Source organism: Phragmites australis, chromosome 2 (genome assembly GCF_958298935.1).
Source record: "Phragmites australis chromosome 2, lpPhrAust1.1, whole genome shotgun sequence".
NCBI lineage: Eukaryota > Viridiplantae > Streptophyta > Magnoliopsida > Poales > Poaceae > Phragmites > Phragmites australis.
In genome coordinates, this window is record NC_084922.1 from 41,455,195 (window position 1) to 41,526,101 (window position 70,907).

Consider the following 70,907-nt stretch of genomic DNA (forward strand, 5'->3'; position numbering starts at 1 on the left):
GACGTCTACACCACCGACACTAGGCCACCAGTGGGGAGGTTTTTAAGACGTCTCCGCCACCGAGGCTAAGCCATCGGTGGGGAGGTTTTAAGATGCCTCCGCCACCGAGGCTAAGCTATTGGTGGGGAGGTTTTAAATCTCTATGCAATATTTCAGTGAAGGTATAACTTAAGTTTTGACTGTATATATAACTTAGGTTTTACTGTTTATTTTTGAACAGAGATATAACATAAGTCTTACGGTATCCTGTTGCTACCTAGTAGCTATATGTCGTAAAGACTTCCAATCAGATAAGCTAGCTACTTTCAGAGTACATTGACTTTATTGTATAAATACTTACTAGCTAGGTAAACTATTACTAGGTGACCATAAGTGGGTGTACCTTTGCCAAAATGAAGCCTCCACAATAAGGTCGAAGGCCAGGAAGAACTCCACAGCCTAAAGGAGGTGGAAGGGTCGACGTCTCCGACCTGGACTGCTTGCCGAAGGGTCTAGGCTGCATGGGCATCCAGAGCACTTGGAGCCCTATGGACGGAGCCCTGCACCTCTTCACCATGGCCAATCCCACCAATGTCGAACTCGATGGGGAGGCACATCGAGGGCCCCAACCGCTCCGGAAGTTCAGGCGGACCCCCTAATGTTGGAGGCTTGCTGGACTCTATTTATGGATAGGGCCTTTTCGCCACTCAGTCCTCATCACTGGGATATTGCACCATTGGCGGCGGAGCCGGGGGTGGCATAGTCAGCCGAAGGGGGCTCGTTAAGGCCCGACCACCCACCTGGTGGCCCGCTACAGGCTTGCGACCCTTGGGTCGCCTGTCGTCGACTTTTTTCCCTTACCGGGCGTCCCGTCTGCCTCTTGAGGTAATCTTCCCGGAAAGCTATGAGGGTTCAGCAATCGTCTATATTGTGGCCATGTCCAGGTCCGTGCAGGATTCACCAGTACCCTTTCGGTGGTTCCAGAGCTTATGGTCGGTGCCAAGGATGTCGGCAGGATCTGTGCCCCCCTGGGACCAGTGGTCTCCCTGGAGCCTGCTTCCACGTGGGGAGGCTGTCAGGGCCACTTAGCGACCAGGCTCTAAGAGGACACTGGCTCGACGAAAGTGCTTTGGGCGTTGTCACAGGATGTGTCTAGGGGCCAGGCCTACACATGAGTGCCCCTGGGCTCGAGCGCCCAGAACCATTAGATGGTAGCCTGTCTAGCTGCGGCCTTGGCCGTAATCCCCTGGGGTGCGACGGGGTCCTTGCTACGCCAATGTTGGAACACCTACGCACCGGCTTGGACCTCCGTGCCAACCCAAGCTGTTGGGTCGGCGGTGGCCGGATGGTCACCGTTCCTCCTAGCTGCGGACCTAATGGGTGCATATGGTGTGTCCGGTCGCAGCTGCCATGTATACATTTGCATGGGTGCAGCGATGAAAATGGCTGCTTGGGCTAACGCCTTGGTGGTCTTTGGTGGTGTCCTATCTCCTCTTGTACTTCTATGTTCAGGTGCGCTATTAGCGGAAGAGAAGATATCTTTCACGAATAAAGCGCGGTGAGAGTCTCTTCTAAAGATGAAACTCAAGCTTGAAGAAGAAGTGGAGAGAAGGGAGAACAAAAAATGTGTTGATAGTCTAAAAGATTGGGTCCCCTGGTCTGGTAGCCAAAGGTTTGTATTTATAGTACTATTTAGGGTGTAAATATACATGTATATCCTTACAGATCTAGTGATACAAGCTATCACTACACCACAGGGACCTAGGACCAGCTGAATCGCACAGCTCGGGTCTAGGTAGAATATTTGTACCCTACTCAGAAGATATTATCTACTATAACAAATACAATAGCGCAAATGATCCTAAGGATGCAGTAACCAGCCGGTCGTTAATTGCGGCGCTGCACTGTCATGGGTGTCAGAGTGGCCTCCACTTGCATCAGGAGGTCAAGGTGGCCACTACTTATACTAGCATTAACTGTCGGTCACTTCGTATCAGACCAATTGCCTTTGATGTTCTTCTTTTAATGATATTCTCTCCGGAGGCCAGCTTCTCCCCCTGTCTCGAGATGCGGTAGCCTGAGTTCACGGCCTTCGAAAGCCTTAGCTTCTGCAGGGAGTCCAGAGCCCAAGAGCTCCAGAGAAGCTCTTGACGGCGTCCCCTTAATGTTATCTATAGGCTGGGATATTTCCCCCATCAAATTCAAACCTGAATTGCAAAAAAAATTCTACCGAATAAATAAAATTGCAACGCAGAACTATCTACTCCTTTAAACTTTCTCTTGCCACGTGCGATCACACATGGAAAGCCATTCCAGACACAACTCGTTATCTGAATACCTATTTTATTTTCTTAACCCCGGATCGCCTGACTTTGGTGCTCCGAAGGACGCTTGGTTCGAGAAGTTAGACGGTGAATGGATCATCCGACCCTAACTTAGAATCTAACCAAGTAGAAACGTACTCAACCGATGCCTGTTCCTAGGATGAGTTCATTCATCAAACCAAACAACTATGGGAAAACTGCAAAACCCCCCCCCCCCCAAAAGTCACTTGGATTTTGACTTTCCCCCCCAAAAGTTATTTTGTTGCAAAAAACCCCCTAAAAGTTTGACTTTGTTGCAAAAAACCCCCTAAAAATTTAAAAAACTAAAAAAATCATTCAAAAATTCTAAAAAAAACTAAAGACAATTCTAAGACCTTCTGTGAAATTTGTTTTCAAAAATAATATCCTTTGCATCATATTTCATGGAGAGGAAGTTTGGAAAAAAAAGATAAATGTGCAACTCATTTATTAACTCATGTTATTTTAACTTTTTCATGTCTACCATTATTTTTCCTACACAAATAATTGTTTAAGTAAACTAATAAAAGTGGTTTCACTAATTTTGGGGGTGTTATGGATTAGTTATGAATTAATCTATCTGTAACACATTTACTCAATTCTGCACGTTACAATAACTAATTCAAGATTTCATGTATTTTTACAAGATAGAGGATCATGTAAGAAGACTAGAAAATTTTGTTTCATGATTTTTGGATTAGTAAATAATTAACTATGCATTTAACTCGAATTAATAAATGAGTTGCAAGTTTTTCTTTTTTTCAAACTTACTCTCCATGAAATATGATGCAAAGGATATTATTTTTTAAAACAAATTTCACAAAAGTTCTTATAATTGTCTCTAGTTTTTTTTAGAATTTTTTGTGATTTTTTAATTTTTTTTTGAATTTTTGGGGGTGTTTTTGCAACAAAATCAAACATTTGGGGGGTTTTTTTGCAACAAAACAACTTTTGGGGGGGAAAGTCAAAATCCAAGTGACTTTTGGGGGGGTTTTTGCATTTATCCCAACAACTATTAAGGGTTTACTTTTTTAATGAAGAAAATGCAACTTCTGACCTTTACACTAACATGACGTTTATACTAACATAATGTCAAGATGTCAAAAATACACATAGCTATTTTTATAAAAGTCAGCACACGTGTTAAGTGTGGGGCTTGAATCGGGATGTACAGGTTCCACCGAACCGTTCAAAATATTGATTGTAAGAAAGGTGTAAGGAAATGAGGTAAGGCTAGGTTAGGGTCTTTTTGGACTCTTCTATGTTGACTAAGGGAATAGAACCTTCATGTACGCCTATAAATACCAGCCCGTTTATGGCAACACAACATAGAACAAACATGGGATTCTGTTCTTCGTCGCGTGCCCCTGTAGCTTCGGCGCTAATACTTTGCTTTTGCATGCTGTTATTGGGAGTGCATGGAGGATCTCTCAGGGTAAGCAGGCCTGCTAACAGTTCAGTCTCCAGCTAAGTACAGTGACGATATAACTAGCTCAAGAATGTTTTTAAATCCTAATCCTCTATGTTTGTAGCTTTATATCGTGTACCTAGGCGATGTGAAACATGATCACCCGAACGATGTCATCGCTTCGCACCATGATATACTCAGCAATGTTCTTGGAAGGTACGTAGCCAGTTTCAGTTAGGCTGTATTGCTCGCTGATTTTTTATTTAAGAGTTCCTTTGATCAATGATATGTAAATCCATAATCGAAAATTACCAGAACGTTTTCTAGCAAAGATTAATTGTGGGTGTAAACTCCTGAACTTGCAGTAAGGAAGATTCTTTGGCTTCCATGATTCACAACTACAAGCATGGCTTTTCAGGCTTCGCAGCAATGCTTACTGAAGACCAGGCTAAACAGCTTGCAGGTCAGGCCTTTCAGCCTTCGTCCTCAAACCAGACTTCGCCATCTCATTAACTCAGTTTCTTGATCGCTTTGTTCCACAACTGTAGTCCAGTAATTATGACTGACCAGTAAACTAACCGCGCATTTGTGCCTTTGTTAACTCTACAGAGTTTCCAGAAGTCATTAGTGTCCAACCAAGCAGAAGGTGCAGGACGACAACCACTCGAAGCTGGGACTTCCTTGGTCTCAACTACCAAATGCCCAGTGAGCTGCTCCATAGAAGCAACTATGGAGAGGACATAATCATCGGGGTCGTTGATACTGGTTAGTACCCAATCTCATTTCACAAAACCGAGCAATCTGATTTTGCTCAGAGGAATGACTTATGGCGCCATTTTCTTGTGGTGCAAAAGCTGACTACTTTGACTACTTACTAGTGTATACGACGGTGCCTTGCTGCAGGTATCTGGCCGGAGTCGAGAAGCTTTAGTGACGAAGGGTACGGGCCGGTGCCGTCACGGTGGAGAGGTGTGTGCCAGGTCGGGCAAGCATGGGACCGCAACAACTGCAGCCGCAAGATCATCGGCGCGCGGTTCTACCACGCGGGCGTGGCCGAGGAGGAACTCAAGAACGACCACCTCTCGCCCCGGGACGCCAACGGCCACGGCACGCACACGGCCTCCACCGCGGCGGGCTCGCTCGTGGAGGCGGCCAGCTTCCACGGCCTCGCCGCGGGCGCCGCGCGGGGCGGCGCTCCCAGGGCCCGCATCGCTGTGTACAAATCCGTCTGGGGCAGCGGTCGCGGCAACGGGGCCGGCAACACGGCCACCGTGCTTGCGGCCATCGACGACGCCATCCACGACGGGGTGGACGTGCTCTCGCTGTCGCTCGTTTTGCCCGATGAGAATTCGTTCGGCGCCCTGCACGCGGTTCAGAAGGGCATCACCGTCGTGTACGCGGCCGGCAACAGCGGGCCTAGCCCGCAGACTCTTGCCAACACGGCTCCGTGGGTCATCACCGTTGCCGCGAGCAAGATTGATCGGTCGTTCCCGACGGTGATCACACTGGGAAACAAGCAACAGATAGTGGTATGGAACACAAATACCAGCTCTGAAGGGGCACAAGCCTGCCATGATTTCTTACATGGAAGCATAGGTTACTGACCTTGAGCAAACTCTGCCCACTACTTTACAGGGACAATCTCTCTACTACCAAGGGAAGAACTCATCCGGGAGCAGCTTCAGAAGTATTGCTAGTGGAGGGCCGTACGTAAAGCGATTAATCTAACTCATTTTCTGCGAATAATGTGCCAGAAATTCTGCAACTGGTCAGCAATTAATTTTTTGCCTTCTATGGTTAGATGCACGGCGGATGCTCTGAATGGTACCGATTTGAAAGGGAAAATTGTGCTTTGCACATCACCAAATCCAACAACAATGGTAGGCCCGCTAGCGATTTTCCCACTCGCGTTCCAAAACGTCCTGAATGGAGGGGGCTCTGGTCTTATTTTCGTTCAATATACGACCGACATTCTAAAAGTAACAGATTGTAAAGGCATTCCCTGTGTTCTTGTGGACATTGACACTGGTAAAAAGATCACGAAATACATCGTTGCCGCCAGGTACATCACTTCCTGATCCTCCCAACGTTGCAAATTACAAGCTCCCGATCAATTCTTGCTCTGTAAAGCTGAACCCTTTCTTAGATAAATTTCTGGTTGTTTTAAGCAGCTCTCCCGTGGCAAAGATTGAACCAGCCCGTAGCATTACTGGTAAAGATATCCTGGCCCCCAAAGTGGCATCATTTTCCTCGAGAGGCCCATCACCTGACTACGCTGATATCATCAAGGTACCTAGAGTTACATGTAGCGCTTCGTAGTAGGATTCAGGCACTAAGAAGCCGTTACCTGCCATCTCACTGCACTCCTGCTTCCTCAACAGCCTGACATAGCTGCACCTGGAGCCAGCATCTTAGCAGCAAAGGGAGACTCCTTTGAGATCATGTCAGGGACATCAATGGCTACCCCACATGTAGCTGGCATCGTCGCGCTGTTGAAAGCTCTACATCCAAACTGGTCTCCTGCTGCACTGAAATCCGCCATCGTCACCACTGGTAATCAGGCCAACCACAACTTTATAAGATAACTTCTTGAGTGATGACTAATGGACTATTGACTAGGAAATATTGTTACATCCGTCTTACCACTGTTTTATTTTGCATGGCGAAGCGTCTGTAACTGACGAACACGGCATGCCCATACTGGCAGAAGGATTGCCTCGAAAGATCGCCGACCCATTTGACTACGGAGGTGGGCACATCGACCCAAACAGGGCAGCTGATCCTGGCCTGATTTATGACATTGATCCGAGAGATTACAACTATTTCTTTGGCTGCACCATCACGAAGACATCCGCAGGCTGCAATGAAACTTCGGTGCCAGGGTATCACTTGAACCTACCATCTATCTCGGTTCCAAACCTGAGGCATCCGATTACCATATCGAGAACGGTCACAAACGTAGGCGAGGTCGATGCAGTTTACCATGCTGCAATCCAGAGCCCGCCTGGAGTCAAGATCGATGTTGAGCCGTCTGTTCTAGTGTTCAATGCTGCAAACAAAGTTATCACATTTCAGGTGAAGTTATCACCTATGTGGAGGTTACAGGGGGATTACACATTTGGTAGCCTTACTTGGCACAATGGTCAAAAGAGTGTGCGAATTCCAGTAGCAGCCCGGATGACGATTAATGATTTCTATGCCGATGTTTCGTAACTAGGGTGAAACATGCAGGCGGCATCATAGCGTTATTTTACTTTTTGAAGGAAATATCATAGTGTTCTTAGCAACAATACAGAAGAATAAGAAATGCCAACTTCTATTGTGGCTTTACTTGTATTTCTTTTCTTTATGAGATGTAGCCAAACAGCCAGAGCCATTGTGTGGGCTAAATCTGAATAAAGTTGTGTTTGTCATACAACTCTAATAACTATGTCAAAATACAAGTGTTCCGGTAGAAATGCTTTCAATTGAAAATATAGTTGTATTAGTTATTATACAACTATAATAGCTTAAATTAATCTATATTGTTGTAATTTGGACCAAGCAAAATAAGTGGCGCGGATGTTTCTCTTTTTCTCTCAATTAATAAGAGAATTGCTAAAACTTTTTCCCCTCTGATTCTAGGACTGTTGAGGCATCTTGATTCTACAACAACCTATTAGCAAATGTTAACAGATGACCAGGTAGAAATTATTGCAGATGGGCTGATATTGGCCAAGAAATTTAATTATCAACTAATTCATTGTTAAGTCTACTACTGCCAGTAAACATGATCAAACTGAACAATTAAGTTGATGCGTGATCCTATCTATTGACTCAAAGGAAGTACACTTCCAACATATCGTGTTTCATAGGGGTAAAAGATGCTCCTCCATTGAAAAGGAACTCAATCACCTCCATTAAGCTATGCACTAAACACTTTACTCCTTAGAAGGAAAATCGTATGTTCTCTGATGTATTTTGTTGGATCTCTCTAATTGTGAATACAATTTTCTTGGGAGATGCTTATAAAGTTCTTCTTTCTGTTTTTTTCCATAAATTATTAGGTTAGTACTTGAAGTAATAGGTGCTACTCAAAATCAGCAGCATGAGTTGATTGAGTTGATGACCAGCCGAAGCTGAGATTTCCTAGGGCTGAACTACCAACACCCTAGTGAACTACTGCAGAGGAGCAATTATGGACAAGACATAATTATTGGGACAAATTAGTGGCCTGTCATTCAAATTTACTAGAAAGATCCCACCATTAGTAGTTTTAGCCAAACTTCAAATACCTTAATAATGCATAACCCTGTGGATGTACTTAAGTAGGACACTTGATGCGGAGAAGCTTCAGTGACCATGGATGCAAAGCGATACTGCTGAGATTGAAGGGTGTGTGTCAGCTAAGACATGCCTGGGGTCATGGGGTGCCACCAATTGCAGCAGGAAAGATCATAGGCAGCAAGGTACTATGCTGCAGGTCTCGACGAAGCCACCTCAAGAAGAATTACATGTCCGCTCGGGACATGAATGGGCATGGAACGCACGCTGGAGCTGGTGCAGTGGTAGAGTGAGTCAGCCTCCAGCCCTCCACGGCCGTGGAGCAGGGATAACCATGCAGTGTGCAAGGTAAACCAAAACATATAGACGTGCCAGGACCACAAGATTTCTTAAAACAGAGCGTTTGCTTACGGCACTCGAGCCCGCAAATCAGATAAAGTCACGACCCCAAGGCCCTACCTGAAAATTTTCCCGAAAAATCCGACCATCCAGGAGCCAAGTAGAGCCAGACCAACCCATCTAGCTCCCCTTTACAACCCCAGCACCACCACTCGGAGCCAAATTTCTAAACGTGAGGCGATCTGAGAATCTCCATGTTCTGCTTGATGCGAAACATAAAAAAGGGAATGAGGTTGTGAGGACTCTAGATGGCATATCACATGTGAGTGCGTCAATGAATGAAAATGAGCAAAAGGGCAAAGTGCAATGCAAAGTCATGGACTTCTAGAGGGTGCGACATGGCTTTGCCCTCAAAATAACATTGGTTGAGGAAAGTGAAAACAAAAGGAAGCCAATGAGGTACAGGTACGACGGAGTACATGGGGTTAATTAAGAGTCTTTTTGGTACTTATCTTCCCATGTTGACAGAGAGAATATAGAGAACCTTGATACACGTCTATAAATTCCGCCCCTGTTGCACCGACTAGCAATTAACACAGCATAGGAAAAATGAGATTGTATTCTTCTTCGCGTGGCCTTATAGCTTCAGCGGTACTGCTATGCTTTTGCATGCTGTTACTCGGAGTACATTGAGGATCTCGCAGGGTAAGGATGCATGCTGGTTCTCCTAAGAAGAACATGCCTGCTAACAGTTTGTTCCAGTGGCTAGCTTAAAGACGTTCCTAAATCCTAATCCGCATCGTCTTTAGCTTTATATCATATACTTAGGCCATGGACACCCGAACGATGTCATCGCTTCGCATCATGATATGTTCACCACTCTTCTTGGAAGGTATGGAGCTTCTGCAAGTTAGGTCACATCCTTTTGCTTGCTAATTTTTTTGTTGGGCCATTTCCTTTTGCTTGCTGATTGTTTATCTAAATTTCCTTGTGTTCTTAGCAAAAGTACAGATAAATAAGAAATGTCAAGTTCCAGTATGGCTTTACTTGTATTTCTTTCCTTTATCGGATGCCGGCTAAATCTGAATAAAGCTGTGTTTGTTATGCACCACCAGGAGTCACTGAATATAAAGTCACGACCCCTAGCCAAAACATTTCCAAAAAATCCAACCATCCAGAGTCAAATCGAGCCAGGGCCAACCTATTTAGCCCCTCTCTCAACCCCGCCACCGGATCAGATCCACAACTATAGACGTGAACACACCAACGCAGCAATCCTCTAGAGAACCCCCAAGCTCTGCTTAGCTCTGAGCGAGACGGAACCCATCATCCAAGGCTTCACAAGTATAAGCTCCGCAGCATGAAAGTAATCGGGGGAGAAGAGCGACGCGGGGGAGGAGGTCACCTTGGTTGGTGGTGCGGATGGCGGTCCGATCTCCATTGGCTGTCACCATGGGGGAGGAGCCATTGGTGAAACGGATTCAAATCCTCTGACTTCACAAGGTCCCATGGCTCGTAGCGGAGTGAACGTGAAATCATTGTCCTAACGGAAGGGAGCTGAGGTGAAAGGCGTATCTGGTTGGTTAGAGAGGAGACAGTGGGAGGCGAAAGGTGCAAGGGAGCGGCAGAGGTGGAACCGTGAACTGGAGTCATCGAGGGATGCAAGTGGGTAGTAATTTTGGGGCACTATTTAGTTTTTTAATTTAAGTATACCAGAATAAATTTTTAGTTTATTTTTTATATTTGGATTAACCTAATAGTTCAAAAAATACTAAACTTGTATCCCTATGGTTAACGTTAAATTCAGTTCTTTCGAGATTATAGCCCACTAATATTTTAGGTTGATGTCCTAAAATCTAGCTAATTAGCTATAGCACAAAACTAGAAATATTTTCATAAAACATATGAATAATAAAATTTCATGAAATACATATGATTTAGGATTTAGGGGTGACTGATGTTACAATATTCATGTATTGAATTCTTGTCTCGTGCAAAGTTATTTTTCTTGTTTTTTTCCTCACATTCACGATATTTGATAATATGTGTGTAGCCATACATAGGCCTAAAAATATTTTTAAAAAATATATAGATAATAGAACTTCGTGAAATACCTATGATTTAGGATTTAGATGTGTTTGATGTTGTTGTATTCCTCTACTGAATCATATTATTGGGCAAAGTTTTTTTTTCTCACATTCATGATATTCGATAATATTTGTGTGGTCATCCATGGCATAATATTTTCTTTCTTTTTTATTTACCTCCGGACTCCATAACATAATTGAGCGTGAGAGAGACCTAAATTACCCACATTTATCATTATAACAAAATTAACCCAAAATGTCCCTGCCATGTAATGTTCAATATGCTTTTCAAATGTGGGTAATTTAGAAACATGTTAAATCTAATGGCTTTGTTGTCAATGATGATTAGAGTCTACCAAATTATTGGTTGGATGTTATTTTTTAAAATTTCTAAGATTTCTCTCTTTTTTTAACGTGTCGCATCTGAGGATTAATATGGAGACTCTAAAATAAGCCTTTAATTAGTAATAGTAAGATAAGATGCCCAACTGTTGCAAATGACACTAAAGAAAACTGTCACAGACGAGAGGCGTGATGCCGGTCCACCATCCACATCTGTTGTTGTCCTGACAAAACTGAGCTCTTCAATCTTCAATGAAGCCATGAAAATTTATAATTTGGCGTCCCGGTCTCGCAACACACACACTTCGTATAAGAGCAACTCCAACAGATCATCTATAATACACCATCCATATCCCCATATGGATTGCTATCTATAAAGATTCCTCCTTCATATTACTCCATCACTCCAACAGCACATCCATATTTCATCTTCTATATTCTCTTTTCTATTTTTTAATAGTATTCTATAACTGACAATAATTTTAGAAATTAGTACATTAGTTTATATGAATATTCATAAATTTTTTGTGATTTTTGGGAATTAAATTTATGCCCTAAAAATTCAAGGAAAGTACAAAAATACTCAAATTTAGAGATTTTTTATTTAAAATTTGTAAGAGATTTTTAGTGGGAATCAGTTAAAATGGGTTCTTTGTTATTTATTTTATTAGTATAAAAATTAGTGTGATTTTAGGAGCTCAATAAAATCACTTTTTGAATTTTTGAAAGAGAAGAGAAGAAATAAAGTTTTGAAGCAAAAGCTACTGCTTCTCTCTGTCTCTCTACAGGAGGATGGCGGGGGGAGAACGCACGCCACATCTGGCGTGTGTGATCGTGTAAATGGCGTGTCCGATAAAATAGAGTGTTGGATAGAGGGTCTCTTGGAGACTCTTTTTTGAAGAAAATAGATGAAGGAGGGAATAAAGGATGGAATAGAAGGACTCTTGGAGATGCTCTAAGGATGCATCGATCATCAAAATTGTCTCTGGGATGATGAATCATTAGGACTAAATCAAACATTTAAAACGGAAGGACGCAATCAAACCTCGACTTTTTGCCAGTCTCTTTGCCTGGACAATCTGGAAATAAAGAAATGGGTTCATTCTCAGACAAATTCAACCTTCATTTCAGGGGTGGATGATTGCTTTCAAAGATGAAGTTTCTTTGCAACTTCATAGATTCAAGTTGCCTCTTCTCATACTGGCTTACTACGATTGTATAGTTTTCCCTCAATCCCTCTTCCTGTTATTTTGTTTGGCCTGTCTCTTTTGAGGCTTTGTACAGTTAACCATTTTTATTCTTTCACACATATATATAGGACAATTTGTTAAGTACCATTGCAAAAATTACAAAAGTTAGAAAATACCATCAGCTCACATGTTATCTTATACCGATGATATTTTCTAATATGAACACTTTTACGAAGGTATCTACCTAATTTTATCACATATATATATATATATATATATATATATATATATATATATATATATATATATATATATATATATATATATATATATATATATATGAGAGAGAGATATATATATACTACAGTAAGGGCTTCCTCTACTGTCTTCCCTAAAAGAGACCTTGACTTTTTGCAAGTGATGTATTTACAGGGAAGTGCAATATGCGGGTATAATTCCAGTTGAAGGACGTAATCAAGATTAAATAGCAGTTATCGCTTGCCTGTTTCTATCGGTTGAAGTGCCCGGATGTATCTTTTTCCCTAGGGATGAGCACGAAAAAATTTAAGAAGTAACGCAATTCGCTGAAATTAAGAGGACAATAATGGCATTAGTAAGCAAGCAAATGGAACTTGAGAATCGACGAGCTATGTCTTTACCGGGCACAACTTGTCTGGTGACATGATCATTGCGGATATTCTCAGAGAAAAGAAAAGGATTAGATTTAATAGAGTTCAAAGGAAAGGAACACAAGAGAACTGTGACAGAGAGAACGCTGACCTTCGATTAAACATGTACAAATAAACCTTGCTCTGCACAATTGCAAGCAAACGAAAACGGAAATGGAATCATACTCTTCTTCTCACCGCCGTTTAGCTCCAGTGCTGCTACTTTGCTTTTGCCTGCTTTTAGTCGGAGTGAACGGATCGCGCAAGGTTAGCATGCCTTATCATGATTTGTGGTCATGGTGATTCGACGAAGAAATTTTACAGTGCTGAGAAGTCACAATAGCCGTCCATTTAGACAAATTAAATGGCTAAGAAGGTACCTATTGAAAAGTACTTTAAGTTGTGGATCGGTAAAAAAATGTAGATCTGGTACAAAGTTGAAGAATAAGTCACATGATAGATTAGTAATTTTGTTACCAAGATCTAATTAGACACAAGAATAGTTTAATAATAGCACATCTATGGATATCGACCTATTTCGGTCCGTGTCCGTATCGTTTCTCATGTCGTATGGCTTGTCGACCATGGGTGACAGTGTGTTGAGCCAGTACGACGCCGGCCTCATCTCCGCCGCCATGTCCGACATCACGTTCTTGTCCTTAGGCTCTTTCTGTCCAGGAACACCGGCTTCATCAACGCCGGGATGGACTGATCGCTCTTCATCGTTAGCATCAGCACCAACTCCGACATCGCCGGACGGAGGTTCAGGTATGGTTGCATGCACAGCAGCGCGATCTGGCACACCTGCTGGGCCTCCTTCTTGTCGAACCTGTCAGCTTGCACCATCGGATTGACGAGCTCGAGGATCTTTGAATGCTTGTAGAGCCTCCATGCCTGAAAAAAGTTCAGAGGGAAGAAGGATTCGTTGGGCCAAAAATTCACATCGGTCTTATAGTTTAGAACGGTCTTATAGTTTAGAATTGGATTCAGAATGTGACATACATGTTCAGGAAGGTACTGCATTTCGTTTGGGAGAGAGACATCTATGTTCTTCCTACTGCTGATGATCTTGAGCACGAGCACGCCGAAACTGTACCTGTCGGCTTTCAACTTGAGCTCCCCTCTAATGGAATACTCAGGTGTAGTGTAGCCCCTGAAATGAATCAAAATTTATTTTGCTGCATTGCCATGTACAATTGTGAAATGTAAACATGAAATAAGTTGTGGTGACTTACAGTGTGCCAGCATATGCAGTACTGAGGTATGTCTGGTCCTCGGGGAAGAACCTGGCCAGACCAAAGTCACTGATCTTGGGCTAGAACTTGTCGTCCAGGAGGATGTTGCTGGCCTTGATGTCGCGATGAACGATCCTTAGGTTCAACTCCTCGTGGAGGTACTGCAGACCCCGCGTCATGCCGATGATGATCTGGTGCCTGGTTTTCCAGTTCTGAAACGGTGAGCCATCACCTCCTGCAAAGTTTCACAGGTAAAACAATCACACGAAACAAGCTATTGTTCAATGGGAGGGAAGACTAAGATGTGTTTGGTTCGGTGCTAACAGGAGAACATATGGGAGATTAATTAACCAGAGAACCAATTACTAAACTGCCCCTATTTATGATAAATCATATTCTTAAATTATCCTTATTAAATCAACGGTTCGTAATAATCAGGAGGGGAGATACCACAGGTTCCCCTTAAGCACCGTAACATCTCTCATACATATATAGGACAATTTGTTAGGTACTATTATAAAAATCACAAAAGTTAGAAAATACCATCAGCTCACATGCCATCTTTACACCGATGATATTTTTTAATATGATCATTTTTACGATAGTATCTATGTGTGTGATATACTTCCTCTACTGTCTTTCCTAAAAAAGACCTTGACTTTTTGCAAGTGATGTATTTACAGGGAAGTGCAATATGCGGGTATAATTCCAGTTGAAGGACGTAATCAAGATTAAATAGCAGTTATCGCTTGCCTGTTTCTATCGGTTGAAGTGCCCGGATGTATCTTTTTTCCCTGGGATGAGCACAAAAAAATAATTTAAGAAGTAACGCAATTCGCTGAAATTAAGAGGAAAATAATGGTATTATTTCCTCCGTTTCGCAATATTTGTCTATAGCCTCGGGAGTATCTATCTCAAATTATTTGTTCATTGCGGTAATCAATGATACTTTATGATCTATTTTTCTGCTATATTCTTAAGTGCATGCATACATTTACTTTAACGCTGGTGAGTTACTTGCTCTCTTTCTTGAGATAGCATGATCATCTCACTGTATTTTTTCACTCGATTTCAGTATCACTTGATTTGTACGTAATGATGGACGTAGAAAAATATTACGAAATGGAGGGAGCAGTAAGCAAGCAAATGGAACTTAAGAATCGACGATCTATGTGTTAACCGGGCACAACTTGTCTGGTGACATGATCATTGCGGATATTCTCAGAGAAAAGAAAAGGATTAGATTTAATAGAGTTCAAAGGAAAGGGACACAAGAGAACATATTTCCTCTCCGTTGACAGAGAGAACGCTGACCTTCGATTAAACATGTATAAATAAACCTTGCTCTGCACAACTGCAAGCAAACGAAAACGGAAATGGAATCATACTCTTCTTCTCACCGCCGTTTAGCTCCAGTGCTGCTACTTTGCTTTTGCCTGCTTTTAGTCGGAGTGAACGGATCGCGCAAGGTTAGCATGCCTTATCATGATTTGTGGTCATGGTGATTCGACGAAGAAATTTTACAGTGCTGAGAAGTCACAATAGCCGTCCATTTAGACAAATTAAATGGCTAAGAAGGTACCTATTGAAAAGTACTTTAAGTTGTGGATCGGTAAAAAAATGTAGATCTGGTACAAAGTTGAAGAATAAGTCACATGATAGATTAGTAATTTTGTTACCAAGATCTAATTAGACACAAGAATAGTTTAATAATAGCACATCTATGGATATCGACCTATTTCGGTCCGTGTCCGTATCGTTTCTCATGTCGTATGGCTTGTCGACCATGGGTGACAGTGTGTTGAGCCAGTACGACGCCGGCCTCATCTCCGCCGCCATGTCCGACATCACGTTCTTGTCCTTAGGCTCTTTCTGTCCAGGAACACCGGCTTCATCAACGCCGGGATGGACTGATCGCTCTTCATCGTTAGCATCAGCACCAACTCCGACATCGCCGGACGGAGGTTCAGGTATGGTTGCATGCACAGCAGCGCGATCTGGCACACCTGCTGGGCCTCCTTCTTGTCGAACCTGTCAGCTTGCACCATCGGATTGACGAGCTCGAGGATCTTTGAATGCTTGTAGAGCCTCCATGCCTGAAAAAAGTTCAGAGGGAAGAAGGATTCGTTGGGCCAAAAATTCACATCGGTCTTATAGTTTAGAACGGTCTTATAGTTTAGAATTGGATTCAGAATGTGACATACATGTTCAGGAAGGTACTGCATTTCGTTTGGGAGAGAGACATCTATGTTCTTCCTACTGCTGATGATCTTGAGCACGAGCACGCCGAAACTGTACCTGTCGGCTTTCAACTTGAGCTCCCCTCTAATGGAATACTCAGGTGTAGTGTAGCCCCTGAAATGAATCAAAATTTATTTTGCTGCATTGCCATGTACAATTGTGAAATGTAAACATGAAATAAGTTGTGGTGACTTACAGTGTGCCAGCATATGCAGTACTGAGGTATGTCTGGTCCTCGGGGAAGAACCTGGCCAGACCAAAGTCACTGATCTTGGGCTAGAACTTGTCGTCCAGGAGGATGTTGCTGGCCTTGATGTCGCGATGAACGATCCTTAGGTTCAACTCCTCGTGGAGGTACTGCAGACCCCGCGTCATGCCGATGATGATCTGGTGCCTGGTTTTCCAGTTCTGAAACGGTGAGCCATCACCTCCTGCAAAGTTTCACAGGTAAAACAATCACACGAAACAAGCTATTGTTCAATGGGAGGGAAGACTAAGATGTGTTTGGTTCGGTGCTAACAGGAGAACATATGGGAGATTAATTAACCAGAGAACCAATTACTAAACTGCCCCTATTTATGATAAATCATATTCTTAAATTATCCTTATTAAATCAACGGTTCGTAATAATCAGGAGGGGAGATACCACAGGTTCCCCTTAAGCACCGTAACATCTCTCATACATATATAGGACAATTTGTTAGGTACTATTATAAAAATCACAAAAGTTAGAAAATACCATCAGCTCACATGCCATCTTTACACCGATGATATTTTTTAATATGATCATTTTTACGATAGTATCTATGTGTGTGATATACTTCCTCTACTGTCTTTCCTAAAAAAGACCTTGACTTTTTGCAAGTGATGTATTTACAGGGAAGTGCAATATGCGGGTATAATTCCAGTTGAAGGACGTAATCAAGATTAAATAGCAGTTATCGCTTGCCTGTTTCTATCGGTTGAAGTGCCCGGATGTATCTTTTTTCCCTGGGATGAGCACAAAAAAATAATTTAAGAAGTAACGCAATTCGCTGAAATTAAGAGGAAAATAATGGTATTATTTCCTCCGTTTCGCAATATTTGTCTATAGCCTCGGGAGTATCTATCTCAAATTGTTTGTTCATTGCGGTAATCAATGATACTTTATGATCTATTTTTCTGCTATATTCTTAAGTGCATGCATACATTTACTTTAACGCTGGTGAGTTACTTGCTCTCTTTCTTGAGATAGCATGATCATCTCACTGTATTTTTTCACTCGATTTCAGTATCACTTGATTTGTACGTAATGATGGACGTAGAAAAATATTACGAAATGGAGGGAGCAGTAAGCAAGCAAATGGAACTTAAGAATCGACGATCTATGTGTTAACCGGGCACAACTTGTCTGGTGACATGATCATTGCGGATATTCTCAGAGAAAAGAAAAGGATTAGATTTAATAGAGTTCAAAGGAAAGGGACACAAGAGAACATATTTCCTCTCCGTTGACAGAGAGAACGCTGACCTTCGATTAAACATGTATAAATAAACCTTGCTCTGCACAACTGCAAGCAAACGAAAACGGAAATGGAATCATACTCTTCTTCTCACCGCCGTTTAGCTCCAGTGCTGCTACTTTGCTTTTGCCTGCTTTTAGTCGGAGTGAACGGATCGCGCAAGGTTAGCATGCCTTATCATGATTTGTGGTCATGGTGATTCGACGATCTCAGAGATGTTCTCAGCTCTCATATCTACCTCTTTATAGCTTTACATAGCATACCTAGGTGAGAGGAAGCATGGACACCCAGATGATGTTGTTGCTTCTCACCATGATACACTGTCAAGCGTTCTTGAAAGGTGACTCCTGTTAGTTACTCAGTCCGATTACTTCCCCTCTCTGATTTCGTTTAAGTACGATTCTTTGGTGAACCATAGTCATATTTCACCACTCAGCAACAGAACAAACCATTTGGTGCCAGTGGACTAACCATGCACGATCCTGAACTTTCAGTAAAGAAGATATTTTAGCTTCCATCATTTATAGTTACAAGCATGGATTCTCGGGCTTCGCGGCAATGCTCACAGAAGAGCAAGCACAGAAACTTGCAGGTCAGATAATCCTACCAGGAAGCAATGTTCCCATCCAAAAAAATAAAATAAAGGAATAATTGAAATTTTTAGTTGGTTTCATTTGATTGCGCATTATGAACGAATATCCAATGAGTTCACCCTGAAATTTTGTTTGCTTGATTATCATGGTCCGTGCAGACTTACCGGAAATCATCAGTGTGCAACCAAGCAGAAGGTACGAGACGACGACCACGCGAAGCTGGGACTTCGTGGGGCTGAATTACGAAATGCCTTCTGAGCTTCTCCACAGAAGCAGATATGGAGATGACGTCATCATCGGGGTCATTGACACAGGTTAGTGGTAGTTATTCAGTACCCCATGGAGTACTTCACACTCCAGCAAGTCGACAGCTATAGTGGTTTGCAGACACATCCGTTTGGCGCCATTTCTTGTGAGCACTCATCATGAGCTTACCACAGGAATTTGGCCGGAGTCAAGAAGCTTCAGCGACGACGGGTACGGGCCGGTGCCATCACGGTGGAAAGGCGTGTGCCAGGTCGGGCAAGCATGGGACCGCAACAACTGCAGCCGCAAGATCATCGGCGCAAGGTTCTACCACGCGGGCGTGGCCGAGGAGGAACTCAAGAACGACTACCTCTCGCCCCGGGACGCCAACGGCCACGGCACGCACACGGCCTCCACCGCGGCGGGCTCGCTCGTGGAGGCGGCCAGCTTCCACGGCCTCGCCGCGGGCGCCGCGCGGGGCGGCGCTCCCAGGGCCCGCATCGCTGTGTACAAGTCCGTCTGGGGCAGCGGTCGCGGCGCCGGGGCCGGCAACACGGCCACCGTGCTTGCGGCCATCGACGACGCCATCCACGACGGGGTGGACGTCCTGTCGCTCTCCCTCATCGTGCCGGAGAACTCGTTCGGCGCCCTGCACGCCGTCCAGAAGGGGATCACCGTCGTGTACGCTGCGGGGAACTGGGGGCCCGCGCCGCAGACCGTTTGGAACACTGCTCCGTGGGTCATCACCGTCGCGGCGAGCAAGATTGATAGGTCGTTCCCGACCGTGATCACGCTGGGAAACAAGCAACAGATCGTGGTACGTAACACATTAGCAAACTAGGAATCACACGGAAATGATTCACGATTCCTGACTTGTCACGATTATTGATCTTGAGAAAACTCTGCTCACTTTGCAGGGACAGTCTCTGTACTACGAAGGGAAGAACTCTTCAGGAAGTAGCTTCAGGCTTCTTGCATATGGAGGCTTGTACGATATATAAATCCTTTGCTGAATTTCGCTGCTTAGTTTGTGTGGATATACGTCAGTCATTTTGATTTTCGAAGCTGACCAGATCGTTTCTTCAATTCTTCTTCTTCTTCTTCTCTATTTGGTTAGATGCACTGCTGATGCGCTGAACGGCACGGACGTGAGGGGGCAAATTGTGCTGTGTGTATCTTTCCCGGTATTGCCGCTCGTGCTTTTCCCGCTCGCGCTGAAGAACGTCCAGGATCACGGGGCCTCTGGTCTTATCTTCGCTCAATATAGCATGGACGTTCTCGATGTGACAGCTGATTGCAAGGGCATCGCATGCGTTCTTGTGGACTTTGCCACCGCGAGCAAGATCGGCAAATACATGCTCGACGCGAGGTAAATCATAAATTGAATTTTCCTATATCTTGACCGACCAAAAATTAGAAGCCCCTCGTCGATTGGATCCTTCTGCAATGAGTTATCAAGGTTCCTTTCTGTGAAAAATTTCTGACTGTTTTACGCAGGTCTCCTGAGGCAAAGATCGAACCAGCGCGCACCGTTACAGGCGAAGAGGCACTGACCCCAAAAGTTGCAGCATTTTCATCAAGAGGTCCATCGAGGGACCTCCCTGAAGTTATCAAGGTGCCTCGACCCGGAAAAGAAAAATAGCACTCCACTGGTGACTGAGCCATAATACTGTCATTCATCTATCTCACTGTTGTCTTGCTTCTTTAACAGCCTGACATAGCAGCACCAGGAGCCAACATCTTAGCAGCCGTGAGAGACTCCTATGTACTTTTCTCAGGGACATCCATGGCAACACCACATGTCGCAGGTGTCGTCGCTCTATTGAAAGCCTTGCACCCAGATTGGTCATCAGCTGCAATAAAATCAGCCATCGTCACCACGGGTAACATGATAACTAGAATTCAGAACACTACCTCTAATTCATGTCAGCACCACAGCTATTGTCTAACCCCTGTCAAATTTTGCATGATTGAAGCATCTGTAACTGATGGGCGCGACATGCCGATAATGGCACAAGGATTGCCTCGAAAGGTCGCGGACCCATTTGACTATGGAGGAGGGCACATAAACCCTAATAGGGCCGCTGATCCTGGCCTGGTTTATGATATTGATCCGAGTGATTACAACAAGTTCTTCGGGTGCACCTTCAAAAAATTCGTAAGCTGCAATGCAACAACGTTACCTGGGTATCACCTGAACCTACCATCCATCTCCATTCCAGATCTCAGGCAACCCATTACAGTATCGAGGACGGTTACAAATGTAGGCGAGGTCGATGCAGCTTACCACGCCACTTTCCAGAGTCCGCTTGGAGTCAAGATGGATGTTCAGCCGTCTATTCTTGTGTTCAATGCTTCAAATAAAGTTATGACATTTCAAGTGACGTTATCACCTCTATGGAGGTTACAAGGGGACTACACATTTGGCAGTCTTACATGGCTCAATGGTCAAAAGACAGTGCGAATTCCAATAGCAGCACGGATAACGATTCATGATTTCTATGCGGATGTTGCGTAACAAGGGCGAAACATGCCTGCGGTATTAGGTCATCTTCAACAGAGATAGCATCTGTACCTTTTCTTTCTGCTACAGTAAAATGCTGCACCGTATCTCCCTTCAACGGAGGCAATATCGAGTAAATAGTGATACGGGAGGCAGCTGCCTGGCGGCATTTTTGCGGCAAGATACAGCTGTCTCTATTACTGTTCATAGTTTATGCACGTGGGTCCGAGAGGAGAAGGAGAGTAATGAAAGATAGGAAATAAAGTAGCTGTGAGAGATGTAAGAAATAATAGATATTGTAATAGTGTTAAGGGGTACTGTAATAGTATTATAGGGAATAAATTTTTAAAAATTTTGTTGGAGATGACCTTATAGTATTATCACTTTCTTCTGCGAAGGAAATATCTTTTTTTCATGTAAAAAGTTGCTGGAGTATGCCGTGTGCGTGTTGTGCCAATGAACGCTTAAACGGGCTCTAAAGTTTATCAAGCTATTTAAGCATCTATTAAATGGTTATTTCCATTTTAGGTTGAGGTTCCTATACATGTGATTGGTGATGTATCATTTATTCCCTCTTTAAGCATCTGTATAAGTGTCCTTGCATTTGTACATGCCCCTAATGTCATCTCAGCCCCGACAAACTGACACCGAGATCCTCTGCAAGTGGACCCACATATCAATGACTTAATGTCCTTTGCAGTACTGTAGAGGAACCATGTCTGACAAACTAGACTTTCCCTCTAGTGAGTAAAGAACTGAAGACTAAGGATTATCACCATATGACTAAATCAAATCTTTTCGAGCCTGTTTCACTAGGGTGACGGATTTAGTGAGAAATTTGCAGCACCATATACGAAACTAGAGACACAATATATGTTAATAAGGTTCAGTAAACTATATATCCTCGGGGTATGATTACGAGCACTCCTCCCCATAGTTACAACATTGACCACTCCAAGGTCCGGTAGAACCGTCGCCACCCCTGTGAGCCTGTCGCTACGCCATTATGTGGTTACAACGGTGGTACCGATATTTATAAGCATTGTCATTTGGGCTATCTTGAACGATTATGTGGTTTATATGAATGATGACGTTAATGACATAGGAAAGATAAATAATTGTAGCAAAAATAACTTTATTAGGTTATAATTGTGATTTTGGTGATTAATGACAACATAGTCATTGGGACTAACATGTTTGTCAAAAATATATGTTATTAGGTCTCATGGATACAATATATGAAGAAGCCACCAAAGCCAGGACAAAGTTTGATTGAATTTGAAAAGGTCCCAGGAGAAATTACTATATTGGATGGTCCGGTGCTCCAGATATTTGCACTCACTGGAGCATCTCTGTCTAGGGGGGACAGAGGCATGAAAGTCTCACCGGAGAGTCCGGTGATAAAGCAAGACAACACCGGACAATGAACAGTGTAAAGATAAAAAGAAGCAGAAGATCCCACCGGATAGTTCGATGATTGATTTGAACACACCAGAGAAATGCACCAGAGCATTGTTGACAAATGGGAGAATATAGTGACCTCACCGGAATATCCGCATTTACTTACTTATAATTTACCTTAATAGATAGTTTGCAAGCCCTTTGATCAATAGAGTAGATACACCTAGAGCACATTTAGATAGAAATTGATATAGATTTATCTTATGTTATTTTTTAGAGCTGAAATAGTTCTAAGTGTCCTAATTTACCCTCTCCTCTTAGGATACCACCGATCTCTTCAATAATCTCAACTCATATAAAGAGGTCATGATGAGTGAGGATTCGCCTAAGTGGCTTGATGACATAAAGGATGAATTAAAGTCTATGAACGCTAATGATGTATGAGACTTAGTAGAAATTTCAGATAATACCAAAACAGTAGGTTGTAAATGGGTCTACAAAACCAAACATGACTCTAAGAGAAATATCGAAATATTCAAAGCAAGGCTTGTAACAAAAAGTTTCTCACAATGAGAAGGGATTGATTATAATGATACATTTTCTCATGTCTCAACTAAAGATTCATTTACAATTGTTATGGACCTTGTAGCTCATTACGATTTAGAGCTGCGTTAGATGGACGTCAAAACGATATTCTTTAATGGTAACTTGGAAGAAAAAAAATGCATGGCTCAACCGAAAGATTTTGTTATGGAAGGCAAGGAACATATGGGATGTCGACTTAAGAAATCAATTTATGCTCTAAAGCAAGCGTCTAGGTAGTGGTACTTTAAGTTTGATAATGTCATAAGAAATTTTAGTTTTAAAGAAAATAAAGTTGATACATGCATTTATGTTAAGTTTAAATAGGGTAAATTCACAATCTTAGTTCTTAATGTGAATGTTATTGATCAACAACGATAATGATATGTTGTAATATGCTGGCCCATTAGTCTAAACCAAGAGATTTATTTTCTCTAATTTTGATATGAAGGATCTCGGTGTAATACCCCAGCTCATTAGTGTATCTGGTTTTGATCCGTGTGGCCCAAGTGTCCTAGTGTGGTAGGATTAGTACCACTTTGATAGTCTAATAGGTTTGGGTCAGCTTATAATCCTTGTCACTCCAAACATAGCACCTCTGAGTTAACCTTTTTACACGAAGCAAAAACGAAAGTGTAAGAGATGTGCTATACACCCTACAAATGGGATGGGCTATAAGCGAATTTTGAAGCGAAATTTGGAGACAGAGAGTTACATATGGTATCAGAACCAACTCTCATTGCACGAGTGCATTCGTGTCAGCTCATGAGGGGACATGGCATGACTATGGCACCAAGAGAAGATCATGTGTATTTGTCTGTTATGTACACGGTAAGCTGCCGTGGGCGTTAGCCGTGAAGGGGGGGGGGGGGGAGTGTAGTACCTAACTCATTAGTGTTTTTGGTTTTGGTCTAGTGTCCAAAGTGTTCTGATGTGGTGGGATTGGTACCATATTGATAGTCTAAGTAGGTTTGGGGCAGCTTATAATCCTTGTTGCTCCAAATATAGCACATTCGGGTTAACCCTTTTACACGAGGTGATGACGAAAGTGTAAGAGATGTGCTATATGTATGCGAGCCCGCTTCACAGGTGGGACGGTCTCTCCAGCGCATAAATGGTTGTGAGTTTACATTTTCATCATCTTTGGTAAAATCAAGTCCACCGCGTAGACACTCATAACAAGCTCTACCATAATTTTAGGCTGTAAGCGAATTTTGGAAGTGGGGTGTTACACTCGTGAAGCCTCTTACGTTCTTGGCATTGAGATTCATCGAAATAGGTCCAATGAAGTATTATGATTATCACAAAATACATACATAGACAGAGTACTGAAGAAATACAATATGCATAAATGCTCTACTTCACATGATTATATTGTTAAGGGCGATAAGTTTGGGACATTCCAATGTCTGAGGAACCAATTTGAAGTTGATCATATGAAGTTGACTCCTTATGCTTTAGCTATCAGAAACATTATATATGCTCAAGTTTGTACGCGCCCTGATTTAGCTTTTGTAATTAGGATGCTTGACAGATATCGGTCAAATTCAGGATCGGACCACTAGAAAGCCATTAAGAAAGTCTTGCGCTATTTGCAAGGCACTAAGCATTACATGTTCATATTTTAAAAAATCAATCATCTTGAAGTTATAGGTTATTCGGATATAGATTTTGCAGGGTGTGTGGATACTAAGAAATCCACATTATGTTATATCTTCACTCTCGCTGGAGGAGCTATCTCATGAAAAAGCTCCAAATAGATCTTTACGATATCATCAATAATGCAAGCTAAGTTTGTAGAATATTAGGAGGCTACCGAGTAGGGTATATGACTTAAGAACTTTATCCCAGGATTAAAAATGGTAGATGATATTTCAAAACCACTTACCTTATACTGTGATAACTAAGCCATAGTTTTCTATAAGAGTAATAACATGTCAAGTGGTGGTGCCAAACATATTGATATTAAGTATCATGTTGTGAAAGATAGAATCCAGGATCAAATAAAATTATCGTCAAGCATATAAGCACTAAGTTAATGCTTACGGATCCACTTACTAAAGGTTTACCACCCAATATCTTTTGTGATTATATTCCCGGTTGAGGTTATTGAAAAGCCTATGATTCTGGATAAGAGGATCATAAAGTAAACCAACTCCCATTAAATATAACAAATATTCATTTCAAGATGAAATAATGCGTTATAGGTATTGAGGTTGAATGGCATTTTATTGGCCATTGTAACATATTGCCTTGATGTGATGTTTTATTGAGAGTGATCTTATGATGTTAGCTTTACGATCAATTGAGATAATGTTGGTATTTTGATCTTGGCTTCATCACATATCCTAACAGAGGCCGAGTCCTAAGGGAGTACATCCCACCTACACACCCTGATTGGGGGTGTAACCAACTATATTTGGTTACGGTCCCATCCTGTGCAGCTGTCACACCCGATTTTAAAATCAAACTGACTATACCTATATGTATGTATGCTAGGATCAAGTTACATACATATAGTGACGTCATAAGTGAAATGACATAACAATATCATTAACTTAGATGTACCTTCGCTCTTACAAAAGGGACTAACGATGTAGCGGAACTAAGCGTAGTCCTCAATCTTCCAGGTGACTCTATAGACAATTGAAGGGAGAACACACCCTAGAATGCACCAACCTCTGCGAAGTCTTCAAAATCTCCCCCAACTAAGCAACATTGTTTAGGTATAGCAAGTGTCAGTATATGGAATACTCAGTAAGTGTGGAAAAGTATGATATGAGGGTTTAAGCCAAGGAATGTTTGACTCTATTTTACTGCAACTAAGCTATTCTAACTTGGGACTCAAGAAGATATAGCAGTCCTATTTACTATGTATGATGATAAGACTTTAAAGGACACAGCTCATCGGATTTTATCCGACTACCAAACTCATTAGGTATTTCATGCCCAGCTACTAACTCATTGGGTCACCACAACCCGACTACCAAAACCAACCATCCAAGCTTCCCACTAATCACGAAGAAGTCCAGACCGTTAGCACGACTGATTAACCAGTTTTATTTCTCTATAGCGATTGTACAACTTTACCCATGAGTCATGATTTCCGTGTTGCTTCACACTTTCTGGATGTAGAGTCGGGGTCTCACTACAAGGCTTTACAAAGAGCCTCTTAATCTATATACACCCACTAAGGTTTCACCGCTACAGGGATTCCATACACTGTAGAGGACCCCTCTTGTGCCACTCAACATCCAACAGGTACGTATAGAGTTAGGTGGACCACTAATTATTCAGCTAGGCTATACTTATATTAACCTTGTGGTTGTATTATTGAGTCTGGTTACATGCTTCATAAATTAGTCCTTAGAATCTAAAGCAGGTACTCGCACATTACCCAATGCGCATACAATAATCATACCAACCAAACCAACTTACATAGATCCCTATGGTCCATGTTGCTACAAAAGATTAACCAATTCGGTTCATGTTGCATGAACAGTTAATCAGGTTATTAAGTAACGCACCCATATCCAAGACAATGGAGCTAAGCAAGTCTACCCTTAACACCCCAACTCTAACACAGGTGACAAGAATAATCTAGAAAATACTATTAAACCCTAAACATAGGATTCATATTGACAAGCATGCAATTGAACAAATAAAGGACACACTTTCCTACAATAGGATCAAACTGATCAAGTACACTTGCCTTCAACAGCAGGTTGCTCACAAACATCGAAGGTCTACCCTTGCAAGCTCATACACTGCTTGTCTCTTATTGCATTCACGAATACCAGAAACAAGCAAGTGCAAATAAGTAAGAATAGTATACCAAACCATATCAAAGGCTAAAATAAGTTTACTAACATAAAGTACACATCACTACGATTGTGTGAGCGCAAGAATCATCTAAAACATAGCTATAACAAAAAAGGTACAAGGATTTTAAGTTACATGGGTCAATCTGTAAAAAAATAGGGACTATTGGGTAAAAATAGAAAGGCCTAGGGGCTTATTTGTAAAATTTTAGACACTTATAAGCAAAAAGGGTAAAGTTATAGGGGCTTAATTGTAAAAATATAAATGTTCAAGAGCCTATATGTAAAATAAAACTATAAGGGGTTAAATATAAAATAAATAGTAGTTGACACATGTCTTTTTGTGAAATAGAAAATTCTATGGACCTAAATGTAAAATTACCTAATTAAAGGAATTAGCAGAAAAATTTTAATTACAAAACCCTAATTATTGATTTAAGGAAATAAAATAAAATCCTAATGCTGACTAGGCTTGGGAGGCTGACGTGGCTTGCCACGTCAGACAAAACGCCCACGTGGCCTGATGACGTGGATTATGTGCGCAGACTGTGCTGGGCTGAAGGGATATTTTTGCGATCTATTCTTAACTGTTGATATGAGATAGGATGACGGGGAGAGTATCTACCTGTGCTCTGGCTGGAAGACGGCGACAATGACGAGGTTCATGGTGGCGTAGCTCGGGAATCTTGCCATGGTTGGCTTCCGGTGGCTGGAATGCGACGGCGAGTGGTGAAAGGGCTTCATCGCGTGTCGGGGATCCCATTTTTGGGGCGTCTCGACGTCAGAGGGCAGTGGAGCGGCCTGGCGACGACGAGCTTCAACGGCATGACTTTGGCGGTGGCTAAATCTCCGTGCGGTAGCCGAACTTCAACAGGAAGTGGCGTGTGACAATGAGGTGTGGCCGGGGAACATGGGCGTGAGCTCAGATGGCATTTAGAATCGACGGTGTGGGTGGGTGGCGGTGAGGCTTCGCGGCGGCGCTCGAAGCTCGGTAAAGAGGCCTCTTAGGTGGCACTTGCGCATGGGTGAGCGAGGGGAAAATTCGCGGGGCTCTGGCAAGGTTCAAGGGGGTGCTCGGGGGTTTATATGGGTCAGGGAGCGTGAATAGTTGCAGAGATGGGGCAAGCGTGAACGTCGAGTCATGTAGGATGTCGTGGTGATAGTTTCGAGTGGAGTAGGTGAAGAGCGGAAGGTCACAGATGACGGGTGAGGCCCATGCATCGAAGGGTGGGGATCATGGGGACGTAAAGAAGGGTGTCACAGTAACGCTATAAAACCAGAAGGGGGAGTCTGGGCCTAGGTCGATTAATTCACAAAAGATCTAGCCTCCTCCATATCTCTAACCCTAACTGATCCTAAGAGTGTTGCTATAGTGTGAAGGCTGCCACCACCACATCGTCCACGAGGTCTACATCGGCACCCCATCGACGGTGTCCAGCCATTGCCTACACTGGCCTACAATCACACAATAGTAAAAAAAGGGAGAAAAAATGGACTTCACCTAGGCTAGCAACGAAAGCATGCTGTCATCTAAATCTCTCCCAAATCAATGAAAAAGCTTTCCTTTCTAACTTTTCCTCTCTACAGTGAAAAAGGGCGACTTCGACGCGGCTCTCGGGTAGGGTCTCCGGCTGACTAGATTTGCCGATCTCCCTCGCTGCCGATGGCCGTTTTTGGCTTCTGAAGGTTGGGGAAACTGTGGATTTATGCTTTGGTGTGGAGTTAGGTCCTAGGTTTTCTAGGTTTTTGTTACTAGGCGTTGGTGCCCAGGAGGTGGAGGAACCGCCGCAGTGGAATAAGTTTCTCCAACCCTATCTTTGTTGCGGCGACGTTGGCTCTGGCGCTGTTGCGGGGTGTGTGAGGGTGGCTTCCTCCAGATCTGGGTTTCTGGGTGCCTAGAGGAGCTATATATGAATCTGTGGTTGTCCGATGCTTCAGTTTTGTACTAAGGTGGCAGCGACCTTGTCTGTGAAAGGAGGGATGACTTTGGGATATGTGGTGGGCTAGTGGTATGGTGAGTCGACCTAATCTTCTTTTCCGTCATCTGTGGACTACAGTTTGAGGTCCATGGCCAGGAGGTCTGCACGGGATGTGTCCCCAGCCAATGGACGTCAGTAATCTGGCTATAAAAGTTGATGTTGTAATTCAATTACAGATCACTTTGGCAATCTGGAAAGCTAAGCACAAGCTCTTGGTTCTCGTTGTCTGCGGTGGGATACTATTGCAGCTCACTTGAAAGCCTTAACGCAATGGTGCTTCTCCTGGTCTTTGGTTGCTGCCTGACGTTTATTTCCTGCTCCGACGACCACGACGACATAGTCTGACGGTGTCAGGCGGTTCTGGCATGCACTAAGATCTTCACGGATCTAGTTGTAATTTCTATTTTTGTTAGGGCCCTTTGTGCAAGTTTGGTGGAGCAGTTGTTTTCTCTTTATCTTTTGAGTACTTAGTCTGTATTTCTATGTATCTATATACGTCTTCTTACATATTAATACAGACACTTTATCAAAAAGAAAAACGAAAGCATACCAGTAGAAAAACACGCGACGTCACGGAAAACATAGTTTGCTTGCTTTGGGTAGCTGGAGCAATAAAAAACTCTTCCAAACAGATAAACCCGGTTGCTTCTCAGAGAGGAAGACATGGCGACGCAAGCGGCGGTGGGCGTGATCGGCTCGGTGGGCAGATGGGCTCGGGCATCGCCCAGCTCGCCGCCGCCGCCGGATGCGGTGTCGTCCTCCTCGACTCCGACACCGGCGCCCTCTCCCGCGACATCGCCTCCATCTCCGCCTACAAGGGCCAGCTATCCCAGGTGGCCGCGTTGACATCCCCCTCACACTTGGACCCTCCCCGGATCAGCCTTCAAGGTGGCGCTTTGCCTTGACAAATTTTGGTTGGTCTCAGGTCGCGTGCGAAGACTCAATCAAGCGGATAAGGTGCGTCTCCAGCGTGCAAGACCTCAGGGACGCGGATCTTGTGGTCGAGGCCATCGTTGAGCCCGAAGATGTCAAGAAGAAGCTGTTCGTGGAGCTGGATAAGATCACGAAGCCCCATACTTGCGTCCAACACTAGCTCCATCTCTATAACCCGCCTGGCTTCAGCTGCCAAACGCCTCTCTCAAGTGATCACTAATCAGACATCTATTTCTGGGCAAGAATTCGAATTTAGTGTTCATGATTGTGAAGTGAGTTTCATGCTGCAGGTGAGGTAATAGGCATGCACTTTTTCAACCCTCCGCCTATAATGAAATTGATCGAGATTATTCGAGGAGCTGATACATCAGATGAGGTTTTTGCTGCCGTTAAATATTTTTCTGAAAGGTAACTGAAAGCTTTATGCTATATTTTTTTGCCTGATATTATGTGCAAGTATTAAAGCTAATTCCGCAACCGAGGCAATTAACCTTTTGTCATGTTTACCAGTGACGCAAATATCACCGATACTAAAAACTTTGACAAAATACAACCTGGAGGGCAAAATGACTTGTCTATCCTTCTTCGATGGGAGCTTAGAGAGCAGTCGCCGTGTTGGCCGCGCCTCAGCCCCGGCCGACCTCTTCACCCCAGCCGAGTCCATCTCCTCTCCCACTGGCACGTTACTAAGCCCGCCCGGCTCTGAGCTGTTGGCGAGCCCTGTGCTCGGCCTTCCCCTTCCCTCCAGCCTTCTCCCTCCTCTCCGGCCTACTTCACCTCGGTTAGCCACATCTTTCTCTCCCCGACGACCCAAATTCAGCTCCCCTCCATCGTCCTTACGGTCCCCCTCTTCGGCCATCTCCCGTCGCTGGTGAGCCCCCCTCTCCCGACGCGCCTCCTCTCTCCCTTCGGTGGACGGCTACCACAGGGGCACCCCTGGTGCCGCGCCCGGAGAGGAGCATGCGACTCGCTCCGTCGACGTCCTCGGCGTTGTCGGTGACGAAGGCTGTGGCCACATCGGCGCCTGCGCCGGAGTTGAGCTCGACGAGTGCGAGGAGCTACGGGGAGAGGCCAAAAACGAAGAGCTTGCACGGCGCTTGCACGATGACAAGGGAGTGGAGCAGCACAAGCTCCTTGGTCGCGAGTGCTCTCCTGCCAAGGAGGGGGAGGGTGAGGGGGCCGGCGTGCATCCTCCCTCGGCCGGAGAAGCGTGAGCATGTTTGGGAGGTGGTCACAACGGCAGGTGAGGAAGAAGGGGTGAAGAAAGAAGCGGAAGGGTAATTAAGTCAATTTGTAGAAGAATATTTCTTTAAAGATGCAGCCATGTCAGCGAAAATGGCAATAAATCAACAATCCAGTGTTCCCCAATGGCATTTTGTCAAAATTTCTGGCAACGATAGTATTTAAGAACATGCCACTGGTAAGGATGGCAAAAAGTTAATTGCTCCACCGATTCTGCTCATAGCTAATAGCACCAAACAAGTGAATTTGTCAAAAAGACATCGAGTTTGCTTCATTTAAAAGTTGTGATGAAGTTTAGGTCCCGATTTGACAATATGAGCAGTATTTACCCGGTCCAAACTTGAAGCAGTGTATTCCTGTCAACACAAATTTAAAATACCCACACGATTGTGCCACTTCAGCAATTGTGCCACTTCAGCAATTGTGCCGACACAAATGGATCATACAGGTTTTAACGCAACACGCACCTGTCTCGGCACGACACACACACCTATTTTGGATGTTGACAGCAGCTAGTGTCAGGGTCTGAAATCACAACTCTGTCTAATCTGTTATGTCTATATTACCAGACTCGTTACGCTTAATATTACCTGATGATTTCAAACTTTGCAGGCTTGGGAAGACTGTTATATGTTCGCAAGATTACCCAGAATTCATTGTGAACCGCATCCTCATGCCGATGATCAATGAGGCATTCTGGGCGCTTTACGCCGTAGTAGCAACCAAAGACGACATTGATACAGGGATGAAGCTGAGCACGAATCATCCAATGGGTCCTCTTCAGCTTGCCGACTTCATTGGGTTAGATGTCTGCCTTTCGGTACTTCGGGTGCTTCACAACGGCCTGGGAGATAACAAGTACAACCCTTGCCCTCTTCTTGTTCAGTATGTTGATGCTGGGCGACTTGGAAAGAAGCGTGGAGTAGGTGTATATTCATACCTGCAAAGTCTTCATCTGTCAAGCCAAAGGCATCTCTGTAAACACCAGAGCAACTGTTGAGTAAATAAAAGTGATGTATGTTACTTTGTATATCAGAGAAAAAAACCCACACAAAACTTAAGTAATTCAGAAGTACAAAATGAATAGTTCAAGCCGCTCAAATTCACAACAGGCTTTGCTGCTCTATGTAGAAAAAATGGTTGAGTGGTTCAATCTAATGTGGAAGTCATGAAGTTTGCAAGTTTAAAATATCAGCCATTCAAGCGCTGCCCTGATGCGGCCTCCTGGGCTGAACTTCACACATGTTATGAATTTTCAGATATTCAGATAGTCAGGTACATCTGGCTACTTAGCCCCATAAATGATTGCTGTGTAACTTGATCAGCGTTCGTGCAAAATCTCGCATGACGAACAGCCTTGAGGGTGTATGATAGGAGCCCTCAATGTTGAGCGTGGTGAGACCTGAAACACACCCAGCGTTCCTGCCGCTGTACAGTTGCCAATGCCGCATGGTAACGGCGATGAGGTAGGTGATGTCAAGTACATCTGCCTAACGACCATGTGAAGCATGTATGTATCATGCAACAAGGAACAAAGACTAACAAAATAATGTTCATGCACATGATATTATCAAAAATATATTCCCCTGAACTGCATTCTGCTCAAAAAATAAACAGCAAATCTCTACACACCATATATTTCTCCCTTTATAATCTTCTCAGTGACAACAACAGATCTCTATACTCACTGATCCAGAGAAGAGAACCCCCGTGAATTACGTGTGTGAGCAGGAGCAACATAGATCATTATACTATACTCTGGATGTAATTGAGTCGTCATATGGATCAAATTTCACAATTCTTCTTGCATCAGGGAGCAAAGAGTGCTTAATTGGTTTGTGCCCTTTCTTGTCCCAATAACTGATGATGTATGCTTCCAGTTTCCGAACCTGAGGAAGCAGAATAACCAGTCAGTGAGTCAGAACTATGTAACAGGTGGGCAATATATATCACAGAATAAACAGACACACCATATGATTGAAGCATTAACTTTACAAAACTAACCAGAAGACCAATTTATTTTGAAAAAAGTATTTTAAAAATTGCTCGAATGCTAATCCACAAGGTAATGTTGAGGACCTTCTAAATCATGTCAACTAATATTTATCAAAAATACCATGGTCAATAATCTTATTTGTCAAATCCAGTGTGCTTGAATAAAGAAATACTTTAATTAGAGCTTGAGATGATGGAGGACTGTGGTCTGAAAACAAGAGCAAGCGTTTTACCAGCAACCTCTATGAAACATGACATTAAACAGTTTTTATAAAGTTCCAACTATTGATAAACACTATTTCTATGTAAATGATAGCAGAGAACCTTAAATTCGAGGATACTTTGCTAGATAGTTGGCAGTTAGTAGCATAGTTCCTGAAACATTTTCCAATCGACTATTATGTTGACCAATCGACTATTATGTTATATTAGAACAATCATCACAAGTTACAGTGTATAACCCTCACAGGATTGGCTTTCCATTCATTAATATAACTTGTGATATTATCATGTAGCGGTATATGAAGACAGGACACCCATGATGAAAGAAGCTGAGAATAAAGTTTATGCCTGGCTTTAGGATTGTATCAATACAACTACTCGTCTTCACTTTTTTTTTTTTGGGTAATAGATATGATCTCAGGTTCACAGGAGAAATAGAAAACATACCCTTCTGACAATGTACGATTCATCAGCAAACTTTAGCGGTTCTGTCAATACTGTAAGGAAGCCATTCCTGTTTCCGTAGACCACATCAGTGAAGTATCGATCACCAACCTGGAGAAGTCAAAAACTAAAATTAGAAAACCGAAACATTATTATTAACAATGATCACAACACATAACTACCCTCCTACCAGCACAAGATTTGAGGCTGAACAACCAAAGTAACTCTCTATTTCCTTAGCTGCTCCACCAGGTTTCTTTATATCTGCAATCAATAGAACAAATGCATAATGCATTACCCCCATTATCTTTTATGCATGCAAATGATGATTCAGAGCTCCCCTTCTATAGATAAAGTCAAATTACGACAGATAGAAACATGTACACATATAAATACATCATGATGTGCATTTCGATGTCCAATAGATATTCAATACAAACGGCACAATTGAACTAAGAAACTATGCTAGGCAGATGAGTGAACCATGAGACGTGAATGGACCACTGAAGAAACAGGTTAGCTACATCCAATGAGTTTCCTTCCAGAAATTAGGCATTTTTCTGAAATTTTTAACACGTTGCATAAATGACGCACACATTAGACTCCTACAGTTTGTAATAGTCCCATTTCCATGAACATATAGATTTTCATGCAATGCCAGATTCCAGTAATATCACTCACACAACTCATGTGAGCCAAGTTAAGAATTTCAACTAATTAGTCAACAGTTTGAACCACAATTACGGCATAGAGCATCAAATCATGGACTAGAGACTCTTTCGAGCTACCAGGTTGTATGTTTCAAAGGACAGGCATAAGAACCAAGTAAGGAGTCTGCACTTGCCATGCCTGATCACATGAACCCCTTCAATGGCTGCCTCGATCGCCCTCGCGTCAATCCCATCCGGATCATACTCCTTCAGCCCTGCACCCACCGACGACAAATTAATTTCATCAATGCAAAACGCTGGCAAAAAAAAACGCCCAATTTAACGGTTGGTAGGAGAAGCCAAACCAGCGCAGACCTGCGGAGTTACTGTAGATGGCGAGCGCGCCGGGCGGGAATATCGCGCGGCACTGGTCGAACGCGGCAGCAAGCGGCGGCCAGAGCGCGGGCGCGTAGGGCGCGGTGAGGGTGTTGTCCTTGTCGAAGACGACGCCGCGGAACCCGGCCCGGCGGAGCTCGGCCCAGTCCAGCCACCGGATGTCCTGCACCGACACGTGCGGCAGCGCCAGGCGCGGCTCGGACGCCGCGACGGCCGCCACCGCGGCTACGCCGGCCGGGTTGAACCGCTGCCCCAGCGCGCGCCGCCACCACGCCGCTGCGCCCATGGTGGCCGCTGCGTCTGCGGTGGTGGTGGTTGTTGTTGTTGTCGGGTCGGTGTTAGGGTTTGCGGCTCTGGGGGGCGGAAGCACGGAGGCGCGGGGAGCGGGAGGGCGTAGTGGCACCGCCGGTGGCCGTAGCATCAGAGCGGGCGCTGGCGTGCCGGTCGCCGATAGGTTTGGGAAAGGTCGATAGGATATGCGCGGGACCTGTGCCGTGGATGTTCTCTGCCTCCGGTCACTGCGTTCGGGACCTGAGCCGAGCGTGCGCACGACACGGCGTACGGACACGGTTACTCGGCACTGGTTTCTCAAAGGTCCAAGATATTTGTCTATTTTAATTTAGACGTGATTACAAATTCGCATGCTGATTTTAGAGTAATTTTTTAAAGATGGTAAGGGGTTACCTCTTCCGATTCTATCATTAGAAACCAAGGTTCACGAAAACAAAACAGCGAAAAACCGACCAAAATTTGCTACCAGAGGTGCTGAGACTCAGCCACCCTCCCTCCACAGCAGCTCACCCTCCGTCCACAGCGAACTTCAAACTTCTCTCTTCTCCTTTAGAACAGAGAAAGAGACAATTAGGCTAAAAAAACAAAAGAAAACGTAGGGATAAAGATGCTAAAACACTCGTTCTATCCAATAAACAAAATGACAAAAGTGTATTTTTCAACAACTTATTTAACTCCCAATTACTGCCTTGAACAGAACCCATCGCCACTGAGACGCCATCAGCACCTTTTTCATCCTTCTTCCTTCATAGCAGCATCTTCATTCCTCTCCATCATCTTTGTATCCTCTACACCACCAGCTGCCATCCTTTACCAGCGTCAAAGACTTCACCTGTGACCCGTCCGACTAGTTTTGCTCCCTACAACAGCTCCTATCTGATTGAATGTTTTTTTCCCTGCAAGATAGATCAACTTGTAATCAAATGACATATTGCAAGTAGGATTTTGGAGTGAAATATTTTTGCAAAAGTACATTGATTCAAGATTCATCATTCTAAGTGAAATATTTTTAGAATCTTATTGTTCTATGCTATTTGCAATAAATAACCTCATGTTTGACATGAAACCAGATCTAGTAACCATGTTTTGTTTTTTGGAGTTGACCTAGCTATCTCTTTTAGTAAACCTTAAAGTCAAACTCAAGTTCTGAGCCATTACAAATTCATATTTATCAGACCTCACCTTTGGTCACCTTGTGCAATTTGTATCAATCCCTGGATCAGTAGCTAGTACGCACATATTTCCAACAGAAGTAGATGTCACAGTTATACATCGATTAAAGTACGACATTAGAGAACAACGCATAGCTCATTACAACTAAGACCCGTAGGCTTGAATAAATAGAGTCTTACAACATGGCGGAACATAACACAAAAGCGACCTAAGCTCTACACCCAACTTGAGTGAGGACGAAACCTAACTTTCTACTCTTCACCTTTAACTTCGATGAAATCAGCTTCTGGTTCTTCATCTAAAACCAAATATAGCAAGAGTGAGTACATAAGGTAATCAACCAGTCCTACTTCAAGAGGAATAAAAATATGCATAGAGGTAGAACAAGGAAAAGGCTATAGAGTCTTTAGGTTTTGCAAAAGCCAGTTTTTTATGCGAGGGTTCAGATTGCAAAGATCTTTTCAAAGCAGTTGAGAAAATCATAGTTGAGTTTGACATTATGGGGTTATTGGCCTTGAGAGAGATGCAATCCGTCCCACTAGTTCCCAAATTTATAGTTGATGGACACCCTGTCCTTGACAACCCAAGGTTCAAGGTCTGTATTTCCCAAACACGGCCACACTACCTACTCACACGTCAAGGGATACTCACACTATAGAGCTAATCATCAAGACCACACCGTAGCGTCGTTCTTGATCGTGGGTATGACTATTTGAATAGATTTACACTCTGCGGAGGTTGTACAGCTTTACCCACATGATATGCATAGATCCGCACCATCGTCGTGGCTGAAACTGGCATAACGAGATCCACACTTACCGACACTGCTACGATAACCACCCACGGGACTGCTAGGGGCCTAAAGCATATATCACAAATAAACATGGCTCGGACACAACCATCAACATAGCACCAGCTGGACCTCGAACTGCGCATAGCTCAAGTCCTCTCCTGGTTCCCGCTGCAACCCCTGCCTCCTGGGTGGGTACCGAGCTAATGCTCGTGAGGTCTAAGGTTAAGTCCCGCTCATACAAGATGTGTGGTTGCACGATGATCTCTAGGTGAGATGTCAAAGCAAACCGGTCCTTATGCGATCGAGGTGAGTGTCTCCCAGCAAGAACACACCGCAGGTGAATCTTGCTTCAAAGGAAGTCCCACCCCATGTGAGGTACCTTACTCACCTCCGTCAAATCATCTTTAGGGTTGTTTTATTAACTCACTCACACACACCACCAAGCATACACACATTTACACGTTTCAAAAAGCATGATTCATATTATTATATTGATTCTTTTATTTAAGCTGAGCAGTTCTAAGCATGCTAGTAAGCAAGCAATCATCCAGCCAATCAATATAGTTGATGTTGGGGGCCTTCTAGGGTTTCAACGGAATAAAGGTAATCAATAACAAGGCATGACTTTAACAAGCTAGGTCATAACTATCTCTATATTTTAAATTAAAGTTAATAACTTAAGCATGCATATGACTATAGTTTTAAACAAGGCTCTATTGGTTGTGTTTGAAAACATGGGTGCAATATGCTCAATGGTGTAGGATTTTCCTTCGTTGAAGTCCTCGCCCGCTCCTTCTTCAAACTACAGGTCCTTTGGATCCTCGAACGCTCTTTCCTCTGACGTACGCAACCAACGACAAAAAGCGCACACAATCAATCAACAATTAATTACTAAAAACAAATTAAATTACAAAAAACAAAAAAATTATGAAATTTACAAGGTTGGGTAGATCTCGAATTTAGATGGATATTGATGGAAGAAATGTCAAAAACGGAGTTAGGATGGGGGAGGAACGGGCTTTGAAAGTTTTACCGAGAGATAAAATCAAGAAAGAGGAACGTTTCGGTTAGCTCTCTGGTGGCTCGGCTTGGCTCATTCAAGTGGCTTGGCTCACTTAAGTGGCTCAACTCAGTTGTTTGTCCTTGGCTTGGCTCACATAGAGAGGTGGCTCATGGCTTGGCTCGGGTTGATGGCTCAATGGACAGCTTGGCTCATTGAATGACTTAGCTCAGTTGCAATTTGTTGTGGTGGGGCCCACTAGAAGAGATAAGGCAGAGAGAGGTGATGGCTTCTTTATGGTTCAAAACAGATCGAGAGGGAGAGAGAGACACACAGAGAGGAGGAAGAAGATGGTAATGGCGGCGGCCGGTGGCGAGCCAAGGTGGGAGAAGTTCTGATGACCGGCAAAATAGAGCAAGGTTGGTCTGATCTACACCATGGTGGAGGCAATATAAGGGGTGGCTAAGGTATGTGGCTCGAATTATGGGATTTTGGGCGAGAGGGAAGGAGAGGGGTGGCGGTGGAGCTCACTGGCGGTGGTGGCGCTCTAGCCTTGTGTGGTGGTGCAGTGGGAGATGGAGGTTCCAAGTGATGGTGTTGCTTGGTGGAGTGAGTGATGTGGTGCGTGAAGGAGGGGGAGCTTGGCCCCTTTTATAGGTGGTTGGGGGAGCTCAGCGAGGACAGCTGGTATGGCGCTGGGACGTGGGTGGCATGGGGCTGGAGTGGTCTAGCTAGGTCTCGTGCGATGTGCATGTTGTGTCTAACAAGACAAGACGGTGTGACGACAGTGAGGAAGGGCTACAGTGGAGCGGTAAGGTGGTGACGCGAACGGCGATGAAGATGGCGGTGATGTCGGTAACGGAGTGATGGGATGGGGTAAAGGATGGGATGACATCAGTGGTGGTGAGGTCATGGTGATGGCAAGGACGGTGAGAGAGATGAAGAAAAGTTTTTTTCTGGAAGAACTGGATGTGATAATGTTGTGAGCATTTTTACGGTAGAAAGGTTTGAGTATAATATCGTCAATGATAATATCTCCATCACCGTAACTGGAGGAGCTCTCTCGGGTCATCTCCGCCGCCGGCCTTCAAATTTATGTGGGGCTATGAGTCTTCGTACTTCCTTGTGAAGGGCTAGATTGCCGGTGTCATGGTCGTACTGCCTTTGCAACGTGATCGTGAGTCATGAGGAGGTGAGGTCATTTTGATCTTCCTTTTAGTTGTGGTTTGTTTTGTCCTGCTGTTGTGGTAGTTAAATGTTGCTAGTACTGTTGCTATTTTTTGGTTGTCATGCCAATTAGGTTGACGGTCATTGTATTTTTTTTTCTATATGTAGCATCCTAAGGCTACATGTTTATATTTATTCCTGTTTTATTAATAGAAACCGATACTTTTTTGGTCGTTTAAAAAAAAAGAAATTTACTATTTATCTGTTGATAGATTTTTTTGCTTCTAAATCTGTCTAATTTGTGACTCTTTGATGTGCTTTGAAATTTGTATAAGCTTGAGTGAGGTCTGATGAAATTTTTGCATTATCGGATTTCGGATTACACCCGCAACCCATTGGGAAGTATAGAGACCTGTTAGTGGGGACAACCACTAACTAGTGCATCTCTCTTCCACTCAACAGTTCTCTCGCCCCCTCGAGTGTTTCCTCATCTCCACCTCTTCAGGTGATGCACTTCTCGATCCCCTTCCCCCTCGTCATTTGCTGTGCCTCTACTGTAAATTGGCAATTTGAAGGTTCGATTAGATAAATTTGTGCCTTTTATCCCCCCAATCGATTCAATTTGATGGGTGATTTATTCATTTTTCCCATTGTTCCCGGGTTAGGGTTTGATTGCAGGTCATTTTTGTGTGTTTTAGGGTTGGGTCATGTTGGAGCAAGGGATCCCGGTAGAGGAATTGAGTAGCTCAGATCCTATTCGAGTGAATAGTGTTTTCATATTCATGAAGGTTTGTGCCAAATCCTCCTTTTCTATCTTATTTTTTCTTTACTATTCCAGATTTTCGTATAGGTATTTTGGTAGTACGGTGAGCCGTTTTTGCAGATCAATTGCATTGGAGAGTGCATTTTCCGATGATTAGTGATATGTTCTTTCCATGTTGTTTAGGCTCTTCATTACATATATATGTTTTTGATTTCCCGTGGGGGGATGGGGATGAGGTTGCTGGTTAGGGTGTTCTAATCCTCGCTTGTTGCTACTTTTTTATTGTTTCGCTAAGTTTAAACTTGTTTAGTACTTCTTCCTGCGCTAGCAGGAAGAAAGCGCATTTTGGAGTGCTTAGTGCAGGCTGAATAAATTCTTTATTTCAGCTTAATGAGAGTGAAGTGACATTTTAAAGGTAGTCTTTCATGTTGCATATTATCTAAAAATATTTTTACTGATTTACCCACGAAGCATGTTTTTGAGTTGAGGAACGTCAGTTTGTGGGTGTTCAGCTTTTAAATTAGGGCATTGATCTTTTTTATTCTTAGGATGTTTAAACATAGAGATGAGCGGTTACTAATGAAGATATTTTTCATCCAAAATCATTGATTGATTTTATGCATTCTATTGACCGCTTGATCAAAATTTGTGGCAATTCCCCTTAAATGATTTCGATGGACATTCTAACACTTTCCTTATTTTCAACCCAAGGCTTGTAAAAGAAGATTCAAGATGGATGCATGTTTGTGCTTTCCGAGGTTGTGTCTAGCTAGGGTCTTGTTCGGCTAGTGTTTTTTATCCTTTACCCTCTAATAAGCAATATATGGTCTCGGTTATTTGAAATATCTATAAATACTCTATGTTCACATGTATGTATTCTGTAATTTTTTACATTAACGAGCTTGAATTGTATATGGCATATATGAACTACTGCCACATTTTATTCTGCTATACCTTAGCTCTCACATGTTTTATTCTGTTTTATACCTTAGTTCTGCTAAATGTTTATTAGGAATTCCCTCTTAAAAAACTAAATAAATGGTATTCTCTGAATTTGTTAAATGTGAATTACCGTATCCAGTTTAGCTTCAAGTACACTTAATTTGTATGTAACTTATATTAATTGTTCAATAATAAGGTATATTGTTGAATAGAATGCATGAGCTTGCTTAAGCATTATCTGAATATGCTCAAGTATACTTGATTTTGTTGTCTACTAGACAAAATTCACATATCAGCATTATGAATAGTAATGCATGTATGTCTATATTTTTATTAGGTTATATTTGTATTATAGTACATTTGTATTCTTGTTAGGTTATATTTTTATCTCTACCTCTATCTATGTCTCTATATCTAAATCTCTGTTTATGTGTAACTCTCTATTTATTTCTCTCTATATGTTTCTCTCATTTTTATATGTATCTCTCTTCTTCTGTCCCTCTCTCTTTCTGTCTACCTCTCTCCACATATGTATCTAACTCTCTATTTATATGTAGCTCTTTACATATACCTCTCCATCTCTCTCTCTATATGTCTCTCTCTATATCTTTCTCTCTATCTTTGTGTATATCTCTCTCTATTCCATCTCTCTTTCTGCTTCTCTATCTCTCTTTTTTGTCACTCTCTCTCTCTCTCTCATTCACTCTTTCTTTCTACCCCCTCTCTCTATTTATTTCTCTATCTGGATCTATGTATCTCTCTCTATCTCTATATCTCCCTGTCTTATCTCTATATATTTCTATCTCCCTATCTTTCTATATTGCTCTCTCTTCCTCTCATTCTCTAATTTATCTCTTTTTCTCTTTATTTATATTTATATATCTTTTTCTCTCCATTTTACAACTATATCTGTTTATTTGTCTCATAAATTTATAAACTATAAATATATGTGCCGTGCTTCAGGCATGCATGGGATGACCTTATCTGTGCTGATTTTTCACATGTTCAAGATTGATTATTCATATGAAAAAAACAATAAGTAAGTTTATTGAATTGTGGTTATTACTATTTTCTATCATCTCTTTATTCTCATGATTTTGTTTATGTATTGTTGATTACGGTGTTTTTTTAATCAACTACATCGAACTGTGGAATGTCGGTGCGAAGCTGGTGGATGAGTTATCTCAAGATGACATTAAGAACATTCGAGTTCAAATTGGCAATGATTTGTTGTTTGATGACAACATTCCAAATATAAGTGCAACTAAGAATTACTATTTTTTAATTCATATGTTGATATGTTGTAATTTGTTCCACCATAGTACTTGCAAAAATCATACTTTTGTTTCCTTTTTTTATCTGATCTGCTTCATTTTTGTTTAATGTTGGTGGTCTTCCGTTTGTAATTTCCATGTTTGGATCTACCGATTACATCGTTGAATGTGAGTCTATATATATATTCCCTATTTATTTGTATATTTGCTTTTCCTTCAATGCGATTGTTTGATGTTGCTCACCATGCAATCATAATTTTGTGATTACTATATTCGTATCTTCTTTTTAGTGCGACTATGTGTTTATTATATTTTGGGCTCCTATGGTGTTTATTATATTTTGGACTTTAATGGTGGAACCGGTTGTACGGTTGCTGTGAGAAATTGAAGCCGGAGTGGGCGAATTGTTAGACATGTCTATTAGCTTATTTTTTAAGCATGTCTGCTGCATTTATGATAATAGAGTTTCTAATCTTATTGCTATTGGATTTTGGGTTTTTAACCTGTTATTGTTAATAATCAACATATTTAAGAAATATCACAGATTTTTTTTAATATCCGTTGAATTTTTCTTTTGTCACATGATAGCTTTTTATTAGCTGAAAATTTGATAGATTTTGGCTGATAAAATCTGTTAACTGATAGCTAGATAGTTCAAAAAAAATAACGTCAACGAACGACTATTGCAGCTAGCTAGTGTGAAGAAGCCGGGAACAGAGGAGCTAGCGCACGCTGGCACTGAAGCAGCTGCCTGGGACCGAGGAACACCACCTCAACCATTGTCGAGAGTCCGAGAAGTGAGAACCGTCCAAGGGCAGCTCGTGCGCGTGAAGGTCCTCGTCGTCCTCAGCAACCTCCTCCTGATCATCCTCGTGGTCCTGAGCCCCTACCGCCACCGGCGCGGCGACAAGTCCTTCCGCTTCCTGCCTTCCTCGTCTGGGCGGTCTACACGCTGTCCACCGTCCTCGTCCCGTACACCATCGGGCTGCTGGAGGCCGGTCCGTTCCACGACCAGACCTTCGTCCTGTCGGGCGCCGTCCTCCTGGTCCAGGCGAGCGCCGACTGCCTCTCCGCCTACAGCCTGCGCAACGTCGTCGAGCAATGGAAGCGGACGCTGCTGCAGGCTGCAGCAGGGGCTGCATATTATGCTGATGCTGTGGCTGATGGTCATGCTGCAAGGGCCACAGCAAGAGCTACAGCGCCACGATCTGGGTGTTCTGGACCCTGAGCATTGCGAAGAGCTACGCTAGGTTCCAGGCCATGAGGCTTGAGGGAGGCGAGCAAGAAGGAAGGATGGATGAAGCACACCAAAGTGTGGTCGCCGATTACAGGATGACCGAGCATGAGTCAGGTCAGGTCTTCGACATCACTACCATGGAAGGATACAGGTACATATTCCACGGGGAAGAGCTCACTCTCCCGTGCTTCTCCAAGCCTGACTACAGTACGGCCATAGCCGCGTGCGCGTTCACCACGGTCGACATGATCTGGTAGTGGATCGACAGCCAGAGCGTGAGGGTCTTTAGCAGGGACCATGGCGGCATTCTGAAGGACATCGCCCTGTCATTCGCGCTCATCAAGCTGCTCAAGCGGAGGTCCTGCAAGTACGAGTACGGGGAGGCCGGTCGGCCCTAAACGCTGCGGCTCGTCGTGTCCGGGCTCCTCCGTGAAGAGGCTAGCTGCATCCGTGCTTTCATGGTGGTGATCGAGATGGAGCTGGCGTTCCTGTACGATTTCTTCTACACAACACACCAGACACACACTCGATATGTAGGAGTGAGTCAGGGAAAAAAATTCGCCCTCTATATCCGATATATTTCACCTTGGTATATCCGATACATTTGTTTTACCAGCTCTACGGGTAGGCTCTAGTAGAAAAAATTTATAATGTTTACCGGTATTTTATTTAAATGTTACTTGAGTTTTATTTGGATTTTGTTCAGTATATTTGATAAATCATATTTACTGGTGATCTCCGATATTTACCGTAAAAAAAAAACCCTGGAGTGACTGCAGTCTTCGTGTTCCCTGTAATTGTTGCGATCGAGTGCCGTTTCTGGAGTTTTCAGCAGGCACTCAATGGGATAGATGTCGTTCACTTCATTACCATTGTGCTGATGGTGATCGTTGTTGCTGTGTTCATCGTGGAATCGCGCATCAACGATCAAAAGTGGAGGGCGGTCGACGATCTCCACACGTTAACCGGTGCGAGAAGAATCACCATGAACGAGGTAGTCATTCCGTTCGATGATGGCAGCAGAAAAGAAAACATAAGAAGCTGACGAGCAGGAACTGGGGCAGTACTCTCTGTTACACAAATTCGACTACCACCCAGGTACATAGAGTGGATCCTGACACTTTTTAATCGGCGCTCGCCGGAAACGATGTGAGGCGACTCCCATGGGCGTGCGACCTGCCCCCACACACATCCACACGATTGTCATGTGGCACATCGGGAGGACCATCTGCGAGATCACGACGCTGCCGCAGATGCCGCTCACCAGCGACCGTCTCGTCGTCAAGAGCCTGTTGGATCACTGCGCTTACATGCTGGCGTTCGTTCTGGACACGCTACCGGGCTACAGTACGACACGCGGCGGATCTTCGCCACGGTGGTCGTGGAGGCCCGGGTGTACCTCGCCGGGTGTGACACCGTGAGAGGCAGGTGCGTGAAGCTGCTGGAGCTGACAGTGCAGCGAGTTGACCATCTTGGGGATGGGGGCCAAGCTCGGAAGTGAGCTCAGGCAGAATCTACGACAGGGCACCGTCGAGCAACGCCGACGTCCATGCGCAGACGCTTGCGGCCGGAGGGGACTTCATGGGCCATCTGTGGGCGCTGATCATCCCTGCCGGCGTCCTGGAGCGCCCCTCTTCCTCCTCTAGAACCAATGATGCCGGAGAGTACAATGATGCCACTGCACAAGATCCTGTCGTCTGAGCAATCAAATCTTTTTGCATCTTCGTCCTGGTTACGGTGGATGTTTATGCATTCATGATCCATCTGCCGCTTCGATAATTTTTTGTGCATGCTTGTTGGTCCTAATTAAAGTTCGCATACAGTGTGTGCCCACAGAAAAGAAGGTTTGCAAACTTTTTTCTTTCACATGGTCATGTTGTTTGTGTAAAAATATAGCAGAGTTAGCATTGGAATGAATTTGCAATATGTTATTTTTTCAGGGAAATGACTTTACAATATGTTGTTAAGTCATGCAGAGTTGTTGGAGCGGGACGGCAGAGGATAGAAAAAACTGGCAGAAAAAAATATATCAATTCTATCCGGTAGAGCCTAAGTGATCCCTAGTGCTTGTTTGTACAGCCTTGTATCATATTCGGGGAAGGGCCACAGTTCGCCCTTGTACGTTCAATTGCGCAAGCAACTCAAAATCCACTGGTTTCTGAACCAGAACAAACTATAGTGGCGTGTTAACAGCAAGCTGAGAAGTGATAATGGCAGACTGAGGATTTGTTTTTGTTTGACAGAACTTTCAGAGTACCTTCCAAATTAAAAAAAGTTCTGCTAAACAACAACTTTTAATTTTTAACTCACTAAGTAAAATCCGTGAGAGGGATTCTTTAAAATAAATTAAAAGCTGAAAAAGTGAAAAAAAAACAACTCTCTTCTCTGATCCAATTTTCGCACATAATCACTTCCTCTATATAATTTATTATAAAAATTCACTATAAAATCACTTTTAACCACAGAATCACTCCCTCAGATAATAACTATCCGCAAAATCACTCTTCACAAAAAATTTAAATCAGAGAGAACTCTACCAAACATAAGCTTGAACAAGGAAACAACGATCGATTTGGTCATAGCCAGCTTCCAACTTCACATAATCCCACCGAATAGTATAAATGAATAGCAAATAGGAGGTAGTTTGATTCGCCGACTGAGGACTTTCGCTGACCAGTTCATTATATATTACAAAGATGGTAAACCGGACTAAAAGGAACTCATGAGAAAAAACCTTCACCATTTTTGCACATTGGCTACTTTTTACATACAGCTGTTCACCAGATGCAGCCCTCACTTGCAGCAAAGTTTCCTCACAAATTGATAGCTAGAGATCAAAATTAATCTAGTCTTGAGTTTTCAAAGCATACAATAACTCCTGGCGATTAAAGGCAAAAGTGCAGTATTATGGGATAGCAATAATGAGCAAGCATATATGACAGTAAACTTATTTCAAGACTGGGTCTTACCAGATCGCCGCTACTAGAGGTAAATGAAGGGTAAAGCTCCGAAAGAAGTTTATCTTCCCTCAACCTTTCCAAGCCATCAAATGGACGCAGTACTGCCTCACCTGTAATGGAACCCTTCGAGGAAACACTTCCATGGTGGCGGTCCATCCTTATGTATATCTCAAGTTCTTCAACTCGCCGAGACAACTGAAGAGCAATGAACTGAAAACATACAAATTTCACAGCCTTTGGTTATTCGGGTCCAATTGAGTAAACTAGGATTGTTCCAAACTAAGCACGATATATGTTGAGGCAAGCAATCACCTGTACAAGATGTCGAATGGACAAGGTTGGTCGACAACTTAGATAGGGCTTTTCCAAGTTAGGTATGCTCTGTCCATTGAGAGGAAGGAGAACAATATACAAGTAGAACTGCAAAACAGAAATATGAAAACTTCAGCCGACCTGACACACGCTCCTTGTACAGGTTCAGGTTCAGGTTAAGCTCAGCTGGACAGAACTACTGAAACATTGAAAGATGCACATAGTAGAGTTAAGCATCTGCTGACATATGGCCAGCAACCCCTTCACTCCTTCAGATTGTTTCCCTTGAAGAGAAAAAAAACTGCAACAGACCAGCAACACTATCGAAACATTGGAATGACCAATGAAACCTAATTTTTTTTCACTTTTTGAAGCATGGCTTTCCCAAACAGTTTTCAGATTATAAGTAATTCCTAAATTTCAGAATTTCAAGAGTATAACTATGAAAAAAAAATGTCCAAAAGAACATAAATACAAAACGAAATCCTCGTTCTGATTGCATATAAAGTTCTAAAATACCTCCTTATCCATTTCATCAGTAGTACGAAGGTGATCCACCAACTTTGCAATGCGTCCACCCTTTGCCATCCTGCCATTTGAACCAGCAGAACTTCCATGTCGAGTTTGGCTCCGTGTACCATTTTTGCCCCATGCAAGCATCTCTCCCCGCAGCGGAGAGGTGGCCAAAATTTCTTTTGCATTAACTAAATCATCGTTCTCCTCAAAGCCGTGTTCACCACTGCCAATGGTTCTAGCAGGTGAAGCTTGCGATGCAGACCTCTTCCTACATCTTTTCTGCCTTAAATCTGGAGAACGATCATCAGCAGAAGACAGCTCTTTGGTGGCATCATTGGCATTTTCTTCTTCTCTATCCTCATCATCAGAGCCAGTAGGGGCAATATCAGGAGCAATGGTTTTACCCCTCCCCCGTGTTCGCATATTTCTCTTGTACTTCCTTGCAAAGTCAGTGGCAGTAGCTTTTGCCGTGGTACGCTTCTTACCAATTGCCTCGGTCTGTCTTCGAGATGTTCCCTCGATGGTTTCTTGAATCTTTAAAGAAAAAGAAAGACAATGGTGCATTCAAGTTGATAGTAAATATAAGATAAAAAGGAAAATAAATATTGCATAAGCAATACAGTGCTGGTATTGCAAAACAGATGGGCTCACCTTTTTATTCCTAGTCTTCTCCTCTTCACCGAAAGCAAGTTCCTGCAGTGTCAAGTACATCAGAAACACTGTATGGAAGAGCTAAATGAGGCTGTTAAAACAAACAACTAAATGATGATGGGCACATAAACGTCACCTCTTCCTCGTACTTATCAATATCTGGATATAAGGCTGCAATCAGCGCATCATAATTAGGATCATCCCTTAAAGAACGTCTGCTTGCACAATGAGTGCGACATGCTGGGCATTCATTATTTCTGCAAAATCAGAGCATTATTTGTATTGTCAAATAAATAACACTATTTTATGATTTAGAAACAATATTAGTCCGCAAATCACATGTTCAAAATATTGATACTGCAACAAGACTGTAGAAAAATGACGTCTGGCATTATACCCTAGCCGCATAGATTTATCGATGCAATCTCTACAGAACCGGTGCAAACATTCCATAACTGTCCTTGTCTTCCGGATAATGCCTGCAAATTAGAAGGATTAGATGTTTCACATGCTATATTAGTATATTGCCATCTGACAGAAAACGATGCAAGTCAAACAACAAAAATTCTCAATCTTTAAACTTGTAAATTACTGCAGCTGGTAAAAAACAGATTTTCTACTTGGATTTGCTCAAGTTTCGTCCAAGACATTATTTAGCTTAGATTGATATAACCGATATAGCAAGTTTTGTAAAATGAAGAGGTGATAAACAGCATCATATGGTTTATAACTGGATACGAAATAATACTGGATGTGACACATGATAGCTGCCCCATACTAGATAAATTAGAGATGAACCGAGTCCAGAATCAGCAGGAGTACAGCCACAGTGGATACGAAATATTACAATGAGGGTGAGAAAGGGGTGCCCATCTAACCAAACAGTATGATTTACATTTGGCACAATCCACCAAAACAATGAAGCATGTATGATGAGATGAAGTCATATCATCATGCTAAACGCTGGAGGATGAAATTCTCCAGACAGACAGCTAATGCCGACAGTTCAATGTAGGCCCATAGTTCCTTGAATATAAATGCTTCAATAAGAAAACATAAAAAAAAAATCCTACTGATGAGGAATGAGTAAAAATAACCATGCTACGTACTACACCAAATGAAATAAATATAGTGCAAGCTCACAATTATCCTTCATAGCGCAAAATGCAAGTTACCTAGGAACATTAAGTTCGTAAAGCGATTATAACAGGGGATAATTGAGAAGAACATCAGACAATTACAAAAGACATGCATCCAGTGCCTTTTTATTTATTTATCTATTTGAGATGCCTCCAGTGCACTGACAAATAGATGGAACAGCTAAGTGATGGCAATAAATAGCCTAGAATCTTATCAATAATAGCTTGCAGGTCACCATTTACTAGGCGCACAAAATAATACATAATTGCATGAATGAAACAAGCAGGTTTTTTAATATGCTAGGTTAAATAATGCAGTAAAAGAAGTGCAGACATATATATAAGCATAAGGGATACATCATTTACCATGTCCAGGTTTCAACTTTCAAGCGAGAAATCTGAAGAACAATATAACATCAAAATCTCTAAGCAAATTGAGAAAGAATATTCTCACCTAAACAGATAGGACATTGGACCTCCTTCCGTATTTCTGCTAATTTCACTAGTATAAACCTGAGCAAGAAAACAGTTCATATAAGCTTCAGACAATGTTAAACATCTAATCTTCCAACGTCAATGAACCTAAATAATGATCTTGAATCTATGTAGTGCAGTGAGATATGCAGGTCAGTATAAAGAAACGTAGCATTTGCTTCCAAATTTAGATGTTCCTTTTTTCTTTTCTTTTGAGACCGAAAAGATATAGCCATTGTATGACACCACACAATGATCACATAAAGGAGACATAAGTTCAATATTTAACTACAGCTTAATATTTGGGCATATTTAAGTATTTAACTATCCAGGAGGTCTCCTAGTAAAGGCTTGCTTACAATATCATCTGGCATAGATCTAACAAAGAATTATGTATATGAAATAAATAGAAAAAATCACAAGGAAATAGAAAGCCTCTACACCAAACAGAGTTCGAACACCTAAGAAAACAGCAACAAGAATCGTCTAGGCCAGGGAAACAGCAATTTCATAACAGAAACTAAAAAACTATGACAAGTTATCAATATACAGTCGTCGAATAAGAATAATAGAAACGAAGCTGATAACTCTTCCAATGTAAGCTAAAACCGCGACAGACAGAGCAGTTCAGAACTTCAAATGAAAGCGGTGATTCTAGCACACCAATACAACACAAACAGGTAGCTTGCACACCCGAGACTGACAGCGCCTAGTCCCCGGCAGGCTGACAACCCCCGTCACGGCCATGGCATGCAACATGACTGAAGCATGCATAGTACAGAGGAGGTCGCATGCCTAGCTCGCCCACGCATGATGTACATCATCCCATGTCCGCGCGGCGATCGGTGCGTTGCATAGACGCGACCCGACCACAAGAACGAAGCAACCATGCCTACCGACAACCACCGAGCCCACCGGTTCCGGCAGGCACCACCTCGAATGAGTCACCGGCGGACTCGGGAGTCGGATCACAAAGAACCGGAGGGCGAGGTGCACGAGGCATGGCACCGCGAGGTGGGCACAAGCCATATCGCATAGATAACAGTCGAGGAATCACGAGACCGGATGGGGTCGGAGGGAGCGCGCAGGGGAGGGAAGGAAAAGCTCACTCGTCGTTGCCGCCGTCGTCGCTCTGCGAGGACTCGCTGTCGCCGTCAGGGCCGCCGCCGCCATCCTCCGCGTCCGAATCTGCCAAACCCACCGAAGCGCACACAAACCTCTTAGCCGTATCCACGCGGGGACACGGAGCGCGACATGCACGCACATCGCGAGAGGGAGAGACGAGAGGCCGGCCTCGATGCCGTGGTCAAGCTTACCGTCTTCGAGTTCGCGCTGCGGCTTCGGGTCAGTCAACCTCCGCTTGGCGGCGCCCCCGCTCGGCAGCGGCCGGAGTCCTCCTCCTCCTTCTCCTACGCCTCCCCCGCCGGCGGCAGCGCCGGGAGCCGCGACGTGCTCGCGGGGTTTCGAAGACGGAGACGGGAGCCGGCGCTTCTGCGCGGGCATTCTTGCCTTTTGCCCGTAGGATCTCCGCTCCCGGATTCCGGCGAGGCGGTGGTTGCCACCCTCGCGAGGCGTCAGGGGCTTGGGAGGGGAGGCGGTGTGGTCGACGGGGAGGAAGAGGGGGAGGAGGGTTAGTATATGGAGAGGTTGGAGGTGGCCAGGTGGGTACGGGAGCTGGAAGGGAGGCGGAGAGAAAGAGGAAAATAAAGAAGGGGCTCGCGAGAGGAGAGGTGTTCGTGTTGTGGTGGGTTGGGTGCTTGGGTCTATCTGCCTGCCTGCGGGTGGGGGCCGGCGCCTGCTACTTCCGCTCTGACTGGCTTAGGAAGTCGCGCGAGAGACCAGGGGCGAGGCAGCAAACGACGCAGCCAGGGGACATGCAGAGGCGTCAAGGCCGCCTCACGTCGCCTGGCGCCTGCAGCGTTCGGCGTTCCTGGGTTCTAACTCCGATTCTGCATACTGAGGAAGCCGAGGGCTGTACTTCCATACCGCTCGGCGCTGGATCTCGTACAGGTTTATCACGGAACAGGAGTCACGTGAGTGAGAACACACAGGTGTTCTTGTTTCAGATTGGGACTGAGATTGCAGAAGACGAGTGAGGCCGGCCCCTGCTGCGTCGTTGATTTCGTGCGTTTTGTTTGCCGAGCTGAGGCGTCGACGTTTCCAGCTCCCCGCTGCTGCGTGCAGCCCGTGTCACACCACTGCTGGCCGCCGGCTTATACCGACGTCTGCAAGCTGCTTAGAAAGTTAGAACCCACAAGAGGGCTTGCCTTCGCCTCCCTCACCGCGCGGGTCAGGCAGCTGGCGTAACCAATCTTCATTGTTCGCCCTGCCGACTGCTGGCACTCTGCCAACCCTCTCCCAGCGGCTGGCGGAGATCAGTCCAGTAGATCATATCTTCAATGACCCGTTGATAAATCGATCTCTGTTCGTCAGCTTGTAGAGCACAATGGAAAGGAAATCATCCAAAGAGGAAACACGACGTAGAGTATTCAGCTCGTGTAGCTTGGAACAGGGGACTAGCCAATTTTGATGCTGCAGGATAAAAGATCTAACAACTAGCCATAGTGGTAAGTGGAACTGTACAAGCCACCGACGTAGTAAAGCAACATAACAAAAGGGCTACTAGTTCAGTCGAACCAAACTTCAAACCAGGGTTCCTACGATGGAATGCACGCTATTTTATCGAAGAAGAAAGAAAGGGCATGCACAAGTCATTTGCACTGGAACCATAAAATATTTCCTTTTCCCGAAGAAGCTAGGCACGCCAACAAACAACGTTTCAGAAGACGCGCGGCACTAACTGACACACGCTCACAACTCTACTCCTGGAGGCGTTGAAACTTCTGGTTTATCAAGTGGTGATGCATAGAGGTCTCTAGGGCGATCAAATTGTAGTTTCCCATTGCAAACCTTCAGTTCATCATTAAGCTACTGTAAGGTTGGCTGATAACGACATGCTAATTTCTTTAGTTTTTGCTAGTTGTATCTTGTGATTGGTAGAACGTTGCTAGTTGCATAGCTTTAAGCATGTAGCCCTCATGCTTCGACTTAAATTAAACACTGAATTTTAGTCCACGGTGCATAGAGTTGCAAGAGGAAAGGAACATAAAAGGCTTGAGAATCTGAGTAAGAATCCAAACTCTAGAAGCTTCTTCTAACAGAGGTCATAAACTAGAAACTCAAATTGATAACCCACAAATTAATGGCGCAGGAAAATATCAAGCTCTTGCGTTTTTCACAGCCGCCTGCCTGTGTAGAGGGAACCTGGTAGACCGACGTAAGCTCGACGGACAAGCAGATACTCGCCCACGGCGGCTACGCCATGGCAGCATCAGAGAAACAATGGCTAAGGATCGATGCTGCTCCTATTCACGGCAGCCACGGCCGTGCCGTCCCCATGAAAACACTCACCATGGCGGAACCATGCACGCCACCGAAAGCCCGACGAGGCGTTCAATGTTTCTATCAGGCCACTGACCACAGACCAAATACAAACATCAGAACGAAGCAATCGTCGAGCACATCGTTGTACCACCGTCCCCTGAGTTCACTGGCTCGGGCACGTGCCTTGCCGGAGGCCAGCGTGCAGCAATTCCGAACTGGAGCTTGCGGCTAGCACACGAGACACGAGGCGGCGACAAGGTCGTCGGATCGCCTCGATGGCCACACGAGACGACCCGAGAGAGGTGGGACAAGGTGAGAGACGACAGGAGGGTGGAGGGAGCCAGGGAGGAAGGCTTACTCGTCCATGCTGCCGGCGCTCAGGGACAAGGACAAGTCGCAGTTGCTTCCGTCTCCTCCTCCGCCGCCGCTACCCTCGACGTCGTCGGGATCTGTGAAACCACCCAAACATAGACGAAACCTCTAAGGCACATCCACGACCCAGGGCATCGAACGCGATGCGTGCATCGAGAGACAGAGGCGTCACGGCGTCGTTCATCTCACCACCGTCGCGAGTCTCCCGCTGCGCTGCGCTCCCCTGACGAGCGGGGGCCTCCCCATCCGTCTCACGTGAGCCTCCACCCCCGCCGCGGGTGGCGGCGGCGTGGCGCACTGCGTCGCGGCCGTCGGAGTCGTCGGAGGCGGGCCACGGAAGCGGGCACTTCTGGGCGGGCATTTCGCGTCCAGGCGACCGCCCACCGGATTCTCGCGGCGGCTGGCGGCGTACTCTCGCGAGGCGTTGGGGGGAGGGGGCGGTGGTTTCGTGGAGAGGGAGGAGAGCGTGACTGCGTGAGGAGGTGGGTGGAACTGCGGAACGGAGGCAGAGGCACAGGCACAGGGGGAGGCAGAAAGGACGGGAAAAAAGTGAGATGGGACGCGAGGCGTTCGCGTTGTGCTTATGTGTGGGCGCTCGCTTGTGCTCTGACTGGATTCGACGATCGCGCGGGCGAGAGACGGGCGAGGAGCCGAGCGACGCACGGGACGGGCAGGCCGGCGGCCGCCGCCTGCGCTGCCTGTGTTTCCGGGGCTGGGCTGGGCTGGGCTGCGACTGCGACTCCGCGCGGCGGCATTTCTCCGGCCGTGATTAGTCACGTGAGGCGGTGATTGGGTGTACGGTTGCGATCTAGTTCCGGTTTTTGAAAAGCTAGATTTGATTTGGAATTCTTCGGCGTGGCGGCCAAGATTGTTATATCCTGTGATGAACCGCTGGGTCGTCCCCCCAAAAAAGGAGCCGTGTATGATACCATTTCTGCTATGGGGACCTGAGATTCTGGGCCCTCTGTGATCAGTTCTTTGTTGTGGGTACTCAATGGACCAGAACTAGGTACTGGCTAGTGATGTAGTAGATCTGGCCCAGGACTGAGTGGTTGGGTCTTCTAGTGGGCCGAATAGGGGTTTCTTTAAGCAGTATTGGACCAATTGGGTTGGGATCATTCCTCTCAAAAAAAAGGTTGGGGCCAGTTCTAAGAAAGGATTCGGCTGCCCACCCAGAAAATTGCATCCTCTCATTTCGTTGGATAACGGTGTTAGGAAAGGTTTTATGAAAAATATAACTTTGAAAAGGCTCACGCTTCTACAAAGCAATGAGAGAAAATCATCGTGCATCCATCGAGAAATAAACAAATATGAAAGACTTCTATGGTTTTTGCCAATTCGATAGACAAACGAGCGCTTCTACGTGCAGCATTGACGTTGCTATCGACACATGGTGCATAGCTGGGTAAAGATGAAAAATATATATAAGTTAACAGGCCATTGAATTATGGAAAAGTAGGGGCGATATATTGACAATTTGTCTCTCAAGGTGGGGTCCACTAGGGTAGCTGAGTGAATCGATTGATTGTTTCGTTGATTAGTGGTGTTTATATACAAAATAAATGGGTGTAATTTGGCAACATATATAAACAAATAATTGTAATTTGGCAGATGTGCTAATTGATCACAATTCTTAACATAGATCGCTTCTGCCACAACAGGAAGATACGTGACGAAAGTCGGCGGCAATTACCTTCTTAAATACATTAGGCGCCAAACTATTAATCACCATGTTACGTGTCGCTCTTTAGCCTCGTGGAAAGTAAAGGAAGGGACGCCATCATGCGCACTGTAGCATTGGGCACCGATTCCACCGGAGATGCTACAGTACTGCTACAGTTGCACCCGAACCTGCAAATTTGACGGCTCTGCTAGAGTTGGCCTTAGGGCTGTTTTGCATCGCGCCTTTTTCTCTGTTGCTTCGCTCGACACTTCTAACTCCTTCATGTACCTCCATGCTTTCTTCATGCACGTCTAAACCGTAAATACTCAACTCATATCAATGGACATGTTGTTTTGCGTGGACTTTTTCCTTCGTTGTCTCGCTTCGCCACTTCTAATTCCATCTACCTCCTTTCTTTCTCCATGCACATCTACACTGCAAATACGCGACCCATAGCAATGGACGTGAAACTCGTCTACATCCTTTTCTCTGCCATCACTGTTCAACTATCAAATGAGAAAAAATCAAATTAAATCTGCCTAAAACTATTGCTGTGACTATGAAACAACAAGCATCACACTCTTAACTCTTGACATACGTCATAGACATAACTAAGCATCGATGCAATCAAAATCCCAAGGGGCAATTTCTTATATGCCACTAGTAAAACTCATAAATCCCTGATATGACATTGTGTATCAATGACGCGTAAGGTTATCGTAGTCACTGACGTATGTGGTCTAATAACATATCAGAGATTTAAGTTTTAGCTAGTTACATATGAGAAATTACACTAAATTCTAAACCTCAAAAGGTAGAGTCATTGTTTCTACCAAAGCAGGTTGTAGAAATATTACAACCGTACATAGATTGAGATTTGCTACAAGAAGCATCACACCCCGTGAAGAAGGATCAAGATCCCCTGACTCAACATCGTCATGATTTCATCACTAACATGTGGGTCCGGCCCCATACGTCAGTGACTAGCAGTGAAGTCAGGAGATCCTCATCCCCTGAAGAAGAATCACACCCCCCCTAGGACCTGGAAACCCCTACTCATAGTCAAACCACTCCTTGCAGCTAGACATCAATTCTACAGAGTCACCAACGACATGCCACGAGGTCTAGCGGGTCCCACAAAATCACGCTGCAAATTGCAAACGGCAACAGGAGCCCAACGAGGTTTTCCCCCATCTTAGAACTCATAGGTCTATTTGGTTACTAAATGAGCATCAGCTAGTATGAGAAGATATGTATAATCTTAAAAAGAAATATGTTTGTTGTCTGTATCTATTGTTTCTGTTTATATTTATTCATACAAAATGTATAGTCTTAGCCTATTTGAGAATCATCTGGATGAGTAGACGCAGGCTCTATATCCGCTCATGCAAGTAGACCTACTCGTCAGTGTCACAAAAACATCTTTATACGAGTAATTATAGCGAAAATAACCTTATTAGGCTATGATTGTGATTATGATTAATGACAACATAGTCATTGGACTAACATATTTATCAAGTATATAATTTGGTAGATCTCATAGATGTAATAAATAAAGAAGTCACCGTAGCCGAAACAAAGATTGACTGAATTAGGGAAGTCCATGGAGAATTGCTCAAATCGGATAGTCCGATGCTCTGTGTGTTGAACTCACTGGAGCATTTCTGACAAAAGGGGAGAGAATGTTGAAGATCTTACCGGAAGGTCCGGTGATTAGCATGTGTGTTCATCGAAACAATTTTTCCCGAGAAGAGTGTTATGCTGAAGAATAGAGAACAGTTGAGCAGATAGTACAGTGCTTGACTTGTGCACATCGAACGAAGTGCATCGGAATATTTCCCAGTGCAGAAGAAAGATGAAGACCTAGCCAGATAGTCCGATGCTTAGAATGTTCACACCGGATCATAGCACCAGATCATTTTTTGCAGAGAGGACGGTAAGTGTTGAAGAATGAAGAACAACGCACTAGAAGGTTCGGTGCTCTGAAGATCAACAAATCGGAGTATTTCTTGTAGAGAAGAAGTGGAGAAGTCTGGCTCAAGTGAACTCACCTGAATGTCTGATGATAGAGTTGAAGATCTCGGCGAAGTATCAGTGTTCAGGATGGCTTTGAATGGGATTTCAATGGCTAGTTTCTGAAGATGTACTCACCGGATGATCTGGTGTTAGTACTACTATTCTCACCAAATCATCCATTGTTAACAGCTTTTTTGAGTTATTAGGAAAATAGCTAGTTGGCAGGTTTAACGCTATAAATACATCTTCACTCAGTCATTTGAAGGTGTGGTATTCTGCTGGAGTCCAGAGAAACACAAAGACACTTAAGAAGATATCCAATCCACCAAAGTGCTTAATGTGATCATCCAAGGCAATTAAGCACATGCTTAGTGAGTGATTAGTGATTATAGGCCTAGAGATAGTGTTTCTAGGGGATTTTTGCCTAGAGAGTGGATGAAGAAGTGATCCTAGCTTATACCGAGTGATACGTTGGTGCCTTGGAGTCTTGGTGACTCGCTGGCACCGTGAGCCAGAGTTGCTCAAGCGTGTTGACCCTCCAACTAAGTGTGGAGCGGCGGCAAGATACATGTACGGGGGCGCGAAGACCCTTGCCTTGGTGGCTCAAGCTCTGAAGTGAAGACAACGACAAGTGATCGGGAGATAGGCTAGTGATGAGACCTTTTCTTTGTGGCTTGATGACTCATCCAGTTGATTCCTTATCTTTGTGACTTGGTGACTCAAGAGTCGTGACCGGAAGAGTCTTGACGACCGAGAGTATATCCTTGATGGAGCTCAAACGTGGTCTACAGGTGATATTCATGCCATTGATACCACGGGATAAAATCTTTTATGCTGAGTTTGTTTTCTCTATCGTCTTTACGCTTCCTCGTTTACATTCTTATAATCTATTTTTGTGCATTTACTTTCCTAAAGTAGTTTGCTAGGATTGGTTATAGGTTGCAAATATCTTGAGCGGTAGAATAGACACACTAGATAAACCTAGAGCACATTTAGATAGAAATTAATATATATTTATTTTGTGAATTTTTTAAAGTTGGTTAGTTTTTGTAGTGTCCTAATTCACTTCCCTCTTAGAACATCACAGATCCTTCTACATTAACCAATCAAGATCTTAACTATTGTATCTGCTCATACGATGTTGGATTCAGTCAACCAAACAAAAAATTAATTTATTACATCTGTTCATACAACCTCAGATATAATCAACCAAATACTCTTTTAATCAACGTATATAACTTCTATGTCGTCATACAAAATATAAGATGCAGGTATACAAAACCTAGTTGTATCAATCAAACACACCCCATAGCCCCCGCATATCTATCTTCCCCGTACTCATCTCCGTCGATGCAGCAGCAGTCAATCCGGATGGCGAGCGGCATTGGTGGCGGTGGGAGCTGGAGCAGCCGCAGCGGTGACTTGCCGTCGCGGTATCCGATGGAGAGGCCGAGGGCGGTCCACTCGGATAGGTGGTACGACGCTTCAATCGACCCATGCTTCTTTCGATTGTTGATTCAGTTCCTATGTGACTGTGACGCTCTTATGGATGCTATTTAGATGCTCGATTAACTTCGGTAGATTTATGCAGGGAGGGTCAAAAGTAGATGTGGAATTTACATACATGGTGTTGATTTTTTTAGAGTTTAAGGGACCACGCCCCAGTCTCATTTCATTGCAAATTAGCCGTAACAGGTTTATACCGCATTGTGAAGGCAAAACAACCATATAGAAAGCATCAGCTCACAAAGCATCACCACACATAACACTAGCCAAAGCATTGAAAGGACTTATCTAGCTTTCCTACCAGACCTGACTACTTCTACTTGATTGTTACAAACCTGATCGATCTGCCCTGTTCCATATCCAGTAAGTTGAAATTGTAGACATCCATCCCTTCTAGTTCAGGCGAGCTTCAAACAGCTTCTTGCTTGAGTTTCTTCATCTTGAGATGTTCTCCCCGCCTCATCTTCCCATAGACCTTTCTAGTCTTGTAGTCAAACTCTCCATCTTGCATATCATTTGTTGAAGACATCTAAGTATCTTGTGTGGCACAGTAGTCTCCAGTTTTTCAACATAGGAATTACTCTCTTCCAGATCAACTCCATGTTCAACCAAACAGCATTTTGAAAGCACAAATAGTTTCTTAGTTTCCACAGCCTCCACAAGGCTGCAAAACCGAGCATCTTGACTGTACCAAACTTTTTATTACTTAACCATAAACCAGCCACAGCTTCAAAGTTAATCCCTATTGAAAAATCAAGCTTCAAAGTTAATCCCCATTGAAAAACCAACTACCTCAGAGATGAAGACCACATTTGTTTATCAACCACACACTCAAAAAACAAATGATGAACAAATTCTTTTTCCTCACAGAAAATACAGCTATCTATCTCAACATTTCTTCTCTTCCCTAAGTTATGTCTGGTCAACAGCATGTTCTTAGATAATAACCAAAGGAAGAAATGGACTCTAGGAGGGAAATGCAGCTTCCAAACAGCAGGTATATAAACAGGTGTAACACCTCTAAAGTTTATCACTTGATATAAAGGCCGAGAAGAGTACACATGATGTTGAATCTCTAGTGCTCAGCATGATTTTCTGGTTTGTTTCGGTTGATTCGAAATGCGGTGGAGGCAATCGAACTAAAAGAGTAGCTGGTTTGGCTAGAATACGCAATAATTCATTGATGAGCTGTACATTGCTTATATGGGTTACACGGGCTAACAGACCCAAATCAAATCAGAATATTAGATGCCAAGTTTGTTAGGCTAAAAATAGAAACAAGAAATATCTCATGGTTGGTTCTTGCTGTGTAAAGGATGTCGCATATCCTGTTGTTGTCGGTCAACCCTGCAACACGTCCATGAGCCCGTCACATGAGCAGGGAGGCATATAGTCTAACACCCTCCACCCCCCCCCCCTCTGGTTCGTTGGTAGTCGAAGCATGATGAGCCCATGGCTCCTTCAGATACGATAAATACCACTAATAATCCTCAAATCATACAAGATCCAATTACGAGAGCACGTGCACGACAATTAGACCACCAGGTGAACTCGTTTCTCGCTGTTCATGCTTCCTTGGATGGATTCCTACTAAATTCTTGTGATATTTTATTGCTTAGGAACGTGGGAGAAGAACCACAACCTTATCTGGATGCCAACGCTCGAAGGACAAGTCTACTCGGACTCAAGACTGAGCTCTAGTTGTGGTCGTGGTCGAGACATAGGACAACACGCCAGTAAAACAGGCATAACTCTCTCTTACGAAGTCCATTTTAGGCAATCTTGGACATTCTGAAAAGCTTACGACGAGTCATTTCTAATGGATATGAGCTTGACCAAATATTCCTTATAGTTTAGTTAGAGTCAAAGAAATAAGTTGATGTGCCACTATTTTTGATCTAGTTGGGTCTTGTAATCGTGTCGGGGTCGGAGTCTAGGTTGTGTACCCTCTTTCTATGGCTATACAATCCTATGTCAACCTCCTCACATCCCCCATATATATACACAGTAGCCATTGTAGTTTAGGCTTAGATTTTGTTTAGATTATTCTGTTTTATACAGTTTCGCCGCTTGTTCGATTTGTAGAACCCCAACTCGCGTACTTCATTGGTAATTAGCAATATTCAGATTGCATCTACCTATTTTTGCTTGTGTTCTCTATTCGCTTGCAGGAAAAGCCTTCTTGACGAGGTCAACCACGTCTTGGCACGGTTGATAACCACAGATTAGTAGTATAGTGGTTGCAAGGGTTCTCGATCTGTTTTGTTTGGAGCTTTTGAATCATCAATGTCGAAACTCCATCAATCGACTTATCATATTATCTTTCAAAAGATCGGGCAAATGCGCACCAGAGCAGGAGCGTCACACACACTCAGGTTGGAGCAAAATTTTGTGAATGTCGATGCTGGCAAGCCTTGGTGATGATATCAATGAACCGAGACGTCGTCGAAACATGAAGGACACGTTTGACCCAAAGACCAATGCGCTCCCACACAAAATGTAGATCGATCTCAATGTTCTTATTGCATTGGTGCTGAACACGGTTGTTGGAGAGGTACATGGCCAAGATGTTGTAACACTAAACCACTATAGTGTGACAAAGAGAGCGATGTAGCTCGTGGAGAAGTTGTTGCAGCCAACAAGACTCGGCAACGACGTTGGCCATAACATGGTACTCTGCCTTGGCACTAGAGCGTGAGCCGGTGTGTTGTCATTTTGAGGACCATGATATGAGGCTATCAGCGAGGAACACCACATAGTCAAAGGTGGACTTTTGCGTGTCTGGGCAACCGGCCTAGCCAGCATCTGAGTAAGCAATAAGAGCATCCAACGTGGTGCGGTACAAGTGTAAGACCTAGGGCATAGTACCTGTAAGATATTGAAGAATGTTCTTGATCAAATTGAGGTGTGGCTCCTGAGGATCACACATGTGAAGGCACGCTTGCTGAACCACATAAGCAATGTCCACCCTTGTGAACACGAGATACTACAAAGCACTGGCAATGTTGCAATACTATGTAGCATTCTCAGCAGAAGGTTCTGATGCGGGCAGTTTGGCCCTGGTATCAATAGGAGTGGCACAAGGATGATATGAGGACATGTTGGCTAGATCAAGGATCTTTGCCAAATGGTGACGTTGAGATAAGAACATGCTATCAGGTGTATGTGTCACGGTCATGCCAAGGAAAAAATGCAAGGCACCCATATGGATCATCGTGAACTCATAGCCTGGAGGAGAGAGGGTGTCGAGGCCGCGAGAATAATATCATCGACATATAGGACAACATAGACATCATTGATGCTTGTTTGTAAATGAACATGCAGGTGTTTGATTTATACTCCATGAAGCAAGATAGAGCATATGGGAGACCAACTTACTGAACCATCCACGGGCCACTTGTTTAACGCCATAAACGGATTGATTAAGACGACATACATGATTAGGATGAGTTGGATCGACAAAGTCAGAGGCCTGCTGTGAGTAGACTGCCTTAGTGAGGGAGTCATATAAGAACACATTTTTAACATCGAGTTGATGAACCAGCCAATCACTGCAGAGAGTGATGGTGAGTACAGTGCGAGTGGTGGCTGGTTTAACAACTAGAATAAAGGTCTCTGAGAAATCAATGCTAGGATGCTAAGTGAAACCACGAAGGACCCAACGGGCTTTGTAGCGATCAAGGGAGTCATCGGAGTTGAGTTTATGGCTTAAAATCCATGTGACAGTCACAACATTCGCGCCGGGTGGGTTAGGAATGAGATCTCATGTACAGTTGGGATCACTAAGTGTCAAGGGATATGACTTTGGAATATGAGAGAGAGAGACAAACCAAACATGGAAAGTTCCCGTCCAAGGGTTGTACAGGAAGGGCTACTGTGGCTAGCCACCACTGCCATTGGACGGGCCACTTTGCCCGCCGATGCCATCGCGGTTGCCGCCATTGCGGCGACAGTTGTTGTAATTGTTGGAAGAGCCAAAAGAAGCCTAATTGGATGCACGGGAGTTGGACCCGGTGAACGCGCCGGAGGAGGTACCACCGAAGCTCTTGGGGCTAGTGGTGGTGCTAAGTAATGCCATGACCTGAGTGACTTCCACTTTCATCAGGATTTCTTCAAGTAATAGGGCGGAGCACACGTCAAAGAAGGATGAGAAGGGACACTAAACATTGAATAGAGATAGCAGATGCGTAAATTTCTCATTCAATCCACAAAGTGTTGAGAACACTTTTGTTAGTGACAGGCTATTCAACGTCGGCAGGAGCATCGGTGAAGTTTTAGGAGAGGAGGTGGAAGCAATACGGGCATGTTCAGCGATCCATCTGATACCATGAAAGCATAGAAGGTTTCGCTGGAATACGCGATAATTCATTGATCAGTCGTGCACAGCTTATACGAGGGATACATGGGCTAACGAACCCAAAGTGAATCAAAAGAGTACATGTCAAGTTTGTTAGGGTAAAGATAGAAACGAGAATATCTCCTGGTTCGTTTTTGCTATGTAAAGGATGTTGAATATCCTATTGTTGTCGGTCAGCTCTATAGTGTGTCCATGAGTCTGTCGCATGAGTAGGGAGGGATATAGTGTAACACGAACCGCCGGCTCCACATTCTGGTAGTACCACACTTGTTGATCGGGTTCCTACGTGATTGTAATGCTTTTATATTTTATGCTTATACACTCGAACTCTCATCCGATGTTATATTTAAAATATGTAGGGAAGGTCGATAAGAAATGTGAAATTTGCAAATCTAGTGTTGAATCTCTAGTGTTTGGCATGGGTTTTTAGTTTGTTTCGGAATGTCCTAGATGTGATTGAGGTCCTGGCTTCGCATTCCGGTTGTGAGAAGCTTATGTTTGCTTCACCTGTTGATCCGTTGGCTATGTGATTGCGATGCTTTTATAGTTGCTGCTTAGATACTCGGCTCGCACTTGATGTTAGATTTATGAAAGGAAGTTCGGTAAGAGATGTGGAATTTGCATATCTGATGTTTAATGTCTAGTGTTTGGCATGATTTTTTGGTTTTTTTTGGTTGCTTTGTAATGTTGTGAAGGTGATTGAACTAGTAGTATCTGCATGTCGATGGGTACTCTCATAGCGGCTTGCATCATTTACAGAGTGTGTGAGCCTCGTCACAACTAAAGTTAGGTAAATTGTGGTTGCCACAAAAATTGTGGCAAACAAAATGTCCATCACACTTGTGGCAAACAAAATGGTCGTCACACTTGTGGGTTGTGGCGAATAAAATGGCCACAACACTTGTGGCAAACTTTGGTAGGAAAATAAGTCTATAACATGTGGGGCAATGAGTTAAGAAAGTTTGGCGAGCCACAATTGTGGTATTGAACCAAACACATTCATAAGAATTTGTGGTTAACATGACAAGGTGTGGCTCGAGTTTTGGACCAAATCTTTTTCTCCTATGTGTGATTGTTGGTTGTTTAAGTTTATGCTATTCCTAGCCATGACTTTTGCTTTCTTGAGTAGGTAGTAACCTGATTACAGTTAGTTTATTGTAGCGATTTGCAATTGTAAAGATTTGTGGGGGAAAGTTGATAGTGCTTTTACCGAAATAACAGGAAAGCTTCTTAAAAATTGTCAATAAATACCACATCTGCACGGCCCAATGACCCATCGATGCACTATAGTGAAAACCAAGTGAGTATAGGATTGTTTTCAAAACTTGTTCTGGCATATACAACACTTGGTATCTGATGTTGATAATGATTGCAAACTTCATAAAAGCATCACAGGCGGTGGTAATTCAGGTGATTGTTTTGCGAACCAAAGAGTTTGGCCAATTAAGTAGGTAGTAAGGACGATTTAAATGAACTGAGATACAGGCGGTGCATAAGTTAAAATTTTGTCATTGTGATTGGTATCATGGTATGTGCTAATTCATGGAAACATACACCATTTGGTGACATGTTTGTGCACAACTAGTTGGCATAATAAATTGTGAGTTCTACATCGCAATGATAGGTTATGATGATGGGGTAGTTGAACTTATTGCTTATTGAGGTCTAATGCCTTACTAAAGCAACATAGCAGTTAGTGAGACACTTAGCTTGTCTAACATCCAGACGACTTACCTGAATGCATGTGGATGGGGTAGGCATTTACAATTTTCTTCTGCTCATGCTCCTAACAAGAGTCTCAAGTGTTTCAAGGATGATATATTAATGTGCATTAGTGGTATCATTAAGCTTTTTTTTTACTAATTTTAAAGTTTAGATTGCATATTTGATAAATTGACAAATCTTATTTACTTTGATTTATAATGCCACATACACTATTTTCACCACCAGAATGTGGTTGTCCTAGGCAAGGATTTAGTCTCTTTTAGAACCTATTGCTTGAGACAATAACCTATTACAGTGAGGACATGGGCACAAACTTGATTTGTTGAATTCAGCTTTCCTAACTCTTCTATCGAAGAAGGTTGATGCCATATACGCGATGGATTACCGGACTATAAGTTTGATTCACATCTTTGAAAAGCTTGTTGCCAAACTTATGGCCAATCGGCTAGCTCCTCGGTTGTCCAGCATGGTGTCTCCCAATCAAAGTGCTTCTTTCGCAGTCGATGCATTCACAATAATTTTATTTTCGTTCATCAAACAGCAAGGCTTCTCCATCGACAAAATGTGCCACATTTCCATCTAAAGCTTGATGTACCTAATGCTTTTGATTCATTCTCATAGCCTTTTCTACAACAAGTTCTTTCTCATCTTGGTTTTGGTCGCTCATGGTGTCTTCTTTGCAACTTATTGTTAACTACAACCACTCGGATTTTGTTGAATGGAGAACCGGGGGAGGTGATCAAGCACTGCCATGGACTGTGACAAGGAGATCCATTATCTCTCATGCTATTTATAATTGTTATGGACGTTCTAAACGCCTTAATTCTTAAGGCAAGTGAGGAAGGTTTACTGTAGCCATTCTCATCTCGTATACCTGGCCATCATGTATCTCTATATGCCGATGATATTGTTATCTTCCTTCGGCCCACAACGGGATAGCTACATTTCATCAAAGGTGCTTGTACTATTTGGAAATGCTTCGGGGCTTCGAACCAATCTCCAAAAATGCTCAGCTACTCCCATTTGCTTCCATGAACTGGAATTGAAAATAATTCAAGCCTCATTGCCATGTGATGTCATGAATTTCCCATGAAAATACTTGGGGATCTCTGTCGGTCCGGAAGTTAACCAAGGCCAGTTTGATGCCACTAATTGATAAAGTGGCTAACAAAATGCCCGGATGGAAGGCTGCATTATTGACAAAAGCTAGAACGGCAATATTGGTATTGGTACGTGTCATCCTCACAGCCATTCCCATTTACCAACTTATCGCTATGGATCTTCCTAAGTGGGCTATACACGCAATTGATAAAAGACGTCGAGTGTTCCTTTGGAAATGTCTTGTATTTATCAGCCTTGTTGTGGAAAGCTATTATGGTCCTTCAATTTTGATGTATATCTATTACTAATTTGGCACTTACCAATTTACTACCATTTAGTGTAGCCTTATATGAATGACTAGTTCCTTTTTCTCTCGGGATGGAAGGTAATTAGTAACTATAGCTTCCACAGATTAACCTTATTGGATATTGTCGGGGGATCATATCTGATAATGAATCTGGAGTATACCGATCGATGGGCGTAGAAGCCGGAGGTCAGCTTCGAATGGGTCCTTGAGTGTGGTCGAGGCTCAGGCCATAGAGGTGGCAAGCTCCAACTCAGAGCCTATGCCCGTAACGCGGAGGCGGTGAAGCTGACTTGAAGCCGAAGGTAAGTGCAGTTGTTGCCAAAGCTCGGGCCACATGCGACATCGCCCCCTGAGTGTGCGGAGCGTCAGTGGAGTGCGATTCGGCTGCGTGATTGGGTCGGTCTTCGTAAGGGCCACGGAGCGTCGTGCATGGAGTTATCGGTGCGCGAGGCTCCATCGTCCGAAGGCTTCACTGCAGTGGCCGCCGGCTATGACGGCTTATGGGGTTCCAGTGCCTAGGGGCTTTTCCTAGGATATCGTCAGTCGTGCGAATGCGCGGCTCCGCCTCGGTGCATGGCTTCGTTGTCAGAAGGCTACATCGAGGTGGTCGTCAGCTCCTAATGGCATGCGGGGCTTCAGAGCCCAGGGACTGTGCCTAGGCCATCGTCAGAGACGTGAAGGTGTGGCTCAGCCCTGGTTAGTGGCTCCGCTGTCCGAAGGCTTACCGAGGTGGTCGCTGGGTCCGAGGGCATGCGGGGCTCCGATGCCTAGAGGCTTTGCATAGGCCACCAGCGGCTATGCCAGCACCCTGGTGTGTGCCAGCGGAGGCGACGTCCATCACAGAGGGCCCATTAATGTAGGCGGCGTAGGCCCCGGAGGGGTCCGTATGAAGGTGGCGCGTCAGCTGAGGTGGCCCTGCTCCAAAGGGGTGTCGGTGTGGAGGTCCGCGGAGGCCGCTTTGACGTGATGACCCGCAAAGGCAGCCTCGGTGCGGTGAGCACTGTGATTCCATTACGAGCACCTCCCGTGCGAAGGTGGATACTCTATGCGTGGTTACTGTGTCAGTGAGTAGGTGCCAGTAATAATACATCAACGATACTATTTTTTATTGTAGCCATGCTGCACATCTGGACTACTCGTACAGAGATAAATAACTTGATAAGACATGATTAGCTAACAACATTACACTATGCTCTACACAGTGTGCTAATGTAACATCTCGACATACCTACTGTGTGCATGCTACCGTAAATGTGGCAAACTTTTTTTACCGTGCCCACAATTCACAGGTCCCTAGAAGTTCAGCCTTGCCTATTAAAAATAAAACTAACTGGTAGCTAGTTCTACACTCTCAGGCCCTTCAAGCGACACATATGAAGAGACGAGTGCTATGGCTAAGAGTCGCCCAGACATCTTGTTAGTTTGACTTGTTTCACACCTTTGCAGGGTCCCCACATGAATGACCTTATTAAAATGAAGCGTGCAACAAGCTCAACACCAAACAATGAATGTGGACATGCCCATGTGCTGCTGGCTAGGATGTCCACATGTGACCGACTCATGACGTGGTGGGCCTAGCTGACCCTACTATGGCTTGCATCTCCTGCAAATGTGTGCTACTCGCTAATCGATAACGTGTGAGCAGCTCAAAGTTGCATACGAATGCACATCTATTCACCAGCCATGGAGTACCTTCCTATGCGATGCTTGCTCAGCGTCATCGAGCGAAGGTTCTCGAGGTACTCACCTGAGCCTGGGCTGCTCGACTGGGACATGCGAAGGTGAGCCACGTATTCATGAGGCTAGTCACGCGCATTGTGACGTGCTGGGCGCCCCAAAGGTGGGTGTTGTTTTTGAGCTTGGCCACGCTAAGGCTCGAAGCTACTCACGTCTCTTGGCATGTCACGCGAGGACTGTGAGCCACCATCTGCGAAACCCTTCCTACACATGAAAGGAAAAGGCAAGGATGTAAGGAACCGTCTAAATTGTATTCTAATTAATCATTAGGATTGATCTATAACATAATTACATGCATAACAATTAACTAGAATCCAATTCTAGTAGTCCCGGCATATATTTTGTACCCAAAATCGGAACACGTGCCTTTCCAACATATAACATCACAACAAAACTTAAAAATGAGCTATTAATTAAATTATAAGACAAGTTTTTAAGCAATCAACCATTTACATAATTTACAACAAAAGATTAAAGAAATTACGCAATGGATAATAACACCTATTAACACCAAAAGATAGGTGAAGCCATATGACCTTAGGTTCCACCTAAAAGCACGTCACACGAGTAGTTTGCACTAGTCATTCCCGCCACTTACATTGGCGGGTGTGAAGTAGCCAAACACGAGGTCCTCCTCACTAGTAGTACCTGAAAGAGCAGTGTGAGTACGAAGGTACTAACAAAACTTAATTCATAATGGGTACATATAATAACCCAACTCAAAGGATTAGGCATTTAAGTCATTAGCAAGGAGTATGCCACAAGGTTAAATAAATTTATAAAGTGTAAGCAACCTAACACATATGTATGAGCATCTATACTTAGCTTAAAGCACATCTATCCTGCAACATCAACCTGCATATAAATGTAAAAGGAACCATCTCATATAATCAATAATCCTCAACAACCAAACTCAACATACTATGTCATATCCCTAAATTCAAAAACTCTATGACCGATATGGATGGACTAAAGCATGCTCATGATCGAGAGCATGATCATTCAAATTGTTCTTACACTTTGTAGTGGTACAACTTTACCCACACGATCCGGGTCTATCCTCTTGTCTCCTGAGACAACCTTTCTCATACCTATAACTACCCACTTGCACATACCCCTATGGCACTGGGGTTACCGCGAGCGTGTCTTGGACACCTCCGGCTCACCGTAATCTTGCTTCTTCTTTATTTTTCTTACACGTCACAGAGATGCACGGCAAGCGTCAGCACGACATATGCTAATCGACTCATTTGTCCATTATTCGAGTATGTTATTGTACGAAAAGTACTAAAGCCAACGGCACTGATAGGCAGTGTTTAAATGATGCAATCAGTCTATGGCATTCGAATTCCACTCTCGACCTACCTCTAGCACCGCGCACATCTCGCCTCATCTCACACATCATAGATCTCACATCATTATCATTGTAATTGTGAACAATAGTTGAATCATTGCTCATCTTATATCGAGGACCTATGCATTGCTAAGAATTTCGAATAATTTGTAATTTAGACATTAACCACGTGATCAAGGCTACAAGGATATAGATAATCAACAACTCAAGGTAGATGTAATGCAAATCAATATAGGTTCTACCCATATAAGCTTGACATTGATTTGCTAACCATGTAAATGTACATAAGCGACAACTTATCAATTTAAATTTCATTTCAAAAAAGGTGCAATATACATAGATATTTGCTTTGCTTCTCTGGCGATTGTCTGATACTGCTCGCACAACACTCACAAAACTTTGGTAGCTCGGTGTCGCCTTCACTCACTTGGATTGTCGTTGCAACGCTCTCTAAACGAATCAAGAGCGCATGGCATAAACAAATGAATGATGGAAAAATGTATAAATGATGCATGCTTGGAGCGTCGTGTTTCAAAAACAATTGCAAAATACCACCAAATGATTAGGGTTCTGAAGTTTGAAATCTCAGATAAGATAACCTAAGTGCACAAAGCTTTAAAGAGCTGGCGGTCAGACCGACGTGCAAGTGGCGGTCAAACAGCGAGCATGCAGGGAGTTTAGGGCCCTGGCAGTTAGGCCAACGGTATGGTGGCGGTCTGACCGCCAACCAATAGTCAGACCGCTCCTAATGGCGATCTAACTCCTAAATTCAGATATTTTGAACTAGCCCTAGTGACGGTTAGACCCTATCGGCAGCACCATCGCAGGCTCGCCGACGAGGACTTCGGTGAAACCTTTGATGACGAAGGGCACCTAAGTACTCTATAGGACTAAGGGAATGTATTCTATGATTGTTCAGACGACATGCATAGTCTGAACAGGCAAAACCCCAAAAATGGGATCTAGACCTAGTACTCACTATGGTTTCGCGGCAAAAATCAAGTCACGATCGCCTAGGGCTAAAAAATGATGGGAAACAGTAGGGGGATATTTACCTTGGCTTAGAGGAATTTTCTATTAGATCAAAATCCTCTGAGAAAGCTTCGATCCACCGATTGGACTCCCGAAGGGTGAATGAACTCGCAAAGGAAGAAACGGCGAGGAAACCCCTCCGACAGGGAAGAAACGGGGAAGTAGCTCGGGGAAGTCCCCCGGAAAGCTCATGGGAGTTCCCACCTCTGAACTCTGGCCGTAGACACATCGATTTGGAGCTCTCTCTCTAGGGTTTGTTGGAGTGGGAGAGAGAGTGAATGAGAGGGAAAGAGACAGGCAAATGAGAGAGAGAAGGAGTGAGAGAGGCGATCAACCACTTAAGGGAGCCTCTGTGCACGGATGGTCAGACTGCGGGAAGACCACGTGGCAAGCCTACATGGTTGTCCACCTTGCGTTCAGACTGCGGTTGAGCCCGGTCAAACCGCGAGAAGGTTTTTGCTGAATTTTGTTTTAATTTTCCCCTTTTTCTTTTTATATTTTTTTCTTATTTTCTCCAAGACATTTAGGGTCTTCCTATCTTTTAGTGTACTATTTACACTCCCAAAATATTCAAAATAATAACTAATCGCATAAAACATATCGTCATGATAATTATGCATACTTAGTCCCGTAATTAGCATTTTGGGATGAGACAGACCTCCCCCTTAAAAAGAATCTCGCCCCAAGATTCGGCAAACTCAGAGAGAAGGTGACAGGGTGGAGTGGGAAAGAATTTTCCATAAATGGAAACGAACCTCGTTGAAATTCATCGACGAAAAGAAAGACAACTATTAGACCCTCACAAGAGCTGGCGATCAGACTGTGGCTATGCTCGGTCAGACCGCGGCTCAGTTAAACCGCGAAAATGGTGGTTGGACTGAAATCTGTACATAGAGGTTTGAGCTTTAAACGACTCTGGCGATCAGACCAGCAGACCAACAGCGGTCAGACAGCTAGGTGTATGTTTTCCTGGTTAGAAAGGTTTCTAAGTGCAATCCTTTGAGAACAAACTTTCCATTCAATATGGTGATGGATATAGACATCTGAGATGCTCCAAT

At 43.8% G+C, this 70,907-nt stretch overlaps 4 protein-coding genes and 3 pseudogenes across 7 annotated transcripts; 3 read left to right on the plus strand and 4 right to left on the minus strand.

Moving 5' to 3' along the window:
- Positions 1-3,644: 3,644 nt before the first annotated feature.
- On the plus strand, positions 3,645-7,156 carry LOC133908917 (subtilisin-like protease SBT3.7). Of its 3 annotated transcripts, none has more exons than XM_062351139.1 (10): positions 3,645-3,756; positions 3,854-3,945; positions 4,095-4,192; positions 4,339-4,494; positions 4,633-5,258; positions 5,365-5,435; positions 5,531-5,791; positions 5,898-6,018; positions 6,111-6,282; positions 6,398-7,156. In XM_062351139.1, the coding sequence occupies exons 1-10, from the start codon at positions 3,661-3,663 to the stop codon at positions 6,940-6,942; spliced, it is 2,238 nt and encodes a 745-aa protein (XP_062207123.1). In that variant the 5' UTR covers positions 3,645-3,660; the 3' UTR covers positions 6,943-7,156. The 3 variants fall into 3 exon arrangements, with proteins under 3 accessions (XP_062207123.1, XP_062207124.1, XP_062207125.1); XM_062351140.1 differs by having other exon boundaries at positions 5,901-6,018; XM_062351141.1 differs by lacking the exon at positions 3,854-3,945 and having other exon boundaries at positions 3,646-3,756.
- A 5,949-nt stretch (positions 7,157-13,105) lies between these two features.
- Positions 13,106-15,406, minus strand: LOC133907180 (cold-responsive protein kinase 1-like; annotated as a pseudogene).
- Positions 15,407-15,542: 136 nt separating this feature from the next.
- Positions 15,543-16,851, minus strand: LOC133907203 (cold-responsive protein kinase 1-like; annotated as a pseudogene).
- Positions 16,852-17,661: 810 nt separating this feature from the next.
- On the plus strand, positions 17,662-21,734 carry LOC133908918 (subtilisin-like protease SBT3.5). The gene is made up of 10 exons (XM_062351142.1): positions 17,662-17,759; positions 17,845-17,936; positions 18,091-18,188; positions 18,348-18,503; positions 18,630-19,252; positions 19,353-19,423; positions 19,553-19,804; positions 19,933-20,050; positions 20,147-20,318; positions 20,412-21,734. The coding sequence occupies exons 1-10, from the start codon at positions 17,667-17,669 to the stop codon at positions 20,951-20,953; spliced, it is 2,217 nt and encodes a 738-aa protein (XP_062207126.1). The 5' UTR covers positions 17,662-17,666; the 3' UTR covers positions 20,954-21,734.
- Positions 21,735-29,299: 7,565 nt separating this feature from the next.
- On the plus strand, positions 29,300-31,926 carry LOC133908921 (uncharacterized; annotated as a pseudogene).
- A 509-nt stretch (positions 31,927-32,435) lies between these two features.
- Positions 32,436-35,182, minus strand: LOC133908919 (phosphatidylglycerophosphate phosphatase 1, chloroplastic/mitochondrial-like). The gene is made up of 5 exons (XM_062351143.1): positions 34,583-35,182; positions 34,402-34,482; positions 33,748-33,821; positions 33,561-33,668; positions 32,436-32,785 (listed from the first exon to the last, which is right to left on the minus strand). The coding sequence occupies exons 1-5, from the start codon at positions 35,022-35,024 to the stop codon at positions 32,648-32,650; spliced, it is 843 nt and encodes a 280-aa protein (XP_062207127.1). The 5' UTR covers positions 35,025-35,182; the 3' UTR covers positions 32,436-32,647.
- Positions 35,183-45,837: 10,655 nt separating this feature from the next.
- LOC133908922 (putative E3 ubiquitin-protein ligase RING1a) lies at positions 45,838-53,641 on the minus strand. 2 transcript variants are annotated; one of them, XM_062351145.1, is made up of 10 exons: positions 53,241-53,641; positions 53,038-53,128; positions 49,276-49,334; positions 48,080-48,161; positions 47,819-47,939; positions 47,683-47,724; positions 47,035-47,565; positions 46,516-46,623; positions 46,213-46,413; positions 45,838-46,121 (listed from the first exon to the last, which is right to left on the minus strand). In XM_062351145.1, exons 1-10 carry the CDS (start codon positions 53,410-53,412, stop codon positions 46,089-46,091), a joined length of 1,440 nt encoding a protein of 479 aa, XP_062207129.1. In that variant the 5' UTR covers positions 53,413-53,641; the 3' UTR covers positions 45,838-46,088. The 2 variants fall into 2 exon arrangements, with proteins under 2 accessions (XP_062207129.1, XP_062207128.1); XM_062351144.1 differs by lacking the exons at positions 53,038-53,128; positions 53,241-53,641 and adding exons at positions 50,405-50,483; positions 50,612-51,060.
- Between the last annotated feature and the right edge of the window lie 17,266 nt (positions 53,642-70,907).

Coding starts and splice junctions, on each gene's coding strand:
- LOC133908918 (XM_062351142.1), top strand. CDS start 17,667: ATGGAATCATACTCTTCTTCTCACCGCCGTTTAGCTCCAGTGCTGCTA. Junction 19,253..19,352: donor GAAACAAGCAACAGATCGTG/GTACGTAACACA, acceptor CTCACTTTGCAG/GGACAGTCTCTGTACTACGA. Junction 20,051..20,146: donor ACCTCCCTGAAGTTATCAAG/GTGCCTCGACCC, acceptor CTTCTTTAACAG/CCTGACATAGCAGCACCAGG.
- LOC133908922 (XM_062351144.1), bottom strand. CDS start 50,798: ATGCCCGCGCAGAAGCGCCGGCTCCCGTCTCCGTCTTCGAAACCCCGC. Junction 50,484..50,611: donor GCAGCGCGAACTCGAAGACG/GTAAGCTTGACC, acceptor TGGGTTTGGCAG/ATTCGGACGCGGAGGATGGC. Junction 47,940..48,079: donor GATAAATCTATGCGGCTAGG/GTATAATGCCAG, acceptor CTGATTTTGCAG/AAATAATGAATGCCCAGCAT.
- LOC133908917 (XM_062351139.1), top strand. CDS start 3,661: ATGGGATTCTGTTCTTCGTCGCGTGCCCCTGTAGCTTCGGCGCTAATA. Junction 6,019..6,110: donor ACTACGCTGATATCATCAAG/GTACCTAGAGTT, acceptor CTTCCTCAACAG/CCTGACATAGCTGCACCTGG. Junction 6,283..6,397: donor ATCCGCCATCGTCACCACTG/GTAATCAGGCCA, acceptor TGCATGGCGAAG/CGTCTGTAACTGACGAACAC.
- LOC133908919 (XM_062351143.1), bottom strand. CDS start 35,024: ATGCTACGGCCACCGGCGGTGCCACTACGCCCTCCCGCTCCCCGCGCC. Junction 34,483..34,582: donor CATCTACAGTAACTCCGCAG/GTCTGCGCTGGT, acceptor CGGTGGGTGCAG/GGCTGAAGGAGTATGATCCG. Junction 32,786..33,560: donor AATCGTACATTGTCAGAAGG/GTATGTTTTCTA, acceptor CTGCTTCCTCAG/GTTCGGAAACTGGAAGCATA.